This window comes from Numida meleagris, chromosome 1 (assembly GCF_002078875.1).
Source record: "Numida meleagris isolate 19003 breed g44 Domestic line chromosome 1, NumMel1.0, whole genome shotgun sequence".
In the NCBI taxonomy this organism is placed as follows: Eukaryota; Metazoa; Chordata; class Aves; order Galliformes; family Numididae; genus Numida; species Numida meleagris.
Genome location: NC_034409.1, coordinates 35,171,191 through 35,243,279, shown reverse-complemented (window position 1 = coordinate 35,243,279; position 72,089 = coordinate 35,171,191). Strand labels below are relative to the sequence as shown.

General features: G+C 39.7%; 1 protein-coding gene across 1 annotated transcript; it reads right to left on the bottom strand.

Annotated features, from left to right (window-relative positions):
• On the bottom strand, nucleotides 13,068–43,809 carry CAND1 (cullin associated and neddylation dissociated 1). Its single transcript, XM_021385108.1, has 15 exons — nucleotides 43,575–43,809; nucleotides 39,763–39,906; nucleotides 25,837–25,991; nucleotides 24,363–24,486; nucleotides 23,693–23,949; nucleotides 23,506–23,611; nucleotides 22,869–23,014; nucleotides 22,070–22,362; nucleotides 21,225–21,366; nucleotides 19,141–20,634; nucleotides 18,300–18,395; nucleotides 16,541–16,710; nucleotides 16,283–16,447; nucleotides 15,972–16,079; nucleotides 13,068–15,097 (listed from the first exon to the last, which is right to left on the bottom strand). The coding sequence occupies exons 1-15, from the start codon at nucleotides 43,640–43,642 to the stop codon at nucleotides 14,873–14,875; spliced, it is 3,693 nt and encodes a 1,230-aa protein (XP_021240783.1). The 5' UTR covers nucleotides 43,643–43,809; the 3' UTR covers nucleotides 13,068–14,872.

The window sequence follows — 72,089 nt, the reverse complement described above, 5'->3', positions numbered from 1 at the left end:
GCAGTGGACACGCTGCCAGCTGCTCTGCTGGACTTGTGAGACACACATTGAGCACACTGCAGAGCTGATGACAGTGGGGCTGTACTCTACAGCTGTCAGGCACCCACTGAATGATTGCTTACCTCCAGGGCATGCAGTTCTTCTCAAAAAGGGGTAGTGGGCCAGGCAAAAGCTCAGTGTTAGGGGCCGCTGACTTGTTTGTGGTCCATTTGTCTTGAAATTCTTTTTCCTCTAGAGTCAACCTGTGTTCCTACTTTTAAAGCAAATGCACTCGATTTTGAGCCAGCTGGCTCTTCACTGAACACCAGTGGTCCTAGTTTCTAATGGGAAGGGTGGATCACACTCCTTCTCAAAAGAGAGCCCCCTACAACACATTTGGTGTTTAGTTTTCTCTCTCTTTTTAACTGTTCTACCCTTTCAGGAGCAATTAGTACTCACGGGACAGAAAAGAGATCACTCCTGGGGTATTCAGAGAAGAAGTTCAAGTCCCAGCTCCTGTATACCCAGTATTTGGTATCTAAATATGGTCATTTAAATAGAGCTCTTGTAAGGCACCATGGTTGAGACTCACGACAGCATAATCTGCAACCTCCTGTTTAGGCCCCTGAAGTTAATGTCCTGATCTGAATCAGGCAAGGAGCAAAGCTAGACTCAAGCTCCACAGCATGAAGGTGGTGCTCTCTACCAGCTGCAACTTCTTTCCTGGAACTTAAATGTGAAGTCCTCTGGATACACTAAACCTTATTGTAATGTATAAAAATATATGAAAATGTATTCTCCACAGGTAATAATTAAGAGATAGATTTTGTTTTACTTCCTCCTCACTATAAAGAGCTTTCAAAGATTATTCTGGATTTCCAGTTTTCCAGCAGAAGCAGTAACACAAAAATATCACATCTAATCTAGTATTCCAAGAGTCTTTGTACAATTAAACACATGATAATGTGATAACTGTCACTCAGCCATTAGCAATACTGCAACACAATTAACCTTTCTTTCAGCAACACCCACATCTGGCTGGTAGCCATTCACCTCGCTTGCCATTCTCAAGTTTTCCCTGGTAGCCATCGCCATTTTGGTTAACAACTTAAAACAATATTTTATCACCAAAAGCTTTTGTCCACGAAATACTAAAATCCAGCATTTTTCTTTTCTTTAAATGTTGACATTAAATCAGCAGCAGGTTCCTGAATTAGCAGGTATGGCAATATCTCTTATGAGTGACGTCTGAATGAGAGGCTTGGCCCTGCATTCATAATTCACTTAGACGCGCATTTTGATAAATTCCTATCAACCAGCTGTCTGAATTTTAAACAATAGCACTCTGAAGTGATTTTGCCATATCACGGGGAGAAAGCGAGCAAGGAAATTGCAGTAGTAGCTCTGCTAATCAATATTTCCATTACGTTAAGGAATAAAGAGCTATCTGATTTTTGTGTGGAAAGCCATTCTTTCAGTTTTGCCATTACTTGCACGTGAATTTAATTCTGGACAGGACAGTCAGTTTTCACTTCCAGACACATAAAGGAAAGCATGTCAAGAAAGGATGTGGTGTTCTTGCTGGGCATCAAATTGACCATGAGTGAGCAGTGGGCCATGTGCCATGGAAGGCCAACTCCTCTTGGACTCTGTTACAGAGAGCACTGCCTGTATATCAAGGTACATAATCCTTCCTGTCTTCTCAACACTGCTGAGATGCACCTGGAGTGCTGGATCAAGTCCCAGGTTCCTCAGTACCTGAGAGACATGGACATAGCAGAGAGAGCCCAAAGCACCATAAAGATGACTATGAGCTTGGACATGTAGAGAGTGAGGCTGAGAGAGCTGGGCCAGCTCAGCCCAGAGGCAAGAGATCTTGAGGTGGATCTCATCTATGTGTATAAAAACTTGCTGGAGGGAGCAAAGAAGACAAAGCCAGCCTCTTCTCAGTGGTTCCCAGTGACAGGACAAGGGGCAATTGGTACAAATGGAAATAATTTTTAAAATATTTATTTACTTATTTTATGGTGAGCTCAGTCAAGCACTGGAAGAGGTTGCCCAGAGTGGTTGCGTGGTCCCACCATTAGAGATTCATTCTATAAACTCACCTGAATGCAGCTGAGGGCAACCTTCTCCAGCTGGTCCTGTACCAGGCAGAGGGATTCTTTCTACAAGCTTTGCTTGGAATCAGGAAACTAGCATCAGAGAAAGAAAAAGGCAAAAGGGGGAAAAAAGAAAAAAAAAGTGAGTTTTTCATCTTAATAATCAACAATTCTGGCTTGGAGTACACAAACACAGTCATCATTAACACTACTGATTACACCAACATCCAAAAATGCATGTCCGAGCAGATTTAGGGATGTGACTAAAGACTTGATGCTCCACTGTGTCTGAGCCCAGTTTGCATGACCCATACCAGGGGCTCTGGTATGGGTCATGCAGAGAATTATCCTTGATGCCCCATTTCCAAAGGATTTTATATCACTAGTGCAGGTTAGCTACCTTTGTGACTTTTCGTGGCTGGCTTTTAACCTGGACATGTCAGAGAACACCCCATCTCAGAGCTTCCCACAGCCATACACGTGTATTTATTAAAGCCCTGAAAGCAGTTAGCTGTGGCTCCACAGCAGCCTCAAACAGCCTCAGTGTTTCCCCTAGACCTTCCTCTCTCCTGACAGTAACTCACTCCCTAATTCAAGATGCTTCAGATTCCCTCTTAAAAGATAATCTTTATTGTCAAGCTGGTGCTGCACAGCTGATAGAGTGCCACAGGCTGTAATAGCCAAGCCAGATAACCTCTGCAGACACAGCAAGGGTAACCATAGTTTTTTTCTCTAGCTGGTACAATTCCTGTAACTATTATGAGGTGAAGGCAAACAATTTATAAAGTGTGAGATAATATGATTAGCAGAAGTTACCAACTTGACAGTCACGGAGCAGCAGAGGCCATTTGCCACCCATTAAAACACACTGTGTGTGTTAATGGCCTCTGTGGCCACCCTGAGACATAATTTGTTTAAAAATACCAAAGTTAAACTGAAATTGGTGTACTGATTAATAGTTGTCAATATAAATTGAAATCAAAGAACTTAAATATTGCATGTTTCCCTATCTAGAGAAACTAATAGGAATATGTATGGGAGAAATCAGAACCGACCAATTCAGTTGCTCTGTAGAAGACGTATTAGCAAAGAACAGACCCTGAACGTTGAAGCCGAGTCCTCACTTACAACCAGGAAACCACAATTCAGGCAGTAAAGCTCAAAAAAACCACAAATAAAGGCCCATTTGGGGCACAGTGATGCAACATAACCTCTATGCCAGTAGAGAAGCAAACCTCTTTCTAAAGGCTGTGATGCAGGCTGTGTCAGAGAGCATAACCACAAAATAGCCTGTTTTTCTCATCCATTATAGCAATTCCAATGTTCCCAAGTGAAAGGAGTAGAGAGCCTGTAAACATGTCATCAGACCAGCAGCTATGTTTGCTCCATTCAGTTCTTAGTTGAATTGCATTCAATTGTTGCCACTGGTTACCGGTAGGCACCGTTTCACATTGAATGGGAGTTATTAGAAAAGAACTACAACTTCAAATAGATTTAATTCCCCTTTACTTTTATCATTACATGAACTTTATGAGAGGTTTCTTTTTGTGTTGCCAGCTAGACTATTTTTAAATGAACAATTTATGAGTATTTTAGTATTTGCCGTGTCACCCAGGACATCAACCTCTACAATAAGAGGATACAATTGAAGCTCAGAAGAGCTCCTCAGTGCCTATTTGTACAGCTAAAATTGCAGTTTGTGCTAGACAAGAGTCCTCATGGAAGGCATTTTTATGACATCCCCTGTAGCTTCATATACATTGCTTCTTGTAGAAACATCCCATGCATGCTAACAAATTCAGAACTGCTCTGTGGTAAGTACCAATTACTCAGCTAGTGCGTATTTAAGAACAAGTATCTTTTCTCTTTTTGAAATTCAAGATGTTCCAGTTGGTCCTTTCCCATTCAGGTGCGTGGCACCTGTTGCCTCTGTCATCTTCTGACAAAGGGACAATATACAGAGTCACTCTATGAATGACAAAAAGGTACTGTTGTCAAACTGACTTATCGCTGGAACCAGTAAGTTTTCAACAAAATTTCAGCTGGCATTTTATTCAGCACTATAGAAGTGATCCTTGACAATTTGTTCATACTTTGGTATGAACAACTGTCTCCATCACATTAAATTCATTTTAATTTCAGTGTTGTAAATTCAGCTTGTTTCTGCAAGGCAAAACTTGTAACTGAAATCTGATTATGGCAAAAATACCGACTTTTAATAGCAGCTTAAGCAAACTGAGCACTAGAACATCCAAGGGGGCGGACAACCTAAGATTAGAATCATAGAATCCTTTGAGTTGGAAGGGGCCATTAAAGGTCACCTACTCCAACCCCACACAGTGAACAGGGACACCTACAGCTCAGTCAGGCTGCTTAGAGCCCCCCCAGCTGGACCTTGAATATCTCCAGGAATGGGGCATCCACCACATCTCTGGGCAACCTGGTCCAGTGCCTCACCACCCTTATCATAAAAAAATATTTTTCTTATATGCAACCTTGTCACATCCCACCAGTAAGGAGGGAAGGGGTGACCAACTGCAGTGAGAGCAATGGAACCAACCCATGTGTTCTGCCTACTCTAAACTACAGGTGGTCTAATCTGTAGCTGATTGACCAGGCGGAGCTGACAACACAGCCTGCACCTTGGCTCCATGTGTTCTGGTTGCTCGCAATGTATCTACTTTGAAAATATTGCAAGTTTTGTGTGAAGCCTTTTAATACAAGATAGCACACACTAAGCTCTGAGGGAGAAATGAACTTGGTGAACATCCAGAGGTGTGAAAAAGTCAAACTAGTCAAGCTGTCTAATGTTTCCAGAGAAGTCCCCTGCATTATTTGCGGCCCATAAACGAACGTCCTGATTCAGATGAAATTCAATAAAACAAAGCGGGGATCAGAGACACGCAAGAAAACAGATTGTCTGCCATGAGAGACTGAATCCACATACCTTTGCTGTAGAAGGACTATTGTCAGGGAAAGCTGGAAATGAGTATGAGGGCATACAACAGTTCTGGGCTCAGAGACTGAACCAGAGTAAAAATGACAACTTTAGATAGCACAGCCCAAGGAGATTCCTCTGTAGGTGAAGAGCAAAGCAGATCATGTATGAACAGCACTGAGAAGGCTCCAAAGAAGCCAAACAGGATGGCAGTGGGCATAAAAGTTGCTCTGACCATCATGGATGCAGCCATTTTAAAAGCATGAGTCTGCTGAGCTTACAGAAACTGTCTAAAATAGCAAAGAAAGCTAGAGCTGGGAGAATTAGAAAATCAGAAACTACTTCAGTTTTTCAAACTTATCCCTCTGGGATGAGTCTCACTTCTAAATAGAGACCTCAGCTGAAAAGGCACAAACTCCTCAAGCCATTGGGAAGCTAAGGATGGAGCTCTGTACAGGAAGAGCTCCATCCTCTTCAGCTTTCCCATATCTGGGTACTATATATAACCTGCTCTGCTTTTTTTATTAAAAAGACTCTAAGACAATTTTCCTTTAAAACTTCAGTACAGCATGCTATATGCTGTAAGATTCTCAGGCAAACCATGCTCAGAGAGATAATCCTGGCACCAAGTGCATCATCAACAAATAAAACAAGCTTCCACCTGACATCTAAATGATGCCACTTCACACAGCAGTCTTTGGGAAGTATAGGAGCCTCCAAGGAGGAGCTGTGGCACATGCCTTTGCCCACTCCAGCTGCCTGCAGTGGGAAGCAAGACTCCAGCTCCAGGCATCGCAGCTCAGCTACTGCAGTGCAGATGGACAGAGCATTCAAACACCAAATTACTTGATCTTCAGTGTTCAACCCCACGTACAGCATTCTGCATCCTCTAGAAGAGTCAGATTTTTATTTTTAAATAAAAACCCACACATCAATAACAATTTATTACCCCCCCCCCCCACACACACACACAAAGCGTTATTTCCTTCAGCTCTTGTTGAATGCTACCCAAATGGCAGCACCTGGTAGAGCAGCAGCATTTACTTCAGTACTTCCAGACAGTCCCCAACCCTGCCAGATCAACTTCAAACAGTCTTCTGAGCTCCTGAAACTGCTGTTAGTTCACACACATTTTTAGTGACAAAGGCCAGGGAATACCTGCCCCAGGTGTTCTTATAATCGTGCTGCAGGTTGTGGTTCCCTAGAATTGTGTGCGTTTTCTTGAATGGCAGTACCCTTTTTCTCCTTTGGGTCAAGTCTTTGTGCAGTGGAACCCACATTGCATGGCATAACAGGATATAGAGGTTGGGGGTTTGTCGAGGTTCTTGTTTGTTTATTTTGTGGTCAAGTTTTAAATCAATACCTATTCTGAAGACAAACACTACTGGCATAGCGGCATGCTCATTGGACCTGCCGAGCTGTGGCAGGCCTCTCAGGGCCACCATTCCCACTGCAGCTTCCTACTGAAAGGAGGGAGAAGAGAAGGCATTAGCAAGGGAGAAGATGGAAGTGCATCATGGAATCAGCTTGATGAGGCACATCGTGCAGCTGGTGGCTCCCACCAGGCCTCGTCACAGTGCCACCGCCTGCAACTCAGGGCTCACCACAGGGGGCAGGTACAGCCGGACACAGGCCTTGACACACTTTGCAGTGTGGAAGCGAAGCTCAGGAATGACTTGTAACAGACTTAAAGGGGCCTCCAAAGCAAGTCAACCATAACAGAAATCTCCCACGCCTTGTCAAGAAAAGAAGATTACAAGATCCATTTCAAACCCATTCCTCCAATACCTGCTGTTTTTCACTTTGTGAAGGGAGGTTTTCCCTTCCGTGTGCCGGGCACTCGTTAACGAGGCTGCGGCGCCACCTCCTGGAACTGTCGCTTCGAAAGCCAAAACGTTGAAAAACGGATGAAATAAGAACTCACCCATTTGCAGACACACGTACACACACAGTAGCACGTCGAATTGGAGAGTCGCTTGGAAGAACATGAAATACGCGAGCCCAGATTTAGTGGCAAAGCAGGCATTTTAATCCTACAGCTGTGCATCATATGAGTACTCCTAGCTACTTGGCTATATTCTCAGTGCAGCCTGAAAGCGTCGCTAGGTGCCATAATGCATATATTTTTATAACAGGGAGCCGCACTCATTGTTCCAGGTGTATTAACACTATTTGTGAGTTATCCCGCTAAGTGGGACTGTACCCAGTACCACATGTTACCACACGCATTTCTAGAGCTGTCAGATAGATAGATCTGACAGCTGTATTTCTAGATATAGATCCAGGATTAAATACTTCCGTTATCTAAAAATTTTTCTTGCCTTAAAATGTTTCAGGGTATGATATTTAAGGCTCTCCCTGAAAAAGAGGCAAAACTACCATTATTTTTATGATCCAATCAATGTAACATAAGGGTCCCAAGGCCTCGGGTCTCCCTCTGGAGAAATGGCAATTTCTGCAGTCACTGAAATGTTATCCCTAGAACTGTCAAATGAGTAATACAGGGCTAATACTGTGTACACAATGCAGCATCTCGCTTTTTGAGCAGAAAAATAACCTTCAGCACTGTGCTGTATTTACCAGTATATAATAGTGAATTTACTAATAGAGCCTGGTGGAAACATTTGGATTTTTCTTTAACAAAGGGCACTGATGACCAACGAGCAACGAAGACAGACTTCACAGAGCAGACTGTTCTTCAGCCACACCATCAGCCAGCTGTAAGAACGGATTCCTCAAAGGTGCTCCTGTTGCTCTTCTTGAGTACTGCGCTTTTAATAAACCCATTTCCACTGCTTTGTCAAAGAAATAGCTGGCCTCAAAATGGGGCGTATTAACTCTGACATCTTTTTAGTCAAACATTATTCTGTGTGCAGCCCTCAGACATTTCCTAGGGCTTCTCCGTTGCTGTAACATTCGCTTTGTCAGAAATGAATTCTGTTTTCATTGCTATGGGCTGAACTCTGGATAAAACTACAGAAGAGTATGCAAGATTTAATCGAGGCAAGCAAGACTGGGTTTGCAGTGACATAAAGCAAACAAACATTCACAATAGAAGATGTCATCAGTTTACAAGCCTGCAGTGCATGCATTTGAACATTTCTCTCGTAAACAAACAGTGCAGCAGCACACAATGCTGTGACATTTAAGACCAACTTCGTAAATAAATACTTAAATCTCCTACTACATTCTTTGCCTTTTCAAAGCACCAACCAGTTTACTCCTTGATGCATTCCATCACGCTACCGCTGTAGTTTCCAACAGAAGGTCACTTTCTGAGAGAGTTTTCTCTATCATTTAAATGGGATGCTATTGTCAGCAATTATTTTTTAAAGCATAAATGTTCTTGATTTCAAATCACATTCATTCAATTATTAAATAAATGAGATGGACACAGCGTAAATACCATCCCACTTGCTGTTTATCACTTCTGAAAGCAGGAGGTAGGAGGAACATGACTCAGTTTCTGTAGAATGGTTTAGTTTATACAATGGAATCGCATTAAGGTCTTGGGTGTGCATTTTGGTCGCTTGTATTACACAGCAGCATTTTAAAGTTTCCTTTGCTGAAAATGAATTTCACTTATTGGAATGATTAAAAGTATCATTAACTCAGGGTGAAATTTCCATAAGGTGATCAGCAAAGCAAGCAACTTTGTAGAATTAACCCTCCCTTGAAAATGTAATCACGCATTTAACTAAAAGCACAATTAAAAAGACATACCCAAAGTAAAGGCTACTGCATAGGCCTGCAGTCCCAGCACAAGTCTACTACCTCAAGAAACACAAAGCTCCCTTACACCTACTTCCCTGTTGCAAAATGAACTGAGTGATCAAAAAGCTATGACGAGATTATGTTATGCACAATACGGTTCCCATCTTTCAATGGCATTTTACCCAGCAATCACACTGTAGGCCCTCACTCTACACATGTAACGAGCATGCGAAGAAACAGCTCTCAGCTTCTTTCTGCAGTGTACACATATCTTCTTCATATGATGTTGGTAAGCATATGAATACTACCTGTATTGCAGTGTCAGCCTTTGAGTTGTTCTTACACAACCACACAATCTAACCCTCTCATTTACCACCAGGTATTAATAAACTCTATACCATTGCTAAAACTGGAGTTGTGTCTAATTGGTCCACAACAAGAAGCTGGATTCTCTGGAGTAATTCCTGCAGGTTTTGAGGAAACATTTATTTCTTCTCTCAACTGTAAGGTCTAATCTTAGAGAGGCATACAGGATCTTACCAGGTCTGAATTTTCTCCCCTGATGCACAGCCCAGAACAGGGAAGAGAAATTACTTTGATAAAACAAAATCCATTATATTCTACAATGTTCTTCTTGAACTGCTTCTACAGAAGTGCCCAAATCTGTCACTGGACCTCTTCTTTCCTGTTCTTCCAGACGCGTGGTGGGGGATTGGAACTTGGTGATCCTTGGGGTCTCTTCCAACCCAAGCTATTCTATGACTCTGTGATTAAGAAATACATGGGAAAAAATAAACCCAGTCAGCTGACCAACTGCTTCTGCACACTTTCCGAACCATGTCTCAAAATCATTTACCCTTCACCAAAGACAACTTGGATACAGTGGAACAAATGCTTTTGATAGGTGAAGTATGAAAAATCTCAGAGCAATATAAACCCTAATGATAAGTGTTAAGAAAAAAACAAACCAATAAATATTAACCATTTGCTAAGCAGCAATACAACACAGATTCATGTACTGTGTGATAGTCTGCCCTCACACTCCTTTTAGCTTCATGGACCAGTCATCTTCAGCCACCAAACAGACCTGACAGAAATCCATGGAGAACCAGAAATTTTACAATTTCAGAAAAATTTTGTCCTTACATAGCCTTTGATTATATCCCAACGTTTCAGCCTGAATACATCTATTCAAATCATTCTTTAAGAATTATTTTCTATGTGCAGAAATTACATCTCTTCATTTGCCTTATACACCTCTATGTTCAATAATTGCACAAGGCTGAGTGTCATTCACCCACAGTTCCATTACCTGTTTTTCCTGGAAGGAATTAAAAAAAAAAAAGATAGTCCTGCAGGAATCAAAAGACAACTGCACTACAAAAATCACAGAATTGTAGTATTCCCCTTATTTTAAAAAGTTGAGATTGAAGGAGAGGAGCAGATCTGAAAAGCTGTCAAATTCTTAGAAAATGATCTGCAACTAAAGTAAATACTGAAAAAGATTAAAAAAAACAGTACTGCATGATTTTCCACATCAAACACTCGGGAGACAAAAATATTCTATCATTTTAATAGAGTTGTATTAATCTCAGGTTCCAAAGTAGGCATCCAGTGGGAAAGCAGCAGAGTTTGATGCCTTCCTTGGGCTTTACTTGGCATGTCCTGTGAGGAGAGGCTGAGGGCACTGGGCTGCCCAGCCTGGAGGAGGCCGAGGCAGCCTCACTGCTTTCTGCAGCTCCTGAGGAGGGGAAGCAGAGGGAGATCGTTCAACAAAAGTTTGAAAGATTGTCCATGAAAGTTCACAACTTGCTAATTCTTTTTTTCTTCTGTATTTCCTAATCTTTCAAAATAAGCTGGAAGGCAGAACATAAAAGAAAGAATTGTCTTTTTTTTTTTTTTAAATAAAAGTATCTGCTTGTTGAGATTTTTTTCTCAGTGCCATATTTCAGCTGATATCTGTCTTCCAATCAGCACCCATGTGGTTCTCAGAGAAACATTCTTATTTCTTCTCCACTTCAGAGCTAGGTTCTGAAACACAATACAGACTACAGAACCCCTTCTGTTTGTTCTGGGGGGATGGATGATCTTTTGTGAGAACAGTTTTATCCTCAGAAGAGAATATTAAAGCCTTATGCATGGAAAAGAATCTGAAGAAGCCTAACACCCTAGGGACAAAATTGCCTGATGCTCACAACATCACCACTTGCAAAAAACTGCTGCTTCAACACTGACTATGGAAGACTAACTCACTTCACTGTGGTCAAGAAATCTGATTTCCCCCCCCCAATTCCCCAGTGAAAAATGAAAAACTGATACTGATGAAAAAGTTTGGTTTTAATGTAAAAGAATATTTTAGCTCTAAGCCTATACTGAAGAGCACCGGGGGAATGCTTGCAGTTACAAACCCTGCCTGTTTGTGTTCAGTAGTACAATGAGCAATGCTTTCCATCTCACATCAAAGAGTAAGGACAAAAAGAAAGTAACACAGTGACTGGTAGTTTTAATTTAGAAATTAATTTAGAAATAACAAATACTTTCTATCTGAAGTTTAGGTCAAATGGGAAGTAAACACAGAGGATGCAGACTTAAATGTTTGGTATCTGTGAGAGAGGTGAATTTGTCAGTCTGAATGATCAGGATAATCAACAACAAAACCAAAGCATTTTTCAAGTGACATCCTACTACGATTTTTGAGTCTTCCAAGGGGAAGAAAGGGAGGTGATGTACCAGTAAATACGCGCATAGCTGCTAAAATCACCGCTACCAATCGTTGCAGCAGAGCAGGGTGAACATGTTCCTGGTGTTATATTATGCCAAATACAATAGTGACATATATAAACTTTTAAATCACATTTCCAATTTGAGTTGACGTTAAAATAATCCTCCATTGGAGAGAAGCGGTGCTGCTTACCTGCATACGAATGGACCTCATGCAAACAGGGGTTTTATTAGAACTTGTTTCGTTTCGTTGACATAAATACAATCTGAATGCAATTCAGCTCTGGAAACTGCTATATTAGAGGTAACACTGAAGGAAAATTATCAACTTTAAGTGCAGCAAAATATATATCTAAATTATATACAGAAATATGTATTTCTTTGTATAATATATGTATAATTATAAAAATGATTCATTTTTATTTTAAAGAAAACATGTCCTTTGCAAGGATGGCAAGATCTTTCACAGAAAAATGTGAGCACGCTGAACAACCTCTTCTAGTTCAACCTTAATTACTTTTGAGATACAAAAATTGGTAATGGCAACCACGGCCAAGCATTTCTGTATTATCTGTGAGCTTATTACAGTTTCTCAATTGCTTCTATGCAAAATCAAGAAAAATAGGAGAGAAAATACTAACCACACCAGGAACCTTTAAGAGCCACCTTTCAGAATTCCAGTTTTGTACTTCAGCTTCAGACATTTATTGTTTAAAAAACAGCTAGAGGTATTCCTGACATCACCCTTAACAGAACTGCCTGAACCTAATTGCACTAAAAGCATAAATACATCAGATTTAGTTAAGTAAACACACTTGACATACAGTGGGGGAATAAAAAATAATAATAAAAAAATATCTCCTCTCCCAAAAACAAGCACTTAGATCAAGCAATCCAGTTAAAGGCAATGCAATCTGAACACGTAACCTAGTAAGAGTTTATAAAACTAACACGTAATATCAGAATTATGGTACAGTTATAACTTTCTTAAGTCTGTCTTCCTGCCTTGCTAAAATATCCAGATGCTACCTGGTGAGAATCCGATCTTGGAATTTCTATAATTTTCAGAAAAGTTGAAAATCTTCTTCATTCTTTTCTAAATTAAGTTTTAAATTCTTATGTTCCCACCTGTTTCATCAGTGGTCAAAATACAAAGTACTCTCCTGCAAGAAAGCATTTACTACGCAATACATCTCAACCTTCCCATCTGTCCATAAGTGAATATTATTTGAATCCTCAACACAGGCATTGCGGTAGTCATAAACACACACATCTCTCAGCTCTAAATGTAAGTATCCTATTTACTTACCAGTCCCTAGTCCTTTTACACAACTTAGCCTCACATTTCATGTTTATCATATCACTTTCATACCTAGCTCTTAGTCTATAAAAAAAAACTTAATACACTCTGAAAACCTAACACAAAGGAAGTAAGATTAATTTGACAACTAATTAGCACAACAGATTCTTAATTAGTAGGCCTGTATATTGCCGTCATTGAAGTAGATGATTTATACAGCTGGGGAAAACGCACCTAATTCACAGGGCATTTCTACCATATGGTTTCTCTCTAGGGTCATCCCATACTTTTTCATGACATTTAGATATGCTGGTACATTTAATTTCATTTATTTCTACTTCTACAAGACGATTGATACATGAGAACGAAGACTTCAGAGACAGAGAAAGCTACAATTTCAAGATTTCTACAGCATTAGAATTGTTATTACTGAATGAGTTTATAGATTTCTTCATTCAAGTCTTTCAACTAAAGTAAAATGCACCAGTATCTCCTCTGCTTTCCTTAAGCTGTAAGTGTGTGAAGAACTTGCCCCTGAACTCCATTGCTCACAAGAAACTCTCTCTGAAGTCATATGTTTGTTTAGGCCTGTAGCAGTTTCTGCTACATAATCAAGTAACAGGTTTCCAAAAATTTCAGCTATTAGTTAACTAGAGGAAAACCAAACTCAGACCTTACTAAAAGAGACAACTAACCAACCATATTAACTAAATAATGACAAGACTCAAATGGAGGCAGTGGTTCTCCAACTTTTGCTATTAAACTCGAAAATCCAGCTTATTGAAGTACTGCCACCTACCACCTTCTGGTCCCCTTGTAGAGTATCTAAGCATATTCACAGCAGGTTTTTTCCCTTTCAGTTTGATTTTCTAACATTTCTCTCTCTCTCCAGTCTTACGACTGCTCCTGTTTCCCGTCTCACAAGAATACCATACAACAGTAACAGCACTGCGATCTACTGGCGGTTCCATGTGCCAGAAAACATTCTGATGGGCACAGAATGATGCCCTGACAATGCTTGCCTAGGTAATACCATACATTAGAGCCCTAGTATAAGCAATAAAGTTGCATAAAGAATGGGAGGTAGAAGGCATTGAAGAAACCTCCTTTCACACTTGTATAACAAAAGCAGACTTGAATCCAGAGTTCAGCAGCCACTCAGCAGCTAATTGTTCTCTGCTCATTTTTACCTCCAGCTCATTCTATTTCCCTCTGATCTTCTGTTCGCCCACCTCACTTCCAGGGGATTCACTCTATGAGTTTGAAAAACCATGAAAACTGCAGAAGCTGTCATATTGGCTGTGAGTACATCTGCAGGGTCATACTATTGGCATTTTAAAAAGCCAGGTTAAGACAACTATCCTTCAATTCATCCCTTCCTATGTGAATGTTCAGTACGTTAAGATACCTGAAAACTGCACTGATACAGTAGCACTTATTTTAACTTGTATAACGAATAAACTGCACATGCTGTTTTACAGACAATATATATTTGTAAACTTGCTCATGCAAAATTAGTGTGCACAACAGGGATATTTGTTTTCTAATCCCCACACCTTAAAAAATGACATTTATGTCTGCTTCTTTTTGAACTGTGCCAAAACCCCCTCTTTAATATAATAAATCTTACACAGGATTTATCTGCCAGCCAAACCAATTTATGAAGCTGAAACAAAAACAATAAGAAGTTATACAAAAACATGGTGCACCTGGATGCTCAATTCCCATCTCCCCCACACCTCTTTGTTGTTGTCTACAAATAGAAAGAGTAAATAAAAGAAAAAAAAATCATGGTCACAAAATTTTAACATTTTAATCCTAAATGTTACAGGGAAAATGGATGTTGGAACCTACTTCCATACACCATGCGTCAACTTTTTAATTCCCAAATGTGGCCAAATCCACTAAAACAAGAGTGGTTAACAAACTCTGGATTATGGGAATACATTTCTGGAATAGATGCTAGAAAAGCAACAATGGGAAAAGCCAACTGTCTCCATAAAGGTAAATGAAGTGGAACAATGTGTTGATTAGATATTTTTTCTGTTTCTTACTCATAACCTGTCAATTCAGTGCATCTTATGGTTCAACATAATGGTCCCCATTTTGGGCAAACATTTAACTAGTGTCCATAGATTCCAAGTTAGTGGACGATGAATCTTTTTGGATACTTTCAAAGATGGCTGCCAGCTCAGAGTTAGAGCTTATCTGTGACTGGAATTCACTCATTAATGGACTCTTCTCTGCTTCTGGAATGGTTAGAAGTGCTGCTACTGCCCTCATCGCAGATCGTTTCAGTTCATCTTGCTTTTCAAACTCCTGTTTCACTGAATTTGCCTTTACCTAGGGGAAAAAAATGAAAACGTTTGAAAATGTAGCTAAACTCTCCCTCTACACCCACCTTAACTTACACATATCTTTTGAAGACCTAACTCCTTTCACAATACTGCTTCGGACAGCTTTCACAATAGCATAAGCTCTTTAATAAATATCTGCTTTTTAGCAGACTTTTTATTAGCAGTTTAAAAATAGATCAAACTTGAACACTGTATGGTAAGCAGAAAAATGCTCCGAATTACCAAGTCAATTACCAAATAAAAATTTTAGCAGCTAATCTCTAGGTAGTAGTCAGTAAATAACATTGAAATGTTATTATCACAATACTTCCAGACTTCAGAGAACAGAAATTAAACAAAAAAGTTTACTCTTATTAAAATAATTGATTAGCCTTCTGTTTTACTTCAGTGATATTTCATAATATAAATGAAGAAAAAAAGCAACAAAAACTAAAAGCCAGCACCACTTTATGCTGTCTCCATCCTTCATCACTTGAATGTTTGTCTGCAACAACATAATCATAAGAAGTCAGAAAAACCCTCAGTATCCTACCTTCACTATTTATAATTATGAGACTTCCAAGTTGCTTAAGTGGCAACTAGATTTTTGAGAAACAAAAGAAATGCCAAAGAAATAGGATTTTTAAAAATGAGCTCACCATTTTACTCTTCAAGTTGTAGTTTAAGGAAAAGTAATACATGTGTAAGGACCCATGTATTTGTATCGTTCTGCCTACTGCAATTTACAAACACCTAATTAGGGAAATGCTGCAGCAGTATACCTAGATTACTAGAAGCATTCTTCATACAAAAAATTGTTTATAATTCTATAAGACAACACAAGTTAATTAACAAACAGAGGTTTAAATTTAAAACAATACCTTAGTTGTACATGTAGCACGCAAAGGTTCAACAAGCCTATCCAACCTCTGCAGCACTGCACTTGGACAAAGGGTAGACAGTCTCACCAACATTAAAAAGGTTAGCATCTAGTTTGAAAGAAAACCAAGAATCAGTCACACTGTGAGTTATTTCCTAAAACACTGTGCAACCTTTAACAGCAACACTTTAATGATATTTTAAATAATGAAATACTTAAAACATGTGAAAGAGCACTCTTACCATTTCAGCCTACTCACTATTCAAAATATTTAGACTAATTCACTGCTTACGTAGCAAAATGAAAGCTAACCTTAATGTCATAGTGATCCTTCAAGCCATCTTCAACGTGGTTTAGGAATTCAAATATATCTAGTCTATCCAAACAGCTATCCAAAAGAGTATACATGCACTCAAAGGCAGCTTTCCTAATGTCCAGTCCATCATCAACTGTGTGCTTAAATGGTCCCATTTCCACCTGTGAGCAAATAAACAAGGTAAAAAGTAATATATTTAGACAAACACGGAGCCTACTTATGTTATCTCATCACATTTTTCTTAGTTAACATACCTCTCTGATTAATTCCTTTCTGACTTTTGTTTCGTTGTAAAGATGAGGAAGCACAGTATCTAAGAGGTCCCTTATTAATGATGGTTTATTGTGTGCAGCTGAGTTAAATGTCACTAGGGCTACTCTCCTGACATTGAGATCTGGGTCTTCCAATGTTTTCAAAAAATCACCTGCAATTGCATATAAAAATAAATCAACAGATTCCTAAGTTACCAGAAGATAAGCCTACTCAGCATATATTAATGTAACAAGCCCTGTCTCCATACATTTTCACACTGGTTTCTAGAGTTCTGTAGCACTGCTTTGGTAAAACAAATACATGCAGGAACAAGTATTCCTCCTCCCCCCGATTATTTAGCAACTTCCAAGAGTGCTGAACCGTTAAAAAGGAGAAAAACAACAGGGTGTAAACAAAGTGAATTCTATACCCACAAAAAAAAAAGGGGGGGGGGTAACAACACTAAAAATTAGATATTTTTGATGTAGTAAATAGCAATAGCTCATTTGCTGTATTCAGTACCCAATAAGTATTTCCAAAAACCAAAGGGGTAAAGCAGTTTTAGTGGGAGGAAGATAGGAGAAGCCCACAAGCACAGTCAATCAACTCATTAATGCATTATTAAAAAATATTAAAGCTTCGCAATGAAAATAATGTAAGAGCTGACATCGCTTCTGTATGGGAAGTGCTGGGTCATGACCTGAACCACTGATTGAGCACCTGGAGGAAAGACCCAGTCAGCCCTGGGAGCACAGGTGAAGGCAATTCACTGTGTGACCAGAAGAAGAGACCTCTTAGGCCGCATTTATGGGCTGACTGCCACTGAGGAAGGATCTCTTTCTGGAGATCCCTCCTTGCTAGAAGCCTTTCCTTGCGAACCCAGAATCATCTGATATGAGTGAGCGATTTACCTCCCTTCCCTTGTAGCACCTTGCTACCATGCTGGTCCTTCCACCTCTTTTGTAACGTTATTCCTATCACGTTGGTCTTTCTGATCGCTACAGCTTCACCATCAATAAAAAACTTGCTCCCCAGAAAACTGTTTTTAAAAATGAATCCTTTCACCCCCATTAGATTTAGTGGTATACACTGCTTTCTAAAGATTTCAGGGTAATCAATCCACTATAAAGCTAACATTCACCAAAGCACATTAAACAAATCTACAACACTGTCACACAAACGAGAAAAGCTCAGAAAGCCTAAGAATTGCAAAGCTCTATCATACTGAAAGCTCTGATTACCTTATCTGTATACACAAGCTTCCAATAACTTTCAGACCACAAAGCATTACAGAATCACAAGGATCTAAATTTACAATCCACCATCTGATAACACTCAGAATTAACATATGTATACATTTTTTAAGACCAAATATTTCCAAGACCACCTTTCTGGATAAACAAAGAACCTTACTACATCAAACTGATATAACTTGGAAAGATCCTGGAAGTAGAAATCATCTCTCAGGTACCACCTTTCTAGAAGTCCTTGCTCCTTGGATTCTTTGTCCACTGCAGCTTCAATATATGCTACTTTTAGCACACATCTTGTACTACTCTGAATTCAAATAAGCTAGAGTTAAAAGAAAGAATTGGCTCTTAAGGAAACCGTTTAAAACAGTTTCAATTGTTAACATAAGCAGTTATTTCTGGTTCCATCAACAAAATAATCCTTTTTCTATGAAGACACACAGAATACATTTTAAATGCAATTCCATCACTTGAAAACTTAGAATTTGTCTCTAGAGGTAAAGTAACTTACCTATGCAGTTCTTCAAGAGTGGGTCTATGGGTTGTGGATGATCAGAAATAGTGAACTTAACAGCAGTAACCACAGAACTTCGAGCATATGAGGATCCTAACAGGAAATAAGATCATTGATTACGTAATAGTTATAACAGTTATAACTACAGAATTGAAATCGTGCTTAAATCCATTCTTTACAAGCTTCTAAAATTCTTACAAAAGCTGAAGAATAAATGCTGTTTATTACTAGTAATGCAGTGTTTCCTCCACAAATGTACTGGTGTTACATTTTAAACGCTGAGACACAGTATTTGTAATAAATCATTTCTGCTCCAGAAAACTTTAGTTATGAGCCTACTTGCACGCTCTTTTAATTTATCTCATGCAAGCCTTTAAACAATTCTCCTCTTTAAAGCAGAAGGACAAAAAGGAAACACATTGATACAGTTCTTATATGACTATAACTCATTAATCAGTTTTATCCTTCCTAACCTTACAAATTTCAGAATTCTTATTCGAGAACTAGGAATATATAAGAAGCTAATTCACTGCAACTAATCTATCAAGCAGTGCTGTCCTTTGCTGCCCATGCTCTAAGTTTATAGTTTTGTTAGATGTAACATTATTAAATGAATTATCATACTCTGAAATCAGAACATAAAAGTAATTCATGCTCTGCACGACTTACTTTCTCCTGCCAAAATGGAACTAAGCTTCATACTGTTCTTGGCAGAGGGTTTTGGGGGCAAGCAAACTTCAGGAGTATTACAGAACTTAAGCAAATCATTTAAAAAAAACACAACCATTTATTAACAGATAGTTAAGGCCATTTTCTACAATTTATGCATACAACTCACCCGATGCCAAGTATCCCTTGAGTCGTGGAAGCAGAGTCTCTGGGTCTATTAAAGTAAGCTTGCCCAAGCATTCAGCAACAACATTCCTTGTACCCTCTTCTGCACATTCGCAGTGCTTCAGGAGTAAGGCCCAGATGTTCTCAACATATGGTTTGAGACCAATCACTGATGCAGAGCTAATTATTTCTTTCAAGGAATGAAGAAGAAGGTATTGCCTCTTAGGCTGGCTGGTTATTTCTTGTAAGACAAAAGGTAGATACTCAGGAAGATTGCCAACACTAATACTGCCTAATGCATAAGATGCTGCTGATTTGACTTCTTCACTAGGAGAAGAGAATGCTTCTAATATTACAGACTTCAGCTCAATTTGTCCACTTAAGTCAATGTGATGCCCAACTTCCCCAAGAGAAAGCAAAGCCAAAAGCCGAATGGAATCCGTGGACCTTGAGTTCTTGACATCTTGAATGAACTGACCTACCACAGCTGGTCCTTCCTTAGGGCACGCTCGAGTAAGGGCAGCCACACATTTGGCAATGGAATAATAAGACTGCTTGTGAGTAAGTGCTGTGCTCTGAGAATACACTGGACCCGTTAACATGCGCAGTAAATCCATATAGCCTAAATTATTTGTACCAGTCACAACCAAAGCTTGGAAAAATTCTAGCATGGCACTAAGTGCTCCGCCCTGAAGTAGAGGCGATCTCACCAGCCCAATAAGTTCATTGAGAATGGACCCACTAATCTTTGACAAGGAGGAAGGATATACTTTAGCAAGTGTTGTCAGAAAACTGATGGCCATCTGTGATACGTGCATATCACTTTCACTAATAAGAGGTGGAAGCTCATCCAGGACAGCATCAATCATGGCAGCTGTCAAGCTGTCACTGTAATTCTTAATTAAAATATCTAACGCGGAAAGAGTACCCAGTTTCAAAGCCCGTTGGTTCTTTCTCAAAAAAGAAGCAAGAATAGGAACTCCTTCCCCCAGGATCGGTCTCAAATCTATCTTCAAAGGAGAACCAGCAATCAGTGTCATGGCCTTCACTGTAGTTAACCGAGTGATTTCATTCTTCAGTCTCTCTAGGAAGATCTGAAGTGTACTAGGCAGGTCTGTGCCCAAGCTGTCACCAAGGCTACAAATGATTTGACCCATGCAAGATATTGCCCTTTCTTTCACCTCCTGATCAATGTCAGCAGCCTTTAATCTCTTGATTGTGCAAGTAAAGAGATCTTTGATGTAAGGAGTAGCATCAAAGGAAGAAGGCTGGTCTAAAGGACGAATGACTTTCACTAGTTGTTGAGTAACCAAAAGTGCCTCTGATGTTATCTTGTAAAATGGATCTCCAACACAAGCTACAACTGGAGGCACCAGTGCTTGAACATGAGGATGAAAGACTTGGGGAGAATGATTGCAGAGGATCACATACAAACAGGACAAAGCATCTATCTTCAGATTAGAAGAACTTGATTTGTCATTCAGTGAAAAAATTATTCCTGGAAGAAAGATGAAAAATGTATTTTTAGGTTAGGATATTTATATTCTGTTAGAACACTTCAAATTTCTGAAGGAATGCAGCTATACTGTATTAGGTTGAGTATAAAAAAACATTTATTGAATGCTTCCCAAGCTCCTTTCTCACCATTTTATTCAAACAATTTATTTTCAAACTGTCTCTACACAGAGGACCTGGGCCATTTGAAGGTTTGTGATGTCTTTTCTTATTATAAAAGGAATCTGTACCTTTACATTTTGCAAGATTACTTTTTCCTTTTTAATTCAAAATTCAGTATCTAAGGCACTAAAAGCTAAAATACAGGCAATATTTTTTGAGATAAGAAGGCAGTGTTTGATCTTGCAACTAGAGGCGAATGACCTTTTCACTAAAATATAGAAGAAAAAGTCAATCTTACAGCCAACCCTTGTTTTTAAGATTAATGGAAATATGTCACTAAAATATTTATATGGATTTATACAGTAGCTGATTACATTGCCAATTTCAAATATAAACATTCATGATTTTCGTATCAAAGTTTCATATCGAAGTTCCCAGTAAGTCTTTAGATTAACAGTATGTTTCTCATACCTGGTACAAGTACAGGAACATGTTGTGTTAGGGCCCCAGGTAATACATTCACTAGCTCAGTCAGCATATTAAAGCAACACTGACGGGTCTTCACACTTTTCTCCTTCATTTGTTTGTGCAAGGCTTTAACTATGTTGGGAACCTGTAACCATCACACATCTGTTAATCAATTCAATAGCTGAAATTTCTTTCATCTGTCATCATGTGGGGAGCAGGCTAAGACATCTTTCTCTATTTCTGATTTCTTCACAGAACCAGAGTTATTGTATGAACAGCAGGAAATGAAGATTCGAAAGAATCACAAACTAAAAAACCAGTACTATAACTTCAAAAGGTGAGATGAAACAAAAGAAAACTATGTTTGTAATAATAAAACTATGCAGAGAAACAACTGAGAAGTCAGTCAAATAATTCACTTTAAGAAAAGGAAAATGCCATTTGTCAGCACTATTCTTCTTATTTGGCAAATAAAGCATGGTATAGCAAATCAAGTTTTATCATGATTAATAGACGTTTTGCTTGTGTTCTAGGAAATATAAAATAACTATTTTGCTTTGGCAATGTGGCTAAATTACACAGAACATACAACTTTTAGGGGTGGCAATAAGCAACTGAAGTCAGATAAGCACATCTACCCAAACCAGTAATTTTAATTTCCATGACTGCTTCACTTTTCTGGGCTGGTTCTATGGCTTGCGCTCCCAGAACACAATATTACAGTACTATAACCTGTAATCTATATATGATGAAAGTACAGCATGGCATATTTCAAGAGCTATCAATGTGAATAGGACATAACATCAATGCGCTTTCACAAAGTTCAACAAAAAATCTTGATGAGTAACCTGACTCTGAAGCATTGTCAAAGGCGTCTCTCCTTGTTCCATTGCATCGGGATCACAAAGCCAACTTTGCACCGGTCGAGTTTGTTTTAAAAGAGAAAGATAAGCATGAAAAACATCTGCTTTAACATTTTCTTCACGTTCTTTGAATCTGGCTATTAAAGCAGGAGATACAGTTTTGTAGAATTCTGGAAGCATTTCATGTCGTGTGCTAACAACAGCATCCAGACATTTAGCAGCTGCACGCCTTACTTTCCAGCTCATGTCATCATCATCGCTATATTCATCATCGCTCCCTTGAAAAAATAAATTATGCAGATGTTCAAATCTAGACAATCAAAGCGTCAAAGTTTTATCCTACAGAAAAATACTGAGTATTTCGCAATTTTTAACCTATTTGATTTTATGCTTTAAGTAGTTATATTTTACAGAGTAAGTACTGAGAAATCTTTCCCGTGTCAAACATGTATTTTCAATTCATTAACTGACATGTTCTTCACTTTAGATCTATCATACTACATGCTGTTACCTTTTACCATTTTTTTTTTACGTATTTTAAAATATTTATCTTGTACTTTATGTTCAACCTTGGAATCATTCATCTTCAGCAGTAACATCTAGTACTTCATTCTGAGAAATGAGTTCATAAGTCATGTTTATAAACCAATATAGAAATTGAATTTGGAAGTATACAAGTCATTCAAATACTGGTACTTAGCAGCAAAACCACCCACATCAATTTTCTCAGACCGCTGCAAGTTCTCTAGACCTTTCTCTCCCCTAAACCAAAACACAAATATACCTTGATCATCATCATCTCCACCATCAGCATCCATAGCATTTTCATCTTCATCTTCATCATCATAATTGTAATTTGGATCATAGGTAAGATATTTAAGACAAATATTTATAATAGTAGATACATGAGGATAAACTTCTTTAGGACATCTGCATAGTACAAAAGCAGAAGTCAGATTACCTATAGGAATTAAAACATTTCTGCCTAAAAGACTTAATACCACATACAGTACTCTGAAGACGTCATAGCTAAACCAAGTACCATCAAATGCATCCATCTGAATCTGTAATTCAGAAAGGACAATGCTACTATGTAACCCAATCTACTAGACTGGAATATTGCACAAAAGCAAGACATGCCTTTGGATATCAACATTTCATCCTCATTACTACGAGACAACAAGAATTATTAAAATACTTCACCCCTCCTGTGCGCATTAGTAGCACTGGCACAGTAAAGTTTATGACATACAAACGTAACCCACTGCTTAACAGTTAAGGTATAACATTGAGTTATAGGAACAGTTTCCGTTCAAATCTTGCAAAAATATTTTACACCAAGGAGACCACCTTGACAGCTTACAATCAAACAGCACACTACTAGCTCTTAAGAAAACTCAAAGTACCTGAGAAGTACTTACCTCCTAACGAAGGATTCAAATGCTTGAATGCAGTACTCTCGCAGTTCATCATCATCTACATTACAAAACTTTACAACCAATGGAATTATTTTCTCAAGATATTCACCTGATAAGAGAATATTAGCAAAGTAATTACTCTCGTCTAAAGAACCTTCACAGTTACAGATAATTTATATATTTTTCTTACCTATTCTATGACCTGCTTGCCTACTGATAGCAGCAATACATTGAATATAGGTCCTAGTTGTTGACATGGAATCATTTTTAGACAGCTCTGTCAACAGATGTTCAATGAGGTCAACAAAAACCATATTGCCACAACTCATAACCAGGTGACCAAGAGCAATGATGGTTCTTTTCCTCACAGCAAGTCTGGGGCTAGTCAGCTGGGGGAGCAGACAGGTCAGAATTGAAGGATGGAAGTTAACAAGCAGTCCTCCTTGCCTTAAAACAGACAAAACACAAACTCAAACCAATTGAATCTAGATAACTTTGTTCATATATTCTACCAGAATTCCCTTAAATATTCCCAAAAAACACCACAGAGATTCCAATTAAGTTTTTAAAGTTTTGGAACTTTCAAAAACAAGAAACGAGTAAAAAAAAAATCTTCAAAGCAATAAACGCTGAACATTAACTTAAACTACAGTTATTAGAAAATGAAATAAATAATCAGTCGTCTCAATCAACTTATCTTCAATACATTCCACTTTTTTAATTTAAGTACGGTTTCATTTACACTCAATATCTTGCCATATTATTTCATTTAAAGTAATTTTTATTTGATGTTTTGAAAATTAGGAAGTTGATGGAGTATTTACTGGCATTCACCAGCGTTTTGGAAGAAGGATGTTTACCTGCTCAGCATATCAGCCATGATATCTAGTGCCTCCAATTGAACAGACACATCTTCCTGCTTGGCTATAGCACTAGTGAGACGCCCTGTGATCTTTTTGCAAACATTAGCTGCTAATGCAGAACCTGAAAGTACAATAAAACCTCAGCATTTCCATAACAAGAAAATACAGTTATTAACACCAAAGATCATGCCTGTGACTATGGGAAGCAACTAGAATTTAACATGAATCAGCTTTCCCACCCAACAAAACAAGTTTGAACAGCCAGTTTCTTTGCTAACATAAAGTATTATGCTCTGCATTAGACTGAAAGATTACCTATCTACCCAGAAACATACTGAGTTGGATGGCTTTAGTTTCCTAAGTTGTACATAACAGAAAGGATACCGCTTTTGGCAGGGCAAGCAATGGAAAGCAAAGGCTAAGATAAGTTTAGAGCAATAAATGGCAGGACTACAGATTAAAATAAACTAAAGGAAGCATACAAGTAGATAGAGTCACTTCTAAAAAATCAAGATGAAACCACTTTACACAAGAAGCTATTTAAGTCTACTTGAAATACTGCTAAAAAAACCTTATAAGTGTTTTAAAATTCAAGTTAAAATGTCTTTGCCACACCCGCATAGTTTCCCCCAGTATACACAACCGCTCAATGCTGCTCAAGAGCCATTTGATGAACCAACTCTCATTTCCCAATGGCTAGCACTCATCTTTGTCTGCATAAAGGGTTTTTTTTTAAAAAAAACAAAAACGTACTTTTGGAATGTAGATGTGAAATTAATGCCATTCCAATCTATATTTTCAATATTTATTTTTATGTTTATGCATCTCACTACTACCTGATTAACACATGATTATTTAATTGTGGACTTTCAATAAAGGATGTCAAAATCAGAGTGTGTCTGTTTCTCTGTTTTTATTTAAGCAACCTCAGTCTCTAAAAGCTGCATTTCCGAAGTCCTCTTAATCAGCTTTTACTTCTCATTCATACCCTACATACAATATCAGAAATCCACTTAAGTAAAAAAGTAATAGCATTAATTGAAGAGCTGTTCATCATTAGTATCTTTTCTGGAGCAGACTGCCTTCATTTAAAACTGCAGGTAAGCATTTCAGTAACTTAACAGGTAATGGTTAGAAACATTAGGTACATTCCAAAACACTTACCTAAACTGAGGCAAGAAATTTGATCATTAAAGAAAAATATATGAGTTTTAATTAATTTAAGAGTACTCTATCAACCAAAAAGCAAGAAGAGATTTAGTTATGAATATAGCCCAGAAATGTTCCACCAGATAATTATTAAAATAGAAGCTTTTACGCTCAATTTGTTATGCCAATGTTCCTGTAACACAAGTTTTTTTTCCTGAAGAATTACATCAGTGTGGGAAACTAAGTTTTTTAAACCAGCAAAATTCCAAAGTACAGTCACAGAACAAACTCAAACGAACATCTTGAATACAAAACATCTTACCACTGGAAGCTGGGGGGAGTTCTCCAATCACAGTTTTAAGGCCAATGCTTGAAATGTCACGTAACTGTTCTTTATCTGAAAGCATGTTTGTACAGAGTGTATCTACAATGGTCTCCACTTGATACTCCTTCACTTTGCTCACCAAAGGGCCAAGGCTGTATAAACAGAAGAAAAGTAATACATTTGCAACCATAAATAAAAACATCAAAATCCTTCATTTTTATTTCACTATTTTGTTTGAAGTCACAAAGTTAAGATTGGTTTTGGTAGCAACATAAAGCAAATGTTTTAAATCTGACAGCCTTTAGCTGGTGATGAAAACAGTTCTGTGTGACTGCTTTGCTTCACAGTTCCAAATCCTGAATCCCTCTTACTTTATCACTTTTAATGCCAAGATTTACAAAGTTAGCTAGTCAGAGACATCAGTATATGTACTTGATTATCAGTGTCTGCAAAGTTCAGACCAGCAAACAAACCTCTTTATTACCACATTTGGGTTCTTCCTGACACACTCATTCTATACCACAGAATACAACGGTGAAATAAAAAACAAAGATATGCTAAGTCTTCATTCACAGAGACCCTTACAAACACCACACTTGGAGAAAATAGAGAAAATGTCACCAAAAGGTTAATGTTTAGTCATTCCAAATATTTTGAGGATGGTTACAATTTTGTATCCCCTTGTCAAATGCTCCCCTTTGTTCAAAACACTGAAGCTGCAGATGGCCTAGTGAAGCCGACTTCATTATTAAGAAATACAGTATCCTTCACCATCTTCCTAACTCTACTGCCAACTTTCACTCTCTCCATTGTTAATACCCTGTTCCAAAAAGGAAATTATGCAAAAAACCACAGCGCCTTATTCTGCCTCTGTTTCCTTCTAACATTAGCAAGCAAGTCTTCCACTTCCTTCTTGAGGCTCTAGGAAAGACACAAGAGCAGGACTTTGGTTTTACTGATCTGCGTAGAAAAGTATACACACCTTTTCTCTCCTCTACAAACTCAATGCCGTTCTGCTATGGAGAGATCTGTAAAATCTCACAGAGTATATGACTCACTGTGGCTTGGAGGCCTCCATCCGTTTTTCTTCATTTTGTACCAGTGCTGAAAATGTTCCCATGATCTTGCTGCGTTAACACATTTTCTTACTGTGTTTGATTATTAGACATTACAGGACTTGATTAAATCTATTTGTTGTTATGCAATAAAGGTAGTTCGGAAAAAGAAGACCTTATTTTAGTACAGAGCATATTTTATAAAGCAATCAAGACTAGAATCAAGAACCACAATACAATGTTTTTCTACACTGCAAAACTGGTACTGTAAGCACTTCTTGGCCACAATCACTAAAGCCAAAGCTTTACCAGCAAAACAAGAAACACTGCCTTGCAAAAGTAAGCTACTTCAGAATTCCATTCGCCTGTGAATTGAGTCAAAAAGAAGAGAATGAGAACTTAATTTTTCTCACTGCCTCTCTCTCCTTTTCACTCCAGATTTGCTTACCTACTTTCCTCCCTTTTTTTTTTTTTTTTAAAACAACACCTGTCTTCAGACAAACCAACTCAGAAATGGCAAACTCTGGAAAATGAGTATTGTAAGCTATGCATTCCATCAAAAAAAACAAACAGCAGTTAATCCAGACAGACAGTAATTACTCTGCAAGACATACCTCCCTAATTTTATAAACTTCTGCATTTTGATCTTGCCAGCTATTCTCTCTGCAGTGACATCTCTAACATTATTACCCTATCAAATCACGCTTACCGGTGACATCAACTCAAGAGGTGAGATGCAACATGAAGCTAATGTTACTGAGTTTGTAGAGGCTTTGGTTTGGCACAGAACGTGCCAGAAGCAACTGCAAGAGAACAAGGAGCTGCACGCAAGTCACACAGGAGCACAAGCAATGGCCAGAGGCAAGAATGGAGATGGTAATAGCAAGGACCATCTACAGAAAACAGGAATCACAAACTACAAGGACAGTACAACTGTAGAATTAACAGAAACACAAATGTATCTCCAGAAAACAATTTTTTCTTCCATCAAAATTAAAGGACTAATGGATAATGTTGTCTTGATCTTGTGTGCAGACATTCCCCTAGTTATGACTTACCACTGCTCCAGACATCTCACCAAAGAAATCCTACAGTCTGACTTGCAACAGTATCCCAATGCTTTTCCACCTATGGCACACACTTAAGTTATACACATCAGCATCAAATTCAACTTTGACTACGATAAGAAAGCACAGAAGGCTTTCATGAGTTTCTATACATGCTTTCTCAGTGCAAAAGCTGATGAACAGTAAAGGCTGATGACTCTGCTTTGATACGATGAGCTCACCTATACTGGTTATGATTTCAAGGAGTAGAGAGATACGCAAGGTTGTTATTTCTTAGGAATTATTTTTCAAAAGCTTAAACTATGGTGCTATGTCCTTTTCTTTTTGTGAAAGTGAGGGTGCAACTTGAGGTCCCCAAGTCCAAGTGAGCCTGTGGGATGGTTCCCTCTGGTCTGTGCTCTCCTGTGCTGTGAAGACAGCGGGTGAGCAGCTTCAAGAGCCAGAGTTGCCTCCTGCTGCAGCTGATAGAGCCAAGCCCTATGGATCAGAAACCAGCCACGTTTCTCCAGCTTACAAGGGAGGAGATAAATTTACCTGCCCTTCAACACCAGGCACAATGTACAGAGACAACTGCTACACAAACCAGAGATATAAAGTAGAAAAATATTGAAATAAGCATACGAACAAATGCAAAAAAAAAAAAAAGGAGCATATTAAAGCCAACTGCAAGCTCATTATGTTAGGACAGCATTAGAATGTGATGCCTCCATATAAACTAAATTTCTTCTACGCTGAACTTTAATACTGCATACATCCGCTTCTCATTAAGGTTTATTCTAGCAAAGCTAACACGATCTCTGCAGGGTTATAGTAAACTTCAATTTTGGAGAGCTGAAATGAAACTGAAACCCTACCAGAAAAATGAACTTGCTATCAAAATAACACTAAGTGTAAGGAAGCAAAGGTTACGTTTTCAAATCTACGCCGCCATTTATTACAAGCACATGAGATTTTTGAGGCTGCAGTGATTTAGGGCCATAACATCACGGAAGTACCTGAAGTTTGTAGAAGTTTTACAAATAATTTTACGATCCGCTTGTAAAATAGATTGTCGAATTTAACACCAGAACAACATTCAACTAGAAGTATTTGTCTAGCTTAATTCCTTGTTAACCCTAAAAGGAACACCCTGTGGAAAGGTGGACTGTCTTCCCAACTTTATTAAAAAACAGTAATATTTAGACAATTGTAACACGTTAATTTGCAACGCAGTGTTTGCTGTTTGGAAACAAATAGCAATTATCACGCTTTTAGAACAGTTCAGTCACAAGCCGGTCCAATAAACAAGGGCAGATCTTTTGCTTTTGTAAAATGCTTTCAAAGGCTAATTTGGAAAAAAAAAATAAAAACAACAAGCTCAAGACACTGGGAAAAGGTGGGATAACAACTTCAAACTTCATAAAATTGATTGTACAATGTAATAATAGAGTTACCAGATTATGGCGCACAGCTAAACCCTGATTAACAAACAGCAGTATACAGTTCTAGTAAAATGAAGATGTGCCATACATCCTCTCCTAATTGTACCACACTACTGAAAAGAAGCTATCTGGATGCAAAACATCTCCCTTCAGCAATTACAGCAGAAAAAAAAAAAGCTTTGGTTTTATTTCCTAAGATTCTGAAAGTGATTCTGAATTAAGAGCAAGTTTCACAGAAGAAAAAAAGAAAGCACTGGCACTAAGTCAGCTGCACAAAACCAGAAAAGAAATAAAAATCAACAGGGAAGCAGAAATTCTGTCCAAGCTAGCAAGATACTAATCTCTTAATAAAGACTATTATTCTGAAAGCAGATGGTCAAAAACCTAAATCAAGTTCTGCCACTCAGACAAAAGCTTACTTTAAGCTTAGTACTTATATCAACTAATTCCACATTACTGTATTACAGAAACCCACAAATATTTTAAGACAGAAGAATCACCCTCGAGTCTTCATAATCTACAGGAAAAAGTTACTTACTTTATATGTATTGAGAGACAAGCACACTGCGTACAAGCTGACAAGCAAAGCAGTCTTTCTTGTTTTACTGGAAATGACTCTGGAATTCAAATCCAGCTCCCCAAGAACACAGCTGGATCCTGGGTTCACTACTAGCTAATAAAACTGTCAGGAGGGCAACTGTAGGGGAACTTGCCGGTCACTCATCACCATTCAGAAGGAAAGGCTTGAGGCAACAGCTTTCACCATACAGGCACTACATAAAGTTAGTTTAGGAGCTTAAGACTGTATTTGCTGAGAATGAGAGTAAAACAACCCCAAACTTTCATTACCTTGTTGGTACTGCTGGGGAAAAAAGAAAAACAACCACCCTTATTTCTGTGGTTTTTTAGTAGTGGAGATTTGAGGATGCATAGCTTAATTCTTAAGTGCTGTCAGCAAGGAACTGCTCCCTGCTATTAATTTTACTTGTTGACCTATTCGTGCTTTGGATTTTCTCACCATTTTGAAATGCAACTTGGCACCATACTGAATTCACTTCTCAACATATAGTCAAACATGACAAGGAATTTGTTCATTTTGGAACTGCGTATTTTATTGACTTCTACTCATGGATGGGGCCATCATCCTTTCGACTGTATATGGGGAAAAAAGAATGGTCTGCTCAAACAGCTTAGAAGTACCAACAGGGTAAAGAGAAACTTGCATGCTTCAAGTCCCTGTGAAATCCAATTTTCTATCTCGTCTCAGGTTTTCATTCCTTTTGCAGCAATGGCTTCCAACCACATTCCAAGTTCCCTACATCTTTCACACTTTTTTGTAGATGTTCTCTTGGTTATTTCAAAGCCATTCCTCACCATCATATAGCTCAAACCACAGGAGGACTTAGACCCTTAAAACCACTGTTCAACCTGATCTGATCACCTGCTTTCTCACTCCCAAAAAAAGACAGTGCTCCAACAGCTCAAACTAAACTGCTACATGCAGTTGTTGGAGGGAGCTAGACTAGAATTCAAACTCAGAAGACTGCAAGCCAGTGATTCCAGCTGGACTCAAAGGGCTGAGATCTACAGTTTTCACTCTGGAACAACCAGCAGACATGGGCCTCTATATGTGAGGACAAAACCACAAATCTTCCATCCCCAAACCTGCCCCAACGCTGCTTCCCTTCTTCCCCATGTCCAAAAAAAAAAAAAATTACTGTAACAAGAGTTAACTGTCATCAAAAATGCTCAATAGAAGCCAAAGGCAGCAAGCAAGTGCAGACAAAGAGGTACCTATTACACAAAGCAAGCCTGCGCATTGAAGCACTAAGCGTAACTTGCTATGTAACAGTAATAACAGAGTAACATTTTGTCACTAGTGGTCTGTCACAGACAAATCCATGAGCTCCTCTTCCAGTGGCTATGCTCACAATGCCTCACGCCCATGATCTTGAAAGTGCACTTGTGCTTGAGGCACAGCACCTACACTGAAAGCCCTGGAACATGCAATTCCCAAATCCAAAAGATAATCACACCTACTCCTCTACACGCCCGCCCTCACAAATTGTAACCTGCTTGGTTTCTTTCTCTCCCCCACCAACACGTTACCAGGGTCATAAAACCTGCTCAAAATAAGGCCAATTTGGGAATTAAAAAAAAAAAAAAGGCAAAACATATTTACCAAAAGCATGCACTGAAATATTATGTTCAACTAACTCCAGCTTTACTATAGCACAAATCTTTAAAAAATTTGACATTGAGGTCAACTCCTCCGATCAGACAACGATCAACTCAATGCCATGAATTCAGGAAGACTGCAACTTATTCTTTATTTTGCAGTGTGTTTCACAGAGACACGGAGATATTTTAAGAATAACTACATTAAGAAAGAACAAAATATCTTGGTACAATGTTTCCAAAAGATACTGCATGCAGAAAATCTGAAGAGAAGCGTTACTTGCAACACTGATACATGAAGAAGAAGCCCTTTATGTGCACAGGAACAAAGAGGCAATGGAATGGTTTCTCATCTGCTTCAGCATGTACACTGACTCCTGCAGAAACGAACAGCTCTAACAGAGCACCCTTTGCTGAAAAGTTAAACTCAGGCCCTCCTCTGGCACTGCCCTTAAATTTAGGACAAGGGGACTGTAGAGGCATCCTTACATTCCAGCTAACCACCTCCACAGCTACTAAACCCTGGACAGCAGGGATTTAGAAGACCGTACCTACAATCCTAATCTTAGCACGCTCCTGTTTCAGTCAAGTTAACTGAACAATACGGTTTTATTAAAATAATTTCTGGACACAGATACCAGTAATGGGCATTTTCCCCTAACAGATGGGTTCCCGGTAAGCTTGCACATGACTATCTGCCAAGACACAGAATATTACCAAGAATTTTCTCTCACACAAACGCACCAAGCCTTCCCTGACTGCGTTCCTAAAAGCTGAAACATTTTCCCCAGTTGCTCCAAAAAGATCACAGGTTTTTTCACAACCCGATTTCCCTCTTCAGCCAAGCTTTCAGCCCTCAATGTTTTACCAGCACATCACTAATTTCTCTTCAAATACACACCACTGTCAGTCAGCAGCCACTGACAGCATCAATCCTCCATTCCGCTCTTGCTGCATAGCAAATTGTTTTGCAGGCAACCCAAATAAAATCATCTAAAACAGCAACAATCACAATTCCAAGGTATGACAACTGTCCACAGTAGTCTGGAAAGTGGGAACTCTGCCATTTCAGTCAAAATGCTACAGTCCAGAAAAGTGTTATTGTCAAACCTGTAGAAACCATTTCACATCCATAATGCTTCACGCTGCAACAGAATTACTGTAAATAGAAGCACTGGGAAGCAGAAACGAGCAGACATATGATTATGGAAGTACATTCCGTTAAAATTGGACAACAGCAACCTTTCAGAAATACAGCTAGCTCTCAGAGTAGCAATCCCGGAAGCCAGCTAACTCACTCTCTATTAAAAGTAATCTGGTTAGTGAGATTCTAGGCAGCAACATCATCTCTCCTAGAGAGATTCTATCTTCTGCTTTTGCAATGACTTGTGCAGCTCTCTTGAAACACACCTTCCACATCTGTCCTGGTTTCACCTGGGGTTATTTTCTTCCTTGTACCTGGTATAGTGCTGTGCTTTGGATTTAGGAGGAGAATAATGTTGATAACACACTGATGTTTTAGTTGTTACTGAGCAGTGCTTGCACAGAGTCAAGGACTTCTCAGCTTCTCCTCGTGACAGCAAAGAAGCTGGGGGTGCACAAGCAGCTGAGAGGAGACAGAATCAGGAGGGCCAAAGGGCTGCCCCATACCATATGGCATCATGCTGAACAGTAAAACTGGTGAGAGTTGGCTGGGATAGCGGGGAGCCGCTGCTGAGGGACTGCCTAAGCATCAGTCAGAGGGTGGTGAGCAATTGCTTTGTGCACCAGTTGTTCTGTATATTCTTTTTGTATTATCATTATTGCTATATTCCCCTCCTTTTCAGTCCTATTAAATTGTCTTCATCTCCACCCACAAGTTTTATCTTTTTCTGATTCTCTCTCCCAACCCACTGCAGTGAGAACGAGTGAACGGCTGCGTGGTGCTGAGCTGCTGAACGATTAAACCACAGCAACATCCTAAACGTCTGCAGCTGGCACTATCCTTTATGCATCAACGATTTTGACAGACCACCTCCACCAAAAACAGTTTCTCCGTAAGTGAAAACACCTCAAATTATAAGGACTTTAAAACTATTAAACAACGAGTACATTCTTCTAAGTATGTTTATTTTGTAAATGGAAGCTAAGATAAACTGAAATAACCAGGGCAAAAGCTGGTCAATTAGATCTAACAGATCATCGGTTAAGTAAAGTACAGCATAGTGACGAGATAGTAGGGTTCAGGATCTTGCATGGAGGAAATGAGGAAGCAGGACTGCAACTCTATAGGAGGGCTAAGTTTGGCATCACCCAGGACCTACTTGAAGGAGGAGTTAAGGCTACAGAAGGTAAAGGAGTTTTAGAGAGCTAGCATTACTTCCTCCAAGCTCAGGAATGGTACATCCCTAATGAATTTAAAAACAACCATAATCTGGAGTTGTCAGCATAGATTCACCAACAGGAATCACACTGAACCAATGTGATAGCCTTCTACGATGGATAGACAGGGTAGGTAGATGAGGAGAGAGCAGAATACGTCAACTATACCGACTTCAGCAAGGCTTTCAACACTGTTGCCTCGTTGAAAGTGTGGGCTAGATGGGTGGACAGTGAGGCAGACTTGAGAAGAGGCTAACTGGCAAAGCTCAGAGGGTTGTGATCAGTGGCAGACCAGTTGGAAACCTGTAGCCAGCAGTGTCCCCCAGTGGTCAGTACTGGGTCCGGTCTTATTCAACTTATTCAGCAATGACCTGGACAAAGAGGCAGAGTGCACTCTCATTAAGTTTGCCAATAATACAAAACTGAGGAGTGGCTGATAACCTACAAGGCTGTGCAGCCATTCAGAGAGATCTCCACAGTAGAGAGAGCTGGGTGTGGAGGAACCTTGTGAAATTCAACAAGGCACTTGCAGGGTCCATCACCTAGGAAGACACAAGTCCCTGCACCACGACTGGATGGGGGCTGACCTGCTGGCACGCAGGTCTGCAGAGAAGGACCTAGGTGTCCTGAGGACAACAAGCTAACCATAAGCCAGCAGTGCGCCCTTACAGCCAACAAGGCCAATGACATCCTGGGGCGCATTAGGAAGAGCGTTGCCTGCAGGTCAAGAGAGGTTATCCTCCCCCTCCACTATGCCCTGGCAAGGCTGCATCTGAAACACTGTGTCCAGTTCAGGGCTCCCTAGTACAAAAGACATGGAGCTCCTGGAGTGAGGCCAGTGGAGGGCTACAAGGGTTATCTGGGGACTGGAACAGCTCTCTTATGAAGAAAGGATATGAGAGCCAGGACCATTTAGGCTGGAGAAGACCAGGCTAAACACCAATGCATGTAAATATCTTATGGAAGTGGTGCCCACTGGTAGGACAAGAGGCAACGGGCACAAACAAACACAGGAGATTCTCTCTGAACACCAGAAAATACTTCTGTGGGCAACGGAACACTGGCACAGGCTGTCCAGAGAGGCTGTGGGGTCTCCTCCTTGAAGATCATCAAAAACTGCCTGCATAAGGGCCCCAGTAGCCTGCTCTGAATGGCCCTGCTCAAGCAGAGGTTGGACCAGATGAATTCCAGAGGGCCCTGCCAATCTCAACCATTCTGCGTGCCTCTGTGCATGAGAAATGCTTATTTGCTAATGTTTAAAGATGACAAACCACTTAAGTGATATGTCATTCACCCAAATGTTTAAAATTAGTTGCTAGAAAGTGTTAAATTAGACTTTACCCGAGTTAGCATCTTCATTCCTATTTATGCAGCTTGTTAGTTCAATGAAGTTGACATATCAACTAGGAAACACATTTTAAAAAATACTGCCTTAAGCTTTTTTGGCTTTTGAAATCAGGAGATATTACTTACAGACCTAATTATTAGTCCCAGATTGCCAACTGCACTTATCAGAAAAAGAAAATAAAATACAATTTTCTTTTATAAAATCAGTTCGGAATACAAAGCATTTGTACTTAAGATAATTGGAAGCAGTTTCCTTTGTTGAGTTTGTTTTTTAAGTGCTCTTTATATTTTCCTTCTCTCTAGATAATTCCACTTACTAGTAATTCATGTCCAGCTTCCCTTAAAGTCAAAAACTTGTTCAGCTGTCTATGGAAATAGCAGCAACTGTGACAGTGTCTCCTTTAAGTTGAATACATTTGAAAATACAGATGTTCATAGTGTATCCTCCTTATTAGAAAGGCATCTCATAACCAAATATAGTCTGAAATCAGCATATTTTAGGTGTCAAAAGCACATTTACTTATGAGGAAGAAAAAATTCTCAAATGAAAAAAAAAGTATGTATTTGATTCAAATCTCCAATACAGTACGATGTATAACAGTGTATTACTTCACATCCAAAACACTTAAAAGCTGCTGAACCAGATCAGCCACACAACATATGTGCATCATCCTGCTCACATTAATGACTCACACTCGCAGCTTCAAGCAGGGTTCCCTGTACTGCACCAGTGCCCAGAGAAGTCACATTGATAAATGCAGACAAACTACAGGAAGACAAGAGGAAAAATCACTGAAAATAATTATTTTGATGTCATGCTTTTATTTCTATTTTGAGATATAGATACACGTGTATATGAATGCTAATTTATTTCAAGTTTTAGGAACCGTTTTAGCGTGAAACAACGCAAATTTGTTGGAATTCGCTTCAACAGCAGAGTATCACACCGAAAACAACTGCTCAGAATGAGAAGCGGTTCATCCTCAAACTGAATCACTGAACACATGAACCCACCAGTGGCAATTTGGGCCGTCAGAACGATACTAGTAGTGAAGCACAAACAGTCCATCTTATGCTTAGGCACACCCTTCTGCTTGTCTAATTCAGATGCATGTAATCTTGGATAGAGCTACAGGCAGTGTAACTACCACCACCGCAACGTACACAGGATGCCATTTAGGGCTACACGAACAGCCTTTAAATATGAATGCTGCAAGAACGTCCAAAAGTGTTTTCTATATTGGCTGACTGTGAAACAGGCTGTGATTATCAGATAGAGCAAAAAACTCCTTCAGAGTAAATCAGACAACAAGAAAAGTTTTAAATGCTCTTAAGACAGCCAAGGTAAAAAAAAAAAACAAAACTGACCTAGTTTGCATCCACTGTCTGAAATAACAGGAGTTTGATGAATACAACCCTTTCTCTTTTATGGGGTCAAAGCTTAAGACTGGCTGACATTTACTGCAAGAGTTCTAAATGTAGTTGATCAACTTTCACTTTTATTCAGAGGTGAACAGCACAACTGTCTTCCAAGGCAGCTACCCAAGTATCCATGAGCTCAAGCTGTGAACCAAAACCAAACATATTTTAGCCTATCCAAAAGCAGTACGATATAACTGAAAAGGTCAAGAACAAAAACAGCACGTGCTTGGAAGAGATCGTAAGAAACAAGTTAATTAGCATTTTAACCAACAGTGCACTTCCTATCTAAATGTGAAAGAGATTAGTGGATAAGGCAAAACTTACTTGTTACTACACTTGCCTAAGAACAAATGTTGCTTTAAGGCTGTTCTGAGTAATTTTAAATCTGCTCTGTTCAGTGACCTCAGTAAACAAACCTTGAAAGAACTATTGTCCTTCAAGAGATTCTTTCCTGTTTAAGGAGTAATCGATACCATTACCATTCAGTGCTTCCACAGACCCAGCTGGAAGAGGAAGCTCCACTAACAAATTGCAAATCTTTCTTCCTCAAGAAAAGGGCTATCTAAAACACAGATTTAAAAGTGCTAAGGTTTCCATGTACCTTTAAGGCACTCCTCTGAGTGAGAATCTATACTTGAATGGGTCATCAAGCATCAGCCTGATTAAAGTTCCTGCTGATAGTCTCTAAAGAGCACCAGAGCATTTAATTTAATAAGGTAATCTAAACAGTTTATGTTTTCCTCAGCTGCAAGGGACAGAAAATACCTAACAAGTAAAGAACAGAAACACAGCATACAAAGTTGGGAAAAATATGCTGGTCAAATTTAACTTTTCAACAAATCACGCTCCCATCCAGTATTACAGCGGATGGAAGACACTGCATCACCTTCAGTTGTCTTCGAAAAACTACAATTTAACTGCACCTCAACCTCTCCCATACTTTATCCCCGCTACTGTTGCTACCAATGCTTATCTGACTGTAGGAGGAAAGGGCTAAGCCAGAAGAAATCTAACTCCTGAAACCAGTCTACAACAAAATCAGATACGCAGCAGGGCAAAAAAAAAAGGAACAAGTAGGGTGAGAACATCAGAGCAGCAGCAAAATTAGGGCTTAAAACTGTCATGGAACAGTACTGTGAGTCTAAGTTACCTTAAGAAGGCCATTTTAGAGTGTTCTTCCCCTGTCCCTCAAGCATACCCACAAGGGATCAGGACCAGTCCAAAAAGAACTTCATACGTTCAAGAAAATATACATTCTAGATGAAGGCTCACAATTCTCCTGAAAACTTTTATCACATTCCTTATCCCCTCACAAGAAACTTAATGCTGTTCTTTAACACTATCAGGATTTTTTCTCTAAAAGTATTCTAAATGTTAAACTCATTCTTTCATTTTAATTAAATCCAAATATTTTCTCGGTGTGTCAAAGTGAACTTGTAAAAAATGGAAGACTGTTAATGTTAAGACTGTTAAGAGAAGTATAGGGCACACCTACGCACACAGGCAGCCATCTATTTTTTCACTTCCTTTCCTTTGCAGCCTTTCTTTAATGTTTTAATAAACACTATTTTGGACTTCAGTTCCAAAATTCTAACCTTGCCATTAATGACTGTTACAGACTACATGCATTAATCTGAACTTCAGGTAACTTCAAGTGTACGTTACAGAAGAGTATTGCATGTATGCTGCAACAAGTTTTACCACAAAATGTTACTTCAGTAGAAGACAATTCTAAGCCTTAGTCAAGTTTCATAATAATCTACTTAATACTTTCCATGCATGAGACTCTCCTGAGTACAGGCACCCTGTTTTAAAGCCACAGAACATAAGCTGTGCTACAAGGGATTTTAACATTTGATTAGTTCAAACGCGAGAGCGACGTGTTATTTTGCATTAGTTTCTCTCTGAAAGGTTTTTGTTATCCTCACTTGAAATATTTCAGAAGGTGATGCAAATACTTCTTGTAAGTATAGAAGCAGAAGTATGAACAGGCTTTAATCTTCTGCTCTGTCAGTCTGATGGCATCAATTGTAGAGAACAAGCTGAAACAAACTGAGCTAGTCACGATGTGAAACTCCTCTTCAAAGCTGTCCCAAGCTCTTCCACGGTAAATTTACTTCACTACATGCCTCATGAAATGTAAAACTTTCAGTAGCTCAGTTGGAATATTTAAAGGAAAAAAAGGTAGTTAATGCACAATGAACAACCTCAGGAATACTCGGAGCTTCTCAACAGAGATCCCTTCCTGAGAGGGCACAAAAAGCCAGAAGGATTGGGCGTGGAAAGTTATAATAAAGGTAGTGACTCTTCAAAGAGGTACAATAGCCAGAAAAGCCACAACACAGGTAAAGTTAATTGAGTGGAGGAAGAAAGGGTACCAAAGCAGCAGAAGCTTTTGAAAAGCTGGAATGGGCTGCCCAGGGAGGTGGTTGAGTCACCGTCCCTGGAGGTGTTCAAGAAACATTTAGATATAGCGCTGAGAGACATGGTTTAGTGGGGTTATTGGTGGTAGGTGGCTGGTTGGACTGGATGATCTTGCAGGTCTTTTCCAACCTCGCTAATTCTATGATTCCATGATTCTATAATCCTATAAAATATCTGCAGTTCCCATAAAGCATGTAAAACCACACAATCACTTGAACGTGAGTGAAGAAGCAAGTTCCATATGTGATAACCAAGACTGTGAATTTACCTTATGTTTTCATTTCTGCTTGAAAACACTCCAACACTACAATTCCATCATCTACCTTCTCACTGTCAAATATCATTGCAACAACTACCCATCAACTATCATCTTATAAAATCTATTTAGTATTCAAGATTCATCACCAGAGAACCAGCATGTTAATCATATACCATCAGCAATGACTGTACACCACATTTGTCACCTTAAATCTCAAATTGTGATGCCAACAAAAGAAGCCAGAACTAAGGCAGATATAACCTATAAGGATTGTGGACAAAAATTTCAATTAATTCCGCACAGCAGCAGTCCTTTAAGTTTTTTCCAAAAAAAAATGTTGTTTTTCAGTCAACAGACAATTCTCTACACCACAGAAAAAGAATACATACCATTTGACAGCTAAGTTTTGCACCTCACCATTTTTATCTTCCAGTAATTTCAAAATCATCTTCACCACCTTTCTTTCACTGTCATCATCCAGCTTGATAGAATCTTTCTGTAGTTCTGTCATCAAGTCATTAGTAGCCATAAACCTGACAAAAGATAGTCAGATAATTATTGCTAAAAGAATACGGGTTACTCACAGCACTCTACAATACAAGACTTTTAGTTTCCACCAGTTGTTAACAAAAAAACCACACAGTGTTGAATTAGTGTTATCTACTTTGTGATGCAAGCGGCATTTCTTCTAATTACGCAACAAAATTGGAAGAAAATACAATTTTAAAACACAATTTAACTTTCAGTTTGGTCATCACCTTTCCTGGGTGAGAATAGCTACACATTTTACCTCCGTTGTTTACACAGTGCTTCAGATGATCTCCACAAGAAAACTGACACTTTCCCCCAGTTGAAGTAGTTCTTCCCTTAGCTACACCAATTTCATAAGCTACACCAAGTTGGTAAGAAAGTCTCATCTCTGCTCTGAGGTTATTTAACAGCAACTTTGAAGCAAGAAGAACAATACATTCTTTCAAATATTCTCCCACAAAAATAAGCCAGGCATTAACGGAGAAATAGAAATGAAACTATGATTTATGCATTTTTCATTTTCTTCATCTGCCCAGACTGGTTTGTTTATAATCCAAACAATGGCCAATGACGTTTATCCAGTCCTCAATCCAGAGTGCAACATTAAAGTCTCAGATTAATTCTTGAGAGATCAATCAAACAGAAGAAGCTTTCATACCAGCTAATTTAGTATTAAATTCTGCTGTCACGCTGACCAATAGAAGAACATACTGAGAAATGACTTTCCAAAAATACTGCCTTTATGCCTCATGTTTCGTTTCTTTCTGAAGTCTGTTTTCCAATCTGTTCTTCTTTCATATGTGCCCTTTCTTCTCAAGCAAAGTAATAGACATGTTTTACTCAGTTACAATTCCCAGAGGCTTTGCTACCAATCCCAACCCCAACCAAACGCCCAGAGAAAAAGCAGTTTGCAATCATCCAGTTAAGGCTGACATTTGGACTTGAGATACATCAGACTCAAGCAGACATCACTGAAGGCCAGGTCATACTTGGAAGGTTATCTTTGCAGTCTGACCTGCTTGACACTTGTTTTATTGAAAATGAAAGCCGAGACTTTATAATCTTAACATGTATCATGAACAGCAGATGCCTCCCTTCACGTAACAGACCCCAACTTCTTGTCTTTTAACACAGCCATTCCAGGCTAATAGTCTTAACATGTTTCTCACTAAGATAAGCAAAGGCCTCACTCGTTTTCCATTCACTCCAAGAATCCCACTGAAGCAAGCCTACAATCTGACAGGAACCAGATGCTTGCATGGTGGATGTGAATGTCACCAGCCTTTAAGAAGAGCTAGGAAAAAGGCTACTTGAGAAGTAAATGTAACAGACAAATAGTATGGGAATAAGGGCATCCATAAAGTCAAGCAAAACTAGAACTTTTTAGAAGTCATCCCCACCTTACTGCTTCATTTACCTTCATTTCTTAAACCTTCATACCATCCTATCATGTCCTTGGTCAACAGCCCCTATTTCCTAGCCTTGTTAGCTCTCATCACCTACTTGTGACAATTTCCTAGACTCAGCAGAGTTCGCATTTCATCAGTTCATCAGCACTTCTGCACTGAACTACAACAGGGATCCTCTAGGCAGACAATAAAATAATAAAAATACCTAAACCCCACAGTGGTATGGGCACGAGCAGTGACTTTAAATTGAAGCAGCTGCTATTTAGAAACATGATTTTGAGTAGTTTAGATGTGGTCTTTGGTCACAACTGCTTCCTCCTTGAACACATCAAACCTGCCAGGGTGCAAAGCAGCAGCATCTCCGTAGCACCTCACCCCTTGTGCATGGAGCATTCATACTCTCCCTCTGCGAGCACAGCGCTCCTCCCACGGCCCCAAAGTAAATTGCCACCTTCCATTGCTGACCATTTAGAACTTCAGTTTCTGGACAACACATGACACAAACAATTGCATCAGAAAAGTTAGTTTATCCAAAAACCGGAGGATTCAAATTTACAGTGAAATAGCTATTGAAGCACAGTTTGCCATCAGCTCACTGACATCAACAACTATACCATCTCTCTTCAAATACACACGGCCTAAGAATAAAAACATTTATAAATACTGCTACTCAGAACTACTTTATCCTTTATGCAAATATACGTTACACACAAAGTTTTCATAAAAACTTAGCATAATGCTAACATAGCCAGTCTGTTAAGGTCTATCATCATTCATTTTTATGGTTTGTAATTCAGATTCTAATGGAGGTTACTATTTTTTTTAATATTTCATTATTCCAAAGTTGTCCAATGCTCCTGGAATGGGTAATCTGCAAAACGGGATCTCCAAACGCTAAAACTTGTGCTGTAGTCGCTATGCGTTGCTTGGAAAAAAGTGCTTGCTACAGCTGCATCAAACAGGTATGACCCATTTCTTTCATGCAAAAAGTTTTAAACTCACTGAAAATTAGAAGCAAATACATCACAGTATTTCCCAAGATATCCTTCCCGTGAGCGCAAAATGCAAAGTTCACTTAACCACACAAAAAAATAGCATAATAAAGCTAAAAAATACATGGTAATATTCAGAAGAGAAAAAAAAAATCTATTTTTCAGTGTTATTGAAATGACTCAGGCAATTCTGAACTGTATCTTTCAGATTCATCAGCTTGATTTATTTTTAAAATTTCCCAAGTTTGAAACCTAAATTCTGCAGGTATCTCACCACAAAATTTGAAAGAGGTGGACATGAAAAAATATACACAAGCGTGCCCAGCATTTCAACAGTTTTGTCAACAGCAAGCAAGATGATTCCACATTCATCTCTATGCCTAATTTAACCATCACCTGTTTTCTGTTAGATTTCAATGTGTTAACAATAGATTGGTTTGAATGCCAACAAGCTCTTGAACTCCAACCTAAGCACTGCAAAGCTGCAGCAATGGAGCAAAACCCAGGAGTTTTTAATCTTTTTCCCTGTCTGTACTGATGTGCTCTCTTTAACAGCCAAAAGCTTCAAATACGAATTTCTGGCGACTCATCACAATGCAGATAAAGAAACTTAATTATCTTTAACCCAATGCTTTGTTAGAACTGGGCATACATATATATATATATAAATTTATTATTAAATGATCTCCAGAGGTCCCTTCCAGCCCCTACGATTGCAATACTATGATACTTCGTTTTCTGGTACACACTGCTTTTAGCATTTTTTTCTTTCCAGTTATTACAAAGTAACCAAGAGATTCAATAAGAAGTATCGCCCTTGTGACAAATCCTAAGCTCAGAAATACATCTGCCAGTCCCCGCAGAACTACACGGGCTTCTCCCTCTGAATGCACGCAGTCTCAGAGGCAGCACCAAGCCACACAAGGAGCGCAGAGCCCCTCTGCCCCACAGTTGCGGCACCCGGGGCACGGTGAGCTCCGGCCTAGCCGGGCTGCTGCGTGGGGAACGGCAAGACTCGTGCGTCTGGAGGCCGGGACGGGCCCGGCTCACCTCACCCGTCCCTCCGCCCCAAGCAGGCCGCCCGCGGCCCGGCCCCGCGCCTCCCACGACCACGAGCACCGCGCGGGGCAGCCGGCCCCGCTCCTCCCGGCGGGCCGCCGCCTCCGCCCGCGGGCCCGGCCCCGCTCCCGGCCCGGGAGGCGGCGAGGCGGGCACAGCCCGGGCTCGGGCCCCGCCATCACCGAGGCCTGCGGGCGGCGCGGGCCCCACCTGAAGTCCTTGTCGCTGGACGTCATCTTCTCCAGCAGGTTGGAGATGTGGTACGAGGCGCTCGCCATGTTGACGCCGGCGGCCTGCAGGAGGAGGAGGAGAAGGAGAGAAGGAGGAGAGGGCGGCGTCCTGCCGGCCTCGCCGGCTCCACTTCGCCCGCTGCTGGGGACGGCGCTCGGCGGGGAGCCGCGGCCTGCGCGGGGCGGGGGGAGGCGGGCGGGCTCCGCCGCCTCCTGCGCTGCGGCTGCACGGGGGCGGACGGGCGGGGCGGCGGCCGCTCGCGCTCGGCGCGGGGTCAAAGGTCGCCGGGGGCCCCCTCGCGCAGCCGGCGCCGCTGATTGGCTCTGCGCGCGGGCGGGTGGCGCCGCGGCGTACGTGGCGCGGAGCGTGCGCGGGAAGTTCGGGCCGCCCGTTGGACGGCGGCGGGAGGTGGCCGCGAGGCTGCCGAGGACTACGTATCCCGGCGTGCAACGCGCCCGCCGTCCAGCCGGCGCTATCGGCGGTGCGTGCCGGGATTTGTGGTTTAGTGGGACTCCGGGTCCTCGGCGGGGCGCCGGCCGTTGCTTCGGTCGGTGCCCGCGTGCAGGGCCGCGTAGCGAGGCCGGGGCGGCCGGCGGCCCTCGGCGTTAGCGGGCTGGGCGCGGCCGTGAGCAGCAGCACGCGCTTGTCCGGCACGCGGGGCACGGCGCTGTCCGCGCCGGAGGGATGCGGGGTGCGACGGCGCCGCTCTCGTGGCGGTCAGTCGGAGCCGAGATGTCTGAAAGCGTCTGGCACAAACCAACAGCGGTGATGTGAAAACGTAGTTTTCCTGGTGAAGAAAGGCATGTTTCTGCCTGTCCCCGGCTGTATAAAACAGCTTCAAAATGCGAGTGCTTCTAGAGATCCTGGGAGACGGGGCAAACAGAGAGGGTTTTTTTGCATCTACTGGCACAGCTTGAAAACCCATCCCGACAAACAGCAAGAGGCCCGGTAGCAGCAGCAGGTGGCAGCCAGGCAGGCTGAGTACGTGCACTCGTCCCGAGAGCTGCACTGGGGTTGTGTGGTGTGTGACCAGCACAGTACCCAGTGGCCTCCAGGCACACAGCATAGCTGAACTGTTGGTATCAGCAGCCACGTAGAAATGTGCTTCTTTGTACTCAGCTCGGCCTACCTCATTGCTGTACGTAGCAGTCTCATAGCTCTTCTGGGCAGCCTTTCACAGCAGCTGAAGGAAGGCCTGGGCTCCTTACCAGGTGAACAGGAGCTCTGAGGAGAAGGTTTTAGGGGTCCTGGTGGACAGTATTTGGCCATGAGCCAGCAGTGTGCCCTTGTGGCCAGGAAGGCCAATAGTATCCTGGAGAGCATTAAAAAGAGCATGGCCAGCAGGCCGAGGGAGGTGAGACTCCCTCTCTATTCTGCCCTGTTGAGGCCACATCTGGAATACTGTGTTCAGTTCTGGGCTCCTCAGTTCAAAAAAGGACAGGGATCTTCTAGAAAGCCCAGCAAAAGACCACAAAGATGTTTGGAACCTGGAACATCTCCCTTATGAGGAAAGGCTGAGAGACCTGGGGCTGGACGTTCTGGAGAAGAAAAGGCTGAGAGGGGATCTCATCATTCTTTATAAATATCTGAAGCACGAGAGTCAAGTGGATAGGGCCAGGCACTTTTCAGTAGTGTGCAGTGACAGAGCAAGGGGTAATGGGCAAAAACTGCAACGCAGGAAGACAAACATGAGGACAAACTTCTTTACTTCTTTACTTCTTTCTTCTTCTCTGAAGATATTCAAGACCCAGCTGGACACTTTCCTGTGAAATCTACTGTAGGGAACCTGCTTTAGCAGGGAGTTGGACTCAGTGAGCTCCAGAGGTCCCTTCCAACCCCTGCAATTCTGTGATTTTGAGAACAGAAATCACAAGTCACTTTGTTGTGGCCTGTCATCCAGTTACCATGTACAAACAACTATTGGAGTATACAGGTGCTGTAATCTAGCCGCAGTTCTGGAAACAGAGCTCCATATGTACTGGTTCCATCTCCAGATGCAGCATGGTGACAGGTCAGTGCTATGCAGCAAAATGGGGGACAGGAAGGAACGAGGTGGGCAGTGTGCGGGTGGATCAATGGCATTACAGTGGGTTGGGATCTGAGGGTGGGGTAAGGCAAGTGGCAGTAGTCAGAGGGAGGAAGAGGATGTCCCAAGGAGAAATGGAGGAACTGCAGTGAAGGGAAGGTCTCAGAAGGATAGATGGCCCTTACACATAGGCCATTCACTCATTTGACCTTTTGCATTCGTGACTTTGGTGCTATGTGAAATATGGTGAAAGATCATCTATTAAAAATGCTCTGCCTACATGGTTTCCATGATGCATTTTATTGGATAAGCAAGTGAAATGAACCTAATGATAGAAAATGCTGTATTATAGGAGAAGTCCTTTATGTCAATCACTACTATAGAATAAAGCATTACCAGCGTTCACTGAAAGCAGATCCATTCCGAAGAGTTAACTTTATAAATTGTTACTATTTCAAGTTAGACATTAAACCTAACTACTTCCCACCTTGGGAATTCTACAAACATTCACTTATGATAAAGTTATACACTCTGAGAAAAAAAAAAGTCAGTTATATGGAACAATTCTATTCCAGTTCATATTTCCAACTGATATATGTTTTGTCCATAGTGAGATTATATTCCCCAGTTTCCATCCCAGAGGTTCTAATCCTGTCAATTTTCTCATTTCCAGAAATGTTTTAACTTGCTTATTTTTCTTTCTCAACTTTTTTTTCTCTTTGTTCATGCTGAGGTTTGGCATTCTCATGCACAGATCTCTTCCTTAAAGGTTCTTCAAGGACTGGAGAAAGGTAGAAATGAATTTATAGCATAAAAGTCATATCTCCCTTCTTCTCAAAGAGAATAATGGATGGGAAAATACTTGTATATCCAAGGATGGTATTAAAAGTAGAAACTTTCTTTCCTTGGCTGTGCAAGATGTAAATATAACTGATGGCCTCTAGCACATCCAGGATGCTTTGCGATCTTGCACATTTTTAAAAAGATTTTAAAATCATTCAACATACCTCAGCCAGCTTAGCCTACCGCTGTTTAAACCTGGTTTCAAATTACTACCACACAGGCCATCATGGAGGAAGTCAAAGTATCTTTTTGTTCAAGTACATTTATTACAATTGGGATTCAGTTATAGTAGATGCAATGTTCCAGAGGAAGTTAGACACAGATAGAGGCTAATTGAGAAGAGATTTTTTCCAGCTGATAGCAAACAACTTCACAGATGGAGTGGTACTCCTGATCTGTTCCCTGTAGACATGCATATTAGATGCTCTTGGTTCATTCACAAAGATAGCTGAAAGCTTAATTAAATGCTGGAACCTGAAAGGATTTATCTTGCTTTATACTTGCAAATATATTCCCTAAATGGTGAAGATGAGAGAAGAGCACTGTTCGTTTAGAGATGCATTCACAGCACCAGAATTTGAACCCTCACCAATTTGCTCTTTCACTTCACGAGGGGGTTGTGAGCCCATGATTGAGAGAGGAAACCAGGAATGTGCTGCATGTTGATATATCAGCATGTAAAGAGCTATAGCTTCACTAGGCTTAAAGGGAATCCTTTAGGATGACAAATTTAAAGCTGGTTATCAGTTTTTACAGCTGGTTTTGGGGAAATAAAAGGAAAATTGCTGTTCCAAGTCAAAAGCTGCTCACTGCCGTAAGCGGATATTTTGAGCCAGAGAACCTTACAGTCCTGGTTTATCACTTAGGCAGATGACTGACTTTGTACATCTGAACTTTGAATCTTGACAAAGGTAGGAAAAAAGACTTTAAAAATTTTGTTGGATGATTATAGTAACAAACCACAGATGGAGTCAAAAAAGTGATCCAGACTTAAATATGGAAGGAACAGAAGAAGGAACGATATGACTATTTAACTTACAGTAAACAAATAGAAGTAACAATATTCCATACATTAGACCAGTCACGTCTGTTGAATGTGTGTTTCAAACGCTGTAATGCATTGTACAAAGTACTGTGTTCAAAGAGATGGAAAGGGATTAGTTGCAAAACTAAAAACTTGGCTGTGGAATCTTAATCATAACATTGCTCTGCTAAGATTTTTTTCATTTCCACTATTTTCTCTTTTCCTTATTTTTAAAGTTAGATGATGTTCCATAGAAAATGATAGCAATTTCTAAAATAGGGCACATTTGGAACTAAACAGATCATCAGCTTATTTACACCTTATAAGACCAAAGTTTTAGTTGTTTGGTTTTTTTTTCTTCTTAAAACTGAAAAATTGTTCACATGAAACTTAAGTAAAAATCTCAGAGTACCTATATAAAAGCAATTTAAAGCATTGATGCTACTGTCTTGATTCTCAGGAGTAGTCAACATGTACTCACCAAGGGTTGCTTGACCAAGCTGATTGCCTTTTATTGTGTCATCACTAGTAGAGTTGATGGGGGGAGAGCAGTGGATATTGTGTACCTTGACTTCAGCAAGGCGTTTGACAGTGTCTCCCATAACATGAAAACATGAAGACTAAACTTCTCAATTTTGTAGTATTTTAAAACACTGCAGTTATTGTGGTGATTCATTCTCAGGAGTTCTTCATTTCAGGACGATAGAATGTGCTGTCTTCCTCATGCATGAGACTAGCAGTAACAGCAACAAAGTGGAAAAATGTAAATATTCCTCCATGAATCAAGGTGACTGGAGAGGTCTAAAACTAAAACTAAATCTGAATGAATAAATTTAGGGAACAGTATAATTTGACTGAATCTAATTTTGTGTAGCTAGATTGACTCATCCACAGGATTGTCTAAGGTGAAGTGACTCAGTGACACTCTCCTCTTGGAGCAGATGATGCCAGTTGCCAGTCTACATCATTTGAGCAACCAGCATAGTCCACTCAGCATGCATCTGTGTTGGCTGCCACAAACTGACTCATGTTTGGGGCTTTTTATGCACTGTGGATGTTTCACTGATGGGCTGTATTAGTTGTCAGCTTGCGTGCTGGAGCTGAGCGGCCTTTTAATGTGTGATCTTTTATTTGAATTTTGCTGTTTGAGAGATTAACTCAAATTAATGGTAATGACTTACACACTGTAATACAAATTTTCACAGCCATAGAATCTAAAAACGAAAAGCTAAAAATCCCCAGCTCAAGTGGAGATTAGGACCTGTCTTTGTAGTTTCCAATCATTACTTATTTTTGCAAAGAGAACAGTGGCATAGCACTGTAACAGACTGAAAAACTGTAAGATTACTTTTGCTGTTCACACCTACAGAACTGCCACTGCTTCCTTCATAACCCCGAGTTGCATTATACTTTGGATCCAAACATTTAAAAGTATGACAAATAAGGTCCAACTCACAGAACTTACCAATCTGCTCACTTGTGAGAAAGCTGCATCACTTCCTTCTTATCTAAACTTAGTTAACTCAGCCTAGCTCGTATGAATCAAGAACAGCTCAATTTTGCATGGAAGCAAGGCTGCTGAAGGGGCTGGGGTCTCCAAATCTGACCAAAATCTGTTGAACCTTAGGGCCAAATTTATTTCAAAATCATTTTCCTTTTTGATAAGTCATTAGCTACATGTTTGTATGCTAAAATGTGTTAACATTGAGAGATAGATGAGAATTCTTTTCTTAAATAAATATTATTGGGGTATTCATAACATTCTAGGATTAGTAGCCATGTATTGTAATAGCTGGGTATAGGCAAAGCTTAGGAGCAAATGTTTGAACTTGTTAGAAGCACCATTAGAATTGTTAAACCCTCTGGGTATGTGCAATTTTTATCCTATTTGTAATGACTATATATATAATTGAGTAGGACTGCCAAATATTGGTGGCTCGTTTGTGAATTTACATGTATGAATGGCAAATACAAAATGAAGTATCAAAAGAAGCAAGAATTCTGGCCGAGAATCTCATGTATCTCACGTGCATCGTTCAAGCAGGAAGAGGCTCTTAAAAGAAACCATTTGCTATTACTTATAATAGTTTTTATATAATTAGATGCCAGTAAGAAAAACATATATCAAAAAGTATGTTTAAATTTCAAAACAATCTTCACTGATACCTCCTGTTGTTTTGTTATCTCTCTGGGAGTTAATGATGCCAGTACTTCACACTCAGAAGACATTTTTAATAACTTCTATCAAAAAGTCGACTCATGCTGCTACAGAATAATCCAGAGGAATGTAATTTCAAAAACAAAAACAGATCCACAAAACTTTTCAATCTTTTCATGCATCGAAGTGTTGAGTCCTATTACATAAGTGCTGCCTGTCACAGTCAAGGTGACACACTTGATTTTAATGTTTTTTTTTTTAATCTTTTTTGTGGTATCTCCAATTTAAGGGCATCTTTTCATGTCTGTGTTCAGCTACAGTGATACTGGATTATGGCTTTGTTCTCTTATCATGCCGCAGAGGCCAAAATTAGACTATTTTAGAAATTTTTTATTTTACTAGCCAGTTCTTCAGAGAGTCTGGAACTAATATATTGTAAAAGCAATGTCATTTGAAAGGATGAGCTACAGAGAGACAATTGTCTACTCATATTCCGCAAGACATCATTCCCAATGATTTTGTCTCTCAATGATTTCTGAGAATATCCTCAAACTCTGTTTCTACAGTATTTCTGGATGATGCAGTGCATTTTTTGGCAGGAAAAACTTCTTAGGAAGAAGTTAGTTTGTTTTTTTTTGTTGTGTTCCTGATGTCATCATTTATACCCATGCAGACTCAATGTGAAAAAGCTGATCTCACGGCATTTTGAAGTCATTTTGTCTCAATGTGAGCAGTGTCACTGTCTGCAGCTGTGATGAACATGCAGGTCAGGAAGATGCAGTTTTGCAGCCTGGCCGCCATCAAGCAGTCATCAGTGTGGATTGCAGGACAGGGTCACTGTGCAAGCAGGAAATGGCATTCCCTAGTCTCTCTCAAAACCTGTGCTGCCAAGGAGGAGAGAAACAGACTGAAAAAATCTGCTAGCATCGGTTGTGGCTGAGTGCTGTTGTCCTTTTGAGATACAGGACATTTTTACTTCCACTATACTGTTTTGATTAAATCATGGAGGCTCATTGCTCTCAGGCCCTCTTCTCATGTTGCTTTCATTCCTTGTGCTCCTTTTCGCACTGCTTTCTACATGGTGTTAACAGGGTCATACTGTGAATCCAGCAAAGGCCAAGAACAGCATGATCTTTGTGTTATGTTAAATTTACACAGCATCAGCTGCTGAGACTGAAAGAGAATTTTCATTATCCCTTCACAGCCTACAGTAAGGTATCTGGCTGCAAGCCTGTGATAGCATCATGGAGAAATGCTTTCTACATGCTTCAAGGTCAGCCTGTAAATATAGTTATTTTATTGCAATGGGACTATCCAATTTTAGTCAAAACTCACAACCAGGACATTACCAGAAGGGCAAGAATACCTGTGGGAATAATTGTTTTTGTTCAGAACTGTTTGACCACAAACTGATGCAAAGAGTTTTTGTTTCAAGAAGTCAACTCCAAAATTACATTTCTGTGTGGTGACTCATCTAGGAGTGCGGTAGTGCAGTACCTGCAGGGCAGTCAACACAGATTGGCAGTGATCCATACTTTTTCATACTTTTGGGAGACAGGTGAATTGTGTAGCACGGTTGGGTTTTGAGAGCCATCTTAGTTGATTCAAAGTTGTCTTAAATATGGCAAATCACTTTGTGAGAACTGATTGAGTGCGGCATTACATCCCTTTGATTCTCTTATACTAGTGACTACATAGGTGTCCTGGTAGATAATTTAGAATAAATTTGCTTCTTTGAGTGATTATTAACAGAACTGGTATGAAAATCCATTTTCATATCATTTGTTAAACACAGACCAAAAAAGAAAATATTGTACTGAACTGTATTCTAATTTGTGGAGAGGGAGAATAAAAATTGTCACATAATGTACATGTCTTTTAGGATAAAGCACTGGGTCATGTAGGGGCTACTGTTAGAAGAGAGAGGAGAAAACAGCTGCGTGGTGCAACTATTCCTACATTTCCTACCAAATAAAAAGTCTCCTGTAAAATTGCTCTGTTTGTAGTTTCTGCCTCAAGATAACTTTTGCACCTGCTGCTCAAAGATTAAACTACATCTGTTGGAAAGAACTGCCACTTGGGGTAACATTTGTTATCAAATGACATTTTTTGTTTATTTGTACTGCTAGGGCTGTAAAATTGGAAATTCTCTCTCTTCATTTTGAGCTTCACTGTAGATCAAAAACTTTTGTACAACAAAAGTTGTAAATGCCCCATCTCTGGAGGTGCTCAAGGCCAGGTTGGATGGGGCCCTGGGCAGCCTGAGCTGGTGGGTGGCAACCAGCTCATGGCAGGGAGTTGAACTTGGTGGGCTTTAAGGTCTCTTCCAACTCAAGGCATTCGATGGTTGTATAATAAAATAATTTTCTGGAGCCAGTGAAAATGCTGAGGCTTTAAACTTTATAGCAGGAAAAAGGAAAAACTGCATATTTTCTCATAGGTTTCTCTACAGTAACATACCTGTATTATTAATACTTCAGCCATATAAGTAATCCTGTATTCACTCAAAAATCACTTAGGTAGTCCAACAAGTATAGACTCTCATTGCTAAGTACTTTATTCTTTCATGGTCATCTCTATTAAATACTTCACTCCCTGACACCACAGCCCCTTTTAATGGCACTGTTGTTAAACCAATCCTTATGCCAAGCATCAGTTCAGCATCCTTCTTGATGTGTGTAAAATATAGGATGAGAACAATAAGAAAGTAAGAACAGTGGCTACTTTTGAAAAATAAAGTTTATAAATGGAGTTGTTCCTCAACATATGTATTTTAGGATGTTTTCAGCAAGCTTACAACGTGGATTCCCATAATGTAAAATAAAGTTCCTTTAAAGAGGTATTTGATGACAGCTGTGGTTCTTTTTTACTTTGTACAGGCTGTATTCCAGAATAATTTCTTTATGGAGATAAGCTCAGTAACATTCAAGATTAATAAATTATAGAATTATCAACATTTACATTTATTTATTTAGAGAATTAGCCATTGGTAATATATCTGCAGGGCTTGGAAATTATTTAGTGTGAAATTAACTAATCAGAGACTTTCACAAAAAAAAAGCAAAGGAATAATGGCTGAATACACATCACTATTTTTAACAAACTGACATGAATCATTCAGTCCCGCAGTGTTGATTCTGTAGTGATACATTCTGTTTTGACGAGATCACTCCCTCAAGCTGTCTTTCTTTTGGCACTTACAGTTGGTGGCATATAGAGTCTAGTAAGGCACAGCTTCTGATTCGTTTTCCCATCAGGGAGTAAAATATCTGTATGAACAGAATCAGGTGAGGATTCAAAATGGAACCTAGTAATTCACTGTTATATGATGTTTGTCCCCATCAGTAGTTCTCATGAAAATCTAATGCAAGAGGTTTAAAATGCATGTACCATAGTTCGGGTGTCATCTTAAGAGATGTCTTAATTTTTGTTGAGTATAAGTGCCTGAAGAATAAGGCCACACTTCTAGAAGTAGGAGGAAAATAGGCCTTCAAAAAAGCACCTGTTCTCTGGATAGAACATTAAAAGTAAGAATTTCCAGGGTATTTCCAGTGGTTAGGGAATGCAGACAAAGTGCAAAAGAAATGGATGATACTCAAAATGCTGAGTGATATCAAGAACTGATGGAACAATCAGACCTTCTTGGGTCTTTGGTTCCAAAAAATCTTTTCTTTACAGTATAAGGAGAAAAACATAGTGATCATAACCTACAATTTGAGAATGGAAGATGCAGTGAGAGGAATATTCCATTACAGTTTGTTTTTCCTTTTTTCGCTGGAGATCACCAAGTTTAACAATAGCTGAAATCAGGCTGTTATAGACAGTTACTGTTTCAGCTTTCATCACTATTTTATTACTTGCCATCAATGAATATTTTCAAACAGCACATCCAGTCTTTAACATAGCTCTGCTCAACTGATGTACCAAGACAAGCTTAGAAAGGAAATGCTGGATGATTATTTAATAACCAATTATTTAAATACGGGAAAGAGTTAAAGGAAATAATAAAACCAGTGTGCACTGAATTTCAAGCAGGAAATAGTTTCTTTTTGCTAGCAGGGCCACCTAAAAATAAAGACTCAAAGCCGTGGGTGTGTTTCACGTCCAATTGATGCTGACAGAGTGAAAGTTCCCAATATGTAAGGTTGAATCATACTGTGTGCCACTTGTAGTAGTTTTTCTTCTGCCTGTAAAAAAATACTGTGGTTCCAATAATAAAAACATTTTCACTCCAGTGCTACAGCTTTATTCACATCCCTTTAAACAAAACCCAAGGAGCTGATGGCACAGAAGATACTGGAATTATATATCACATCAGTGCAGAGTGATCTAATTTACTCTGATGCAGAAGTCCTGAAGAAATGTGCTGCTAAGACGATCCAATCAGCCAGGGTTTATTCTTTTCCTCTTCTAGTTTAGAAAGCAGAAAAAAAAAGATCTGAAAACTAAAGCCGTGCCCTCCGGAGAGTTACCTTATCACCAAATCAGTCACAAATAGAACGCAGAAGTCTTTCAGGGCAAACAGGCATTGAATCTACTCTGGTGCTTTTATATTTATTTTAGAGCTTTGGTAATATTTTAGAGGACTTCGTAACAAACCTGCAGAAAGGGAGAGGTATGGAAATTTCACTACAATTTTATACATGAGTTGCAACAACAGCTCCCAAACTGAGACCTTCCTCTCTAATGGTCATAAGCAAACCTATGCCTAAAAAGCTACGTCCAAAAAATCTTACTGGCATAAACAGAGTGTACCAGAATGCCTTCAGAGTTCATTTCAGAGTGTGATGTCTCTGATGTTAGTAATCCAATCAAGTCAAAACATCCATAAGGCTCAGTGTGTTCATGATTGGGTATGGTCTCTTGTACATCAAGGTTTGTGATTCAAATCCAAAATAAGTGAATACAGTGGTGATTGAATTTTGTTTCTGCTGTTGCAGAATTGGTCTCACAGTTCCTAGTAAACAGGCATTATGTCATGTTCAGAATGTCTCGGCACAATTGTTGCTCTTGGAATCCTCAGAGAAAGACATCATATAGACTGGAGCAGGAGTGAAGAACAAAATTCTCATTAGCTGTTTAGGTTTTTCGCCTTTGTGTGACTGATTCACATCAAGGAATTTGGCCTGGAAAAAGAGCAAAAAAAAACCTTGTAATTCTTCCCTCCAACAGCTTTTAGTACCAGCTTTTTGCTTAGCCAAACTTGGTCAATTTTGTTGTAATATTCTTCTTGAACATTAGAAAGGCATTTTTGGGCCTATATAGAATCACTAAATGAGAGCTGAAAAGCAGCAACTAAGGAAATTTAAGCAGGAAATCTATTTTTTCCACTCAAGAAAAGACATTACAGATTTACATTCTTTTCCATACTCTCTTGGAAATAATTTGTTCTTTAGTCATCTGCATTGGGCTATGGAACAGGCTCTGCAGGCCCCAACCGGACAGAGTTCAAGAAGCTTTTGGACAGTGCTCTCAGACATAGAGTTTGATTTTTGGTCGCTCCTTTATGGAGCCAGGAGTTGGACTTGATGATCCTTGTGAGTCCCTTCCAACTTCAGTTATTCTTTGATTCTGTGATTCTTTGAACATGTCATTAACCTGCTTAACAACTTTAAATTTATATATTTTCCCATTAGAGAACTGTAGTGAAATTCAAGTGGGCAAAAAACTACATCTTCCTTCCACTTCATTTTCTTTGGTAGCTTAGGGTAATGCATGAACTAGGATTTTCCTCTCAGAGCAGCAAATGGCAGTTTAGCTGTTAGCTACATGGGATTCAGATTTAGGACCCTTACTACATCTGCATGCAGTCTTATTATCTGATTGTATTCTGATTGATGTTATCTGATGACTATGACCACAAGTAGGAAGTTTTAAGGATTTAGACTTCCATAGCCATTTAACATTCAGCAAAAAGTACCACTGTGCAATTTCTTGTCTATTTTGTGCTGTTAATTTGTTTGTTTGCTAATCAGAAACAAGAGGAAAATCCAGTTTCTGCATCTCTACGTCCTGCTTTAGCTACAACATAAACCACGTGGCTGTTAAGAGACAGGTCATGCAAAGAACATGAAAGTCAGAGCCATGCCTAAAAGCCTGGCGGCAGTTCAGATGCCCTTCTAGGTTTTGAATTGGTACTTTACTAGAGAGACTATTCTTAAGGTATGTTAAGATTTTCTGCATTTCCCTTGACCTGTTCAGTCTTGCTCTCACCTGCGTTGATGCTCTTTTTCAAATTCATAACCTGGAGGCAAAGTCCAACACCTTTCTAGCTATAGAAGCAAATGTATTACGCATTTTACTTGAAGGATCTCTTTGCCAGAGATGCTCACTGAGAGAGATGTCAGCCAGAGTAGCATTCCAGGATTAATTAAAGAGTTTGTCTGCCAGACATTCTTGAAGTCTGCTTTTTCTTGTCTTATTTTTACTTTTTGGCATGGAGTGGTATTTCCATACTTATTAAATGCGCACTGATAATTACACGCAAAAGAGCAATTAGTGGCAGACAATTTAGTGGCAAAGAATTTATAATTTGGTTACCATTCCAAGATGACTGAAAGTGATGACAACTTATTTCCAGCCCATTGGACTTCTCAGCTGTATGAGTGATGGAGCCCTATAAATAGAAGTAAAACTGCACCAGATGAAACTTCATTTCAGCGATACTGTTATAGCGGAGCTTCCAGCTGAAATGGCCATTTTTAATTCTCTGTTTCTCCAGTCTATCTTTGTACTAAACATAAAATCATACCTGTGCAGTGAATAGTTACCTAAATGGTATGCAGTCTGTCAGATGTTGCCTAAACTCAAAATGTAAATTCAAGCCAGGGACAGGTCACTGCTCATCAATGTGTACTGAGTGACCTGTCCGCATGCTGCTTCCTGTTCTCACTATAAAATACTCCAAGTTTCATGAGTTAGCATAAATTACGTTTCTTAGTCAAAGAAATCCAGTGGTGGCTGAGATCTATAGTGGTTTTCTATAATTGTTTTAACAAAAAACTTTAATTATCTGTCTGCAGGAACGTGGTTTTTCTGTTCCAAAAATAATATTGCAATTTCAAGCACAGTCACTAGACCAGAAAATGCAGAATTCCAATCAGTCAGTTCATATCTGAAAGAAGGAAATATTTTGATGAGCGATACAGAGAGCTCTTTCTGAATGAAGAGGTTCAAGAAAAGTGTTTGAATATCTCTCTGACCATGTACTCACCAGGAACCAGAATGTCTCACTTTTTTGACAGTCTTTTCAGTTTGAAATATTTCAGTCCATTTACATATGAACAAAAATATGCACAGGCACTACCAATTTTAGAAGAATTACTATTAAGTTCCCTTGCCCCCTGTGATGTGCATCAGAGAAAAGATTTAAAACTGATGCTGGACAACCAGGAAGAAGGAGAATGCCTGGAAAAGAGAAGACATCTCTCAGTCCATATGGCATGACTTCTGTATAATATTTGGATACTTTTATCTGTTGTTCTTTTGTCTTGTTTACACTGCAGTTATGCAGTGTCTGTTCTCTAGTGTAAACCTTGCTATCAGTTGTAAATTGGTCATCCATCCCACCAAAAAAGGTGTAGAAAGATCAGTGCATTTATGATTGATAGTCATATCAAATAAATTTTGTACCCATTTGTATTATAGTACTAGGAAATAAAATTCAGATAAGGAACCAAGTTCAGAGATCCCTCTAAGACAGGCAGGGAACAGAATATAGTAATGACAGTTTTAATGTCCTTGCTCCTGTAAAAAAACACGTAGATCTCAGTTGGCTATGTCAGCCTGAAGACTTGTAGTGTCACCATGCCCTTTCAGATACTGGTTTAAGGCTCGTATGAAAGGGAGTCTGCTGTCTACTGGTGAACCATTTCCTTTTGGATGCACCTGCTGGGTCTTTCCATCCAAGTATTGACCTAATCAAAACTCACATAGCTTATGAGACCTGACGTGACTACAGCCTGGCAGGTATGGCTTGTAATACTTCAGAACCCAGCAGAAGAAAATATGTCCACTTTTTATTTTAAGCATCCAGCTCTGAGCATTCATTATGATTCATTATAAACAGAAAAGAGGATCTGTTTTGAGGCTGTGGTTTTTTTTACATTTATTTGCATGTTTAAGTAATTTTTCGATCTGACATAACAGGAAACTTGTTTTCCTCGCAGATCAAATATGAGTATGATGAAAAGCATCCTCTAGCATTTATCATGAATGTATACAACTGTGGCTCCATAAAGAGCTTTCAAGCCAAAATCAGGGAGCCTGGGAAATCTTTTATATAACTCTACCTGTTGCATTGAAGTCCTATAGATCATTACCTATTCTGCTCTTACCAGTAGTTTTACGGCATCAAAGGAGGTTGTAGATTTCGTACCTATAATATATTGCATAACTGTAACTGTGGACACGTGATGTAATTCCCCTGAAATCAGTGTGCACTTTTAATTTGCTAACCATAAACCAGAACAAAAAAGTCCAGAAAGCCATCCAGGCAAGTTTGTTTTAAAGAGAAAGGGTGTGTTTCTTTAATAATAATATTTAGAATGTGACAAACACAATAACACAATTAAAGCATTTACACTTATACAGAGGCTAGCAAAGCACAGTTAGAAAGGCAATCTTATTTATATTTTAATAGAGCTTCCTGCTCTACTGGATGGAGCGTCTTTTCTGGAGGATATCCCTATTCCTCCCCAAAAAATTCTATCTGTGCATAGAAAAAAAAGGGAAAACTTTTCAAAATAACAAAGGATCATTCGGGCATTGAAATGCTATGACTTCTCTGTCCTAGTCTGGGAAAAAAAAAATTAGTCTTTATGATAGATTGCAGGAGTCCATCTGGTATGTGTGGGGCTGACAGACCTTCCCCATTTAGCTGGGAAATGTCTGTCTTTCCCCCGAGCTCATTTTTCCCTGCCCGGCTGCCTACACATGAATAACAAGGAAAAGAATCCATTCAATGACTGATACCAGCTTATGCTAAACAATGTCTCCTCCTGTTTCCAATAAACATGGCTGTTCAAATAGATTATAGTGTCTCAGAGCATTCAGTTCCCTCCCAGCCTGCCTTAGATGTCCTTTAGCTGCTCCTTTGTGATGGTAATGAAACTAAACAGCATTTCAAAGCAGGCTTTGATTAGCATGATAACCGTGTAGTAGCTTGATGGCCAGCGTGCAATGATTATCTAGCCTTCCAACGCCAACAGCTTAGATGGAAAGTTATCCAAGCTGCTTAAATGCATATGTGTGTGTATATATGTATGCATGTGTGTGTATTCACATGATATGTACAGGCATAACTCAGGTATCAACACAGCCTGAGAAGGTCCATTCACTGATATTGCCTCTCAGACCAGAAGTTTTCTTGTTGCACAGGCTAATTGCACCTGTTTGATACAATTTGTCTGGGTACTGCAAATGCATTTAAATAGGGGACAGGAGGTGGCATTGCAGTAGAGCTCAGTAATTAATCTTACCGTGAAGAGCATCATCACATGCTAGTCAATCCACCAGGCATCACTGGAGGTGGCGTATTTGGAAATGGTGAACAGCAGGAAGATGGCAGAAAATTCAGTGGCTTGAGACCCATGCGATAGCGTCAGTATGCACAGCAAGGGCTGAAACTAAAATGCCATGACACCATGAATATTGTCTTCCAAATCAGATGATTTGACATGAGACTTTCAGCTGCAGCAAAGGATTGGATCTCCATCAAAATTAACAGAGATACTTGAACCCATGCTGAGAGCACATCCCATTATCCCTTATAATATTTATTTCTTCCTTTTGGAAAATAAACGTAAGACAAAAGTTTATTTCTGGCCTGTATCTATCTGATGTAGGTTATAGTTTTAAGAGGTTATGACCACAAAATGCGATGGATGGGGTGAGCTGTAGCCCATTGGCTGTTTCACACTTGTTAGACTTTACAATGCATGGCTGACTCCTCTTGTTTCATTTCATTTTTAGTTTCAACTTTCAGTTCCCCTTTTTTAGTTATTTGGAGCACAAACACACAAAAAAATGCCTTAATTGAAATAATGTTTCCCCTTGAATTCGTTTTTGCAATATTTGTACATATTTTGGCAGCCCTTCAGAATACTGCATTTTAAGCAAGTATATGACAAGTAACATACTTTGCAAATACTTAAATGCTGGAACATGGAGAAGCATCGTGCCTTCTATATAAGCAGTGAATGTATCTGACAATCCAAGCAGAAAGCAAGAGATGAGCAGGTACGTTACAGAGGCAACACCAGAGGAATCGAGCAGCACTATGAAGTTGATCACTATGACAAAAAAACAGTGTGTCTTCTCTGTGAAGGTGTTCAGAACCAAGTGCTGTGGTTACCACAGAAGATCAAAAAGCCTTACAAAGAGTTTTATTTGCTTTATGTCTAAAAATACAAACAGCATGAATGCAATATACGCTTGGATATTTTTTTTATTTATTGTTTATCTGACTGGTTTTACAAATTCCAGTAGCTGGATATTAAAATAGCAGATACAATTTAGTGTGGGTAAATGTAAGCCCAGATACATGGGAAAAACCAGTTGTAATTTCACAAATGAAACAGTGGGTTCTGGTCTGACTGTTACTACTCAGGAATTAGGGGAGATTAACACCTGTATTTTTAAGCAACGATTAGCTAAATTCTCAAAACTAGCTAATAGAATGCAAGTAGCTACTTAGAACGTCAGGTTGGGTGACGTTTTGGGCAACTTGGTCTAGTGAAAGATGTCCTTGTCCATGTTAGGGGTTTGGAACTGAATGGTCTTTAAAGTCCCTCCCAGTACAAGCCATTCTATTATTCTACTAATAGGAAAGGAAACAGAGAGTAGCCTAATGCTGCTGTGTAAATAATGAATGCAGAGGAACCCAGGTTACCTGGATAAGTATAGGGAGACTAAGTAGCTGGTGAGCAGCTCTGCTTGAAAGGGCTAGGGCCAAAAGTAGGCTTAAACATGAGCCAGCTTTGCACTGTGCCAGTGGTGAAGGCCAAGAGAATGCTCATCTGTGTCATGACAAATACCGCGACCAAGAGATTATATCTCATTACTCAGCATTCATTAGGCCACAGCTGGAACACTGTGTCCAGTTTGGGGCTGTACAGTACATGCTACATACTTGCCCTGAAAGGACAGAGAGCAGGACTTCTTCATCCTGGAAGAGTAATAGCTTTTGGCAGACATAGCAGCAGTACCAACTAACCAGTACCAGTGCCTATACTGAGGTTCAGAAGCTGGAGCCAGACTATTCCTGATGATGTGTGCCGGGAGAACGAACAGCAATGGCCTTGAAGTGATACAGAAGCAGGTCTGACTGGCTCTAAAGAAAATAATTTCCCTAGTGGGAATAATGAAATTTTGAGAACAGAGGGCTCTGGTCTCTCTCTCTATGGAGGCTTTCAGAACTCAGATGGATAAAGTCCTGAGCAAGTTGGTCTGACCTTGTAGAAGGCCCATCTTTGATCAGAAGGTTAGACTCTTCTGAGGTCCCTTTCAGGCTGAATTTCTTGGTGAGCCTGTTTTACACAGCGTATGCATATCTAAGTTGTACAACTCCATTGCAGAATGCTGTAGACACAGAAGGTTAACCTAGGTTTTAGAAGCTGGGCAGGATCACCAGAAGGAAAACATCTGATAGTTACTGATTATTGCTGGTTATACAGAATCTATCTCTGAACACTTGGAGGCTGGGAAATGTTTGGAGAAAATATTACAGTAGGTTTGCTATAATTTCATATTCTTCATCAAACAGCAGCTTATGGCCACAGTCAGAGAGGAGTTACTGGGCTAGATGGACTGGCTGCCCAACTCTCAAAGCATTCCAGCTCTCTTTATGTTCTTTCTTCTATAAAATATGCCATCAGCATGATGCAGTATTTCAAACCTAAAATTTTGCAGAGCTTTTAATTACAGGGAAGCGCAGTTTTTAGAATGTCATCCACACCCTTGGAAGGAATAGTAAAATAATGAGGCTTTTCAGGATATTTTTTAGATAATTTTCATAATGACAGTATTTTGGGGGGAAATTGAAGATTGTTGCTTGTTACCAGAAAGTACCAGAGATGTTGCAAAGAGATCTATTTTTACTTTTTTTTTATATATTTTCCAAAGTTCAACAAGTTCATTGCAATCTGCCTTTCAAGGTCAACCATCTGAATCAATGATCTTCTTAGCTCCACCAGTTCTGATTTTTGAATAAAATTGTAATTACCAGCCTTTTAAGCACCAGCTGTTCTATTGAAACATGATAGTGGTGGTATACTCAGTCCTGGTGGAAAATATCAGTGCACTGCTCTTCACTGAAGCCTGCTGGCTGATTGCAAGAAGCATTTATGGGCACAGAATTAAAGGGGCCACAACTGGATCTTGATTTTGGAATCTGTCATGGGTACAGTCACCTTCCTCCTTTTGTGAAAGATCTTGTTCAAGCGTGTTGTTAAACCACTGCTGTCCTCATTTAAAACAAAATAATGAAAAATAAAGTACAGTGCAATATAGTATAATGTGTAAAGGAGTTCCTATCAGTACATGGAAAGCAAAATACTCTGGGGAAATGTTTATCTCCATTTATTTAGGAGCACCAGAAATGTGTAGTGTGTTTATCAACGGGAGAACACAGTTAATATTTAAGGTAAAGGTTGCAATCTATGTGTGTTAGGATGCAGTGCTGGAGAAAAGATCCATGATGGAAAAAAAGGCTTAAGAAGTGCATTTATAGCAGGATCTGAAGGAGGACTGAAAGGCGGATTGGCACAGGAAGTGGCATGAGAAAATAAAAGTGAGAGTTGGAATTTGTCTTGGCAGGAAAGTAATGTTCCACTACTAGGAATGCCTGCAGGCCAAGAAGAAAAAAATAACAACCCTCTACTGAGATTTAACACAGATTTTCCAACTGCTTCAAAGTGCAAACCCTACACTCAGTACCTTCCTGCTGCAGGTACACATTACCCGCACAGAGATTGTCTGTCATGTTGTGAGAGGCCAGGCCATGGTGCACTGTGGGTGGAGAGATGGTGTGGCAGCCCAGGCTCCCCTCTCTCTCCCAGCACTGTTGTATTTTCCCTTTTCCTCTGTTCATATAAGAGATGACCACGGTGGGGTTAGCGAGGGCCTGGTGAGCCCCTGCACTCTGTCCATCTTCCACTCCCACAGCAGGCCCAAGGCTGTGCTCTTGTGTGCGGCACTGCCGTCACACCACTGGCTCCTGAGGGCCCAGCTCAAGAAGGCCTCTACACACACGGCAAAATCTGTCCTTTTCTACTGAGAGCACTTGGCATGCAATTATGATCCCTAAACCTGGCCTGAAAAAAGCTCTGCTCCCAAATCAGAGCTAAGTGAGTGTCTGGATCAAAAAGGCAATACACAAGGAATGGTGAAATAATGCTAAGAACTGTTTTCTTTCTTCTTCTTTGTTTCCCAGAAATTAGTACAGAAAAGAAGAAAATATCTGTGTTGCTGGGAAATACTAAATCAACTGAGAGGAGCTATTGAGGTTCTTCCTTCTGTGCCACCCTCCTCAGTCCCTGATTGCGGACATTTGTAGCAGGAGTGGTGTTCTACAAATTGTGCATACAGCACCTTTTACCACAGCAGCTCCTGACCTCGTGCAGGGTCTCTGTGGACTCCTGAGAACAAGAAAGGAAGTTGTTAGCACATATTGAAAGGACTCTTGTTGCTCATCATTAAGAAAAGCAATGATGGGAAATTCAGAATGTTTGCATGAATTATTAAACACAGACATACAGGATGGAGAGCTCAAATTATTGCGTTAAAAATCACTCAAGAGTAAGAGACTAAATTTTTCTTTAAAGATGCTCATTTTGTCACTTACTCAATATTTGTCCTTGCTTTGAGCAGTATCTTCAGGTTGTTATATTGCGATCATTGAGGCTCTGTGGTTTTCAATATGTAGCTGCTGCCTCACAGCTCCAGAAGCCACTATGGAGCAGCTGAGCACCTTCAGTTCCTATTCCTGCACTACCACTGGTTTCTGCTGGCCATCACTCAGCCATTTAATCTTAATATTTCATCGAACTGGTGCATTAGCAATATATCATAGGCAGCATCTTAATGAAACACACCAGCAAGATAGAGTCATGGCCTTTGAGGGCTACCTATGAACAAAAATGGATATTTACTCTAAATTGAGAAGGCAGCCTGATATCTGTGCTGCTGCAAGTGAGATGCTCCTGCTCTGGAGGAGCCAAAATGCACAGTGTACATTTGGTGTTCTGTGAACTGTAGAGCTGGTGATAGACGCGCAGTCCCAGGCAGCTGGCAGGGGTTCACAAAGCAGGCAGAGGCTGCTGCAGCCAAGTCTGCTTCCATATGCTGCCTTGTCTCAAAGCTAATCCGGAAGCGAGGAGAAAATTCCTTGTCACAGCTTGGCAAATTCTTAATTCTTGCCTTCACAACAGAAATGCTGGTGGAGTTTCAGTTAAGCATCTAATTTGTGGTAGTAGATTGAGAGATTTATTTATTTTTTAATGGATGTCAGGCTGAGACCATCCAGCATGTCTCATACAGGCCACAGGGTGCATTCAGGGCTAGCTGTCGTTGGTCACCAACAAGCAGTGGCTGGTGTTGGTACCAGAAGGGTTCAAGGTGAAGGATCAGGCTGCTGCCTGTGCTCTTGACTCCCTATCTTTTGTCAGAACACCGTGGTACAGAAAAATAAAGACCCCCAATTTTTTTTCTTTTCCCCAAATAAATAATGATTTGTTTGCAGGAGTCTTCCTCATTTTGTTCCCTGTGAGATTATAATCCTAGAGAAACAGCCAAGGATTCCTGTCACCTTCTATGACAAAATGTGATAACAGGTGTACCGTATTTCAATTTTTCTCCTTGAACAGATTTCATATGTTTTCAACCTCTGTTCTTGTTGATGTCATTTGATATCAGAATGCATTTATCTTTGAGGGTAGTGCTCCTAGAGACCTAGAAGAACTCTTTTTCCGCCAGTCTTAGTTTATAAGTTACTTACAGATGCAGTACACAAAGCCTATTCTCAAATGCAATCTGTTAAGCTTGCAGAATGACTGATCAAGCTGTTGGCTCAACTTGCTCTCTGATCATTTAGTTGATAAGGTAAGTCTTGACTCAGTCAGATTTTCCATGGTGGATCAATAAAGTGATGTAAACTGAATGCAGTATTTTCTCACTCAAAGATAACCAGGGAGAAAACCAGCATCACTAGGCATCCATTTCAGTAAGTAGTTTAAGCTCTGAAGCTTGATTTTTATCAACTATTAATATCCATGAAAAATAAATACATCTCAGAATAGCAGCATTTATACTCACTTTACTGTAGTGTAAAATGCAATATGAAGTTCGCAGCAGATATGAGTTGACCCTGGTGTGTCAGAGTAGAGGAGAGGAAAAGAAAGAAAAGAGGAACTAAATAGCCAAATGTCAAATATAACTTTGGATAAGATCATAGCTGGTCTCTTATAGTAAGGGTGTGAGACATTTTCAGAGTTCTCTTCAGCTCATCAGAGATGAAGGGCAATCAAATGAAAACCCTCGATTTCCCTATCAAGCTGTCATTATTCTCCCATAATACAGAATGCACCATCAGTTTCTGAAAAAGCTATTGAAACTGTACATCAAATTAATCAAATACACTATATGGCATTTGGAGAATATTTGTTTATTACAATTGCATACTTCACATATTATTCCTCTTACAAAAAGTTTGCAAATGACTGAGAAATAGAGACATTTTCCACTCTTTGCATAACTTATCACAGTGTATTAAAAATATCAGGAATCCTGTGGATGATCGTGGATCCAAGTTCCTTTTGAAAACTTTCTGGAGCATTTTCTTAATTGTAATAATTGAAAAAAAAATAGCAGGTTCTTTTGCTTTTATAAAGTTAATGCAAAATGATTAGTAGTAAAATGTTGAATGTTGTATCTTTTGAATGAGAATGGAAGAACTTAACCAAATTTAATCAATTGGTTTTGTGCAGCCTAATAAAGATTAATTAGATGTAATCACCTTTTTTCATTTCCATTTCTCTTCTTAAAATGTGGCATCAAATAATAATAATGAGAAAAAACAGCTTGCCTTTTCATACAGGAATGAATTTCAGGAAATCAAAGCTGTGGTTACTCAGTCTGAATTTCTTAATAAGAAAAGGTGCTTGAACTGCTGACCACTCTAAAAACCTCTGAGCTCCTTCTTTAGTAGATATCGCTTCCTCATTCTCTGTGGCTTCTAATCTCAATGATTCTAATCCGAATGTTATGTGCTTTTAAATCTGCCAAGGCTGAAACTGTTTCCAGTAGCTTTTCTGCATCACATCTCAAAGTCACTGAAATTAAAACTCCTGCCAATCTCATGCACATTTGTTTTCATTTACCTAGATGGCCAGTTTTCTTGAGTGTAACTTTATAAAGAAATTTCTCTTTATTTAAAGGGAGCCTTTAAATGGCAGTGTTTAGTTACAGGAGGTGTCGTACTAGTGAAATGGACAACATGTTATTCCACTTTTAAAAACTGCCAATCTTATATCCAGTCTTCCAGTGTGATTATGTTCCAGCAAATCCTCACACAAATCTACGCAAGATTGGTACTATCAGTTTTACTACTGGGAAGGAAATATATATATATATACATATATATCTCGACTCTTATCATTTTTAGACCTTTGTGGAAGTCTCTGTACCAAATGGAAAGGAGCTCTCTTATCTGCTCAGAGACTGATGTATGAAGAAGTATTATTGCTCGTGGATAAAGTAGCTACTTTCCAATAATGTGGGAAAGGATGATGATGGCCATGATATCCACATGCCTGTAATGGTCTGCGTTTTGCTGATATCTTTATTTACATGCCAAGCAGAAAGATATATCTTCCAGTTTCTAAAAAAATGATGCTGTGAAGTGTTTGAGAACTGGTTTTGGCACCTTTTTTTTCCCACCACTCTCTTAGATTAGTCCAAAGTCTTATGCTTGCTCATTAGGCTTATAAATACAGACTGCTTCCATTTCTCTGGCCACTTTCCACAATATTGGCAGGCTTCAAAGAATGGGAAGGAGGAAAAAGCATGCTGATAATGCCTGTACTTTCTGTGAATCTGTTTCACTTATTGTAACCTTTAATTCATACGAATTTCAGCTCTGAAGCATTTCCTTCTATAGCCATCATATCACAGTTTCTCCTTCTGCCCCAAATCCCTTCCAGCTCTTCCTTTATTTTAAGGTCCTGGTTGTACCACATATTCTGTGTGAAGAGAGAGAAACAAAATAAGTGTTTATTTGCCAGTACCTCTGGATTTGAAAGAACCCAGCAGCTAAACCCTGCAGTTATCTGTTAGGGAAGTAGTTGCCACACTCAATTTGTTCAGAAACACCGAGTACCTTTTCTGTACTGGCGGCTCTAAGTGTCTCACAAATAAGCAATTCAGGGTTTGTGCACTTAATCCTTTTTGTGCATAATAATATCCACCAAGGATATTATTCACTTCAGAACTAAGACACCTAAATGTCCATGTCTCTACACGGATGCCTACATGCAGGTTTGAAGTGCTTGTTATGAACAGTGGAGATCAAGTCCACGCAGACAGGCGGTGCTGGAGCCTGGAGAGCTGGGATACACCGCTCACTAGTGGATACTTACATGTAGGCATCTACCTTTAGGTTTGAAAATCTGAAGCTGAATTCCTCCATGAGACTCATAATTGGGCTCCAGTTTTACCACTTTGCACCATACTTGTACCAGTGCTTCCAGAACAGTTGTAGTAGGACATGGCATGCAATAGGAAGACTAGAAAAATGAAGTCAAGGAATTTGGTTGTGAAACATGAAGGCTTAGAGCACCTCAAGCACATAATCTATTGCTTTGGAAAACAATTGGGCCTTAGGTCAGCTGAGTATAAATTGAATGAGATCAAATCTACGTGGTCTGGCTGATGCAAGTTAGAGGGATCTATAAGGCAGGTTGGCCCTAAATATTTGGTGAGTCTAAGTAGCCACTTTTGACTTGTTTTTTTTTCCCTACCTCACTCCTCAGAGCCCGCACCAAGTATAGACTGCAGCACACAAAGATGGGACCATTGCTCATCAGTGACTGTTGATGAGATGGAAGGTGTACCAACTACCTAACTTGTCTGATGGTTAGGAAAGCCATAAATACAAAAATAAGCTCTGTCACCAAAATATTTTAAAATAGGTATCCTAAACTGAAAATCCCTGGAAAGTGTATGTTGAGTACTTTAAATGACATTTGACAACATATTTACTTTTCCCTTTGACACAACTTACTGCCAAATAAAATGGTAAGAACTAGCATCAAGGCTCATCTTGTGACAAGACTGAGATTTCTGGTTGTATGTATACCATCCCTCTTAGCACCCAGCGGGGCTTTGTTGGAGCTAACCTGCTGAGGAAATACAAGAATCTATTATATGGAAACACACAGAGGCTGTTTAGATCTGGAAATGTGTAGCTGCATTAGCATGGCACTGCCCTGAGATAATGTGCTCTGCAGACACACTTGAACTGCCCTGAGCCTTGAGCTGCTGTATCTGCCTTGTGCTCTGGCCTGGGGACTTGCTGGCTCAGGTTTGCTGTGACGCAGGTGCTTCATTATGTGGTAGGAATTTGGCCTTTGTGTCTAAGTGTAAGCCTATGGAGGAATTTCAAAAGTGAGCTTCTTTTCTTCAGCTCATCTGTGTCAGACTATTTAATAATACATATATTCAAAATAGAGTTTGTTGCTCTTTTGCCAAACTGTACAAACTTTAACATATTCTCTGGCTGTGTAAGTCATTTTTAGACACAGACATTTGCCACTACTTCAATGTCTGGATACACAGCTGACTGAAGACATCACATTCACTATCAGTAGTAGAACCTTTCTTTGCTACGTCCAACTTTTGTCTACATGTTGTTAACTGATACAACATGATCTACAGGAGGGCTCTACCTCTCAGAGAAGACGTTGTTTTTAAAATTGTTTAGCAGGCTTAACTGATGTGGTCCATTTACTCCCCCTCCGGCACATTATCTCCTGTATGTAAAATGAATTATTACCTCTTCTCTACTGCAGCAGTACATTATGCTCAACAGAAGACCCTAGACTTTTAGTCTACATTCCCACAAAGTGTTCTTCCATGATGTCTGAGTGTTTCTAATTGTACTTACTTCACTAACTGGTCATTCACGTTGTTCTAAGAGTATTAATAATTATGTACTTACACGAAAGCTTTATTGGTCTAGTCTCCAAAGGGTGTTACAATCTGAGGGTAAAACTCACTCCCATGCAGCTCATTTGCCAGCTGAGAGAATGCAGAATTTACATGTGATTTATTGATGCATGGCCCAGCTGTTCAGTGTCTGCCTTGGAGATTTTCATCGGGATTGCATAAACCCTGGGTAAAACTGAGCTGCTTTCTCACAGAAGGAGTCCCATCAATTTTTAAATTGTTCTATTTGTTTGTTAAGTGTGTAAAGCTTATGGCATTTATGTGAGAATCACTTTGCTCAGCCCCTAGATAGAAACCACTTCTGACATGAAATACAACTGCTATTTAACATTCAAAAATAGTATGGAACATTTAAAATTAGTTGTGAAAAATAGCTTATTCCTATAAAACTGCAGTGGTGTGGTAGAGAAGAAGAATATAAGTACCCTCTTCAAAATTAAGACTCTTTTATGCTGATTTGCAGTAAATATATCCAAGCCCTCTTAAACTCATACTGTCATCTGTTAGTCAGGGGAGAGACTTATACCTATTGAATCATCAGCTGTGTTTCCAGTAGCAAATGGGTTTTCCCCGTTAAGTACCAAGGCAGCCCAATCCTGCTTAGGTTGTGATATCTGATTAAATCACAGCTTGAGGCTTACACAATAATTGCTATCAACTTAATTATTTCACCTTATGTTTACCACACTACTGCTTTTGCACTCATCTCTCTCCCGGTATCCATTTTTACCTTTCCAGTTAGAAGACGAAACCAGCCAAAAACTATCCAGCACCCAAGGGAAGTCATGAAATCACCCCTCCTGCTCGTCCTTTCACATTTCTGTTTCTAAAGGAGATAGTGGAGTATTGGTTAACATATGGCTAGCGTTAAGTTAATAATCTTTTGTTTTGATGATGATGCTAAAGTGGCTCAGAAAAACTTTTCCCAGTGTTTCCATCTAGTGCATCTGTTGCACCACCTATTGTGTCTGCTTATTTGCAAATGACTGTGTAGATTTTATATTATCACATTATTGAGCCTATTCAATTAGAAAATCTATCCATGTGTTTTGCAGAAGTCACTGACAGTTTGCAAAGGGCCTTTCCGGAGCCACGTAGAGCTGTCTGGCTGTCTCTTGCGTCTGCCTACCCACTGCTATGGCTTTCTGGGTTTGCATTTTCCTTTCATCTGCAGTGATCACCCCCCTGTGGGAACACGGTTCCCTTTCCTACACATGCTCAGTTGCGCAGGAGGGCCCAGCCTGGCCTAGGACCACCTCCTTTTCCCATTCAGGCCTTGGGGCTGAATGGCAGTGAAGGTGGATAATGGCCAGGGTATGGGAATGGACAGTGAAAAGTCATCTTAAGGCTTTTACCAACTTGACATTATGAGAGGAACTCCCATTCTTACCCCATATTCATTGATGGACCAGCTCTGTGAAGCACTGGCCACGTGTGCTGACCTCATCAGCTGGCGTCAGTGCAGGGGGCAGCGGGGACTGCACTGACATCTCCCACTGGTGGCCTTCAGGAGGGGCATTGCTACATGCTGGCCACTGGTTCTAGGGTTCTACCTTCAGGTTTTCCTACTGCTCAGCATGGAGATTGCAGCCACACTGCCTGTCCTGTCCTGCTCCTCCTGGTGATTGTATAGGAAAATGGCAAGCGTTTCCCTAAATACTTTTACCAGCAGAATGACACAAGCTGGGAGTCACCTCATCTTTTGATTTGTACGTGTGCATATATATGAGCTGAGGAGGAAGGCAGTGAGAGCCAAACTGTCTACACACACATTAATTTCTTTTGTCTCCTCCTTACAAAATCCATGCTGCTAACCATAATCTACCCTTTTAAATCCATGCAGACTGTCACAAGCCACTTTGTACTTGTCAGCAGGCTCTAGCTTGTTGCTGACCAGTGATACCAAATCTTTCACTGTATCAATGTCAGAGATAAAAAAAAAAAAATCCAAAAATCCTCATTTGTTTTTCCCCTGAGCATCTGTTTTCTTGAGAAGGATTTTATTAGCCTATTTTTGGTTCTGTTTGTTTTGCCTCTTTTAGACCACTATTTTGAACAATCTATTCTTTTTTTTTTTTTCCTCATTCCAATGGAGTGGTATAAATATTTTATCTTAAATGTATTCCAGCAGAAGCAGAGTGAACATTAACTGTCTATAAGGGTTAACCCATTAGTGAAAAGGATGCCTGATAAATTGAAAGCGTGGCTCTTAGCCAAGAGGGATCAGTATATTCTGAGCATTCATTTTCAGCCTTAGGAGTGGCAATTCATGTTGCCTGTATCAGATGTGATACAGCTTCTGAAAGAAGCAGCCTCAGAGGCAAATCCTGTACATTGCTATTAAGAGAGCTAGCCTCTGACTGTACACGTGAATTAAGGGCATTGCTTCCTTATGAAGTTATCATTGTATCTGAAATTGGAAACTGTAAGTTGGAAGCACAGAAAAACTGTAAACAACTTCAGAATGTTCGGATTCCATTTTCCAAATATGATGTGGTATGATGAATGGTGAACGATTTATTCAACTAGTATATTGTGCTGTCATATCTTAAACATTTTCAGCCGTACTTTCTTCTTCTCTGACAACTAAAACTGGTAATGAAGACAATAATCAGATACCTTCAAGGAGCTCTTAATCCAAAAGCATTCCCATTCTTCAGTATGCATAAGAATCGCTAATCAAGATGGTTGGAAGTGAATCTGCCATAGAAACAATATATGTTTTAAGGATAATTAAACAGCAGTTAACCTTCTTGATTTAAAAGAAAACAGACATTCCATACTTTTTTTCTTTATAAATTCATTTTTTTCTTCCTATTCTTTATTGCTTATTTCTCTACCTGCAAACTTTAATTCAACAAAATTGTATTTATTTTAGAGCGTGTTTAATTTACACTGGTGTAAACATCTGCATAAAAGCAAGGTGCAGAATTTGGGACTTTGACAAATGTGGGTTATTCTGAACCTGTTGTGACATTCTCTTTCCAACAGCATGCAGAGCCCCAGTGCTAGTACTGCTTCGATGTACAGGGATTTATGGCAGATCACATTGCTTGCGGACTGTAGCCACAGGGTTGAAGAGAAGCTTTTTTAGGGCCTTTCTTTTCTTAGCTATGACGCTGAATTCAATTTCTAGACACTTGTTTTGCATGTGGAATCACGTCACTTTTCTCTATAAAAGCACTTAATATGTTTAAGCATGGCAGGATGTGCTCACACATG

What these genes read in the sequence shown, in the direction of transcription:
- CAND1 (XM_021385108.1), bottom strand. Translation starts at nt 43,642, where the DNA reads ATGGCGAGCGCCTCGTACCACATCTCCAACCTGCTGGAGAAGATGACG. An exon ending in ACTCCCCCCAGCTTCCAGTG is followed by an intron (nt 24,487 to 25,836) that starts GTAAGATGTTTT and finishes TTGTACTTTCAG; the next exon opens with GTTCTGCATTAGCAGCTAAT. An exon ending in GTGCTACATGTACAACTAAG is followed by an intron (nt 15,098 to 15,971) that starts GTATTGTTTTAA and finishes TTTTTCCCCTAG; the next exon opens with GTAAAGGCAAATTCAGTGAA.